The 72,089-nt window shown below is 42.6% G+C and overlaps 2 protein-coding genes across 2 annotated transcripts in view; both read left to right on the top strand.

Annotated features, from left to right (window-relative positions):
* The first annotated feature begins 26,834 nt into the window (after window positions 1-26,834).
* On the top strand, window positions 26,835-52,911 carry NLRP9 (NLR family pyrin domain containing 9). The gene is made up of 9 exons (XM_059999095.1): window positions 26,835-27,114; window positions 29,681-31,244; window positions 34,332-34,493; window positions 43,970-44,137; window positions 46,078-46,248; window positions 48,814-48,984; window positions 50,834-51,004; window positions 51,412-51,582; window positions 52,681-52,911. The coding sequence occupies exons 1-9, from the start codon at window positions 26,835-26,837 to the stop codon at window positions 52,811-52,813; spliced, it is 2,991 nt and encodes a 996-aa protein (XP_059855078.1). The 3' UTR covers window positions 52,814-52,911.
* A 13,835-nt stretch (window positions 52,912-66,746) lies between these two features.
* The window catches only part of NLRP13 (NLR family pyrin domain containing 13), a 23,814-nt gene continuing 18,471 nt past the window's right edge, over window positions 66,747-72,089 (top strand). The window contains 1 exon segment of the mRNA XM_060000583.1: window positions 66,747-66,810. Coding sequence (XP_059856566.1) covers window positions 66,747-66,810 — 64 coding nt within the window.

Raw genomic sequence — 72,089 nt, 5'->3', positions numbered from 1 at the left:
AAATCTACTGAAGTAGATTATCAGAAAGTAAAAATGTATGTCATTATAGGGCAGTGTATTTCTCCCTGTGTATTTCTGTTTCTGTGTGTACGGTATATGTCTATCACTGGATCTTAACTCATGTTTCAGGACTTTTAAGTCCCAACCCAAACTCTGCACATCCATGTGTCCTTTTATATTCACACTAAAACTAATCTGTTATGTCTGAGAAAATCAGTGGACCCTTTTATACATGGTTGAGGGTCTCAGTGGCTTTGAATGGCTTGGCACAAGTTCCAAAGTGACCCCATCCCTCTTTCCCTCATCATTAGAGGCTCCAGGGCACAAGGACTTTCAGGGAACTGCATGACTCTGGTACCACTCTGAAACATACACAATATATTTTCAACTTCTACCTGCCCAGCCTGGGCATGAATGGGGCACCCCAGGACAAGGCAGGGTGAGCACCTGTCCTGCCCAACTGTGCTAACAGCACAGCCCGGAGTTCCTCTCCTGTTGGAGAGCCCTTCTGTCCTGCCTTCTGCCCTGAGATTGAACACAAGGAAGCAGTCGCCTGCCTGGACTTGGCTCCAGCGCTCTGTGCAGGGAACTGTCAATCAGGATGGGCCATAGTTAGAGGGACAGGGTGCCTGGACCCGATCTCCCCACAGAGGTGCCATTATCATGTCATCTGTAGTAGAGGTGACACTGTCTGCGTGGAGAGTCTGGGGCACCTCCAGTGAGGAGAAAACCGTATCCTCAGTGCTCATCACCGTCACCCACGTCTGGGGATTAGTGACAACTCCTGACAATTACTGAGAAGATCTACATGAGCAGCTGAGCAGAGGGCAGGAAAATTTTCTGTGTTCCCTGTGGGAGAATCCAAGTTTAGAATGAAAGTCATAAATGGGGAGGAGGGGACACTCAAAGTGCACCAGGGGCTCCCTTCGCTATGTTTCCCGTTGGGCATTTTCCTTCATGATCTCACTCTTCCAAACTGTTGCAAAATTTGTTCACAGTGGTCATCAGCATATGATCTGGAGGCTGATCTCCTCCATGGGTTTAAGTTTCACAACTCTTGCTATTTATTGTCTCAGATCAGTTTAAAATGAAAAATATCCTATTTAAAAAGTGTTTCCAAAAAGAAACTTAAAATGGATTAAAGACCTAAATGTAAGGCCAGACAGTATAAAACTCTTAGAGGAAAACACAGGCAGAACACTCCATGACATACATCACAGCAAGGTCCTTTTTGACCCACCTCCTAGAGAAATGGAAATAAAACCAAAAATAAACAAATGGGACCTAATGAAACTTCAAAGCTTTTGCACAGCAAAGGAAACTATAAACAAGACGAAAAGACAACCCTCAGAATGGGAGAAAATATTTGCAAATGAAGCAAATGACAAAGGATTAATCTCCAAAATTTATAAGCAGCTCATGCAGCTCAATATCAAAAAACCATACAACCCAATCCAAAAATGGGCAGAAGACCTAAATAGACCTTTCTCCAAAGAAGATATACAGATTGCCAACAAACACAGGAAAGGATGCTCAACATCACTAATCATTAGAGAAATGCAAATCAAGACCCCAATGAGATATCACCTCACACCGGTCAGAATGGCCATCATCAAAAAAATCTACAAACAATAAATGCTGGAGAGGGTGTGGAGACACAGGAACCCTCTCGCACTGTAAGTGGGAATGTAAATTGATACAGCCACTATGGAGAACGGTACGGAGGTTCCTTAAAAAACTAAAAATAGAACTACCATATGATCCAGCAAACCCACTACTGGGCATATACCCTGAGAAAACCATAATTCAAAAAGAGTCATGTACCACAATGGTCACTGCAGCACTATTTACAATAGCCAGGACATGGAAGCAACCTAAGTGTCCATCGACAGATGAATGGATAAAGAAGATGTGGCACATATATACAATGGAATATTCCTCAGCCATAAAAAGAAACGAAATTGAGTTATTTGTAGCAAGGTGGATGGATCTAGAGTCTGTCATACAGAGTGAAGTAAGTCAGAAAGAGAAAAACTAATACCATATGCTAATGCATATATATGGAATGTAAAAATAATTGGTTCTGAAGAACTTAGGGGCAGGACAGGAATAAAGACGCAGACCTAGAGAATGGACTTGAGGACACGGGGAGGGGGAAGGGGAAGCTGGGACGAAGTGAGAGAGTGGCATGGACATATATACACTACCAAATGTAAAACAGATCGCTAGTGGGAAGCAGCCGCATAGCACAGGGAGATCAGCTCGATGCTTTGTGACCACCTAGAGGGGTGGAATGGGGAGTGTGGGACGGACACACAAGAGGGAGGGGATATGGGGATATATGTATACGTATAGCTGATTCACTTTGTTATAAAGCAGAAAGTAACACACCATTGTAAAGCAATTATACTCCAATAAAGATGTTAAAACATTAAAATTAAATAAATAAAAATAAGAACAGCGTTTCCCTCCTCAGAATCTGCAGGTTTTCCTCATGTCCATGTCACAGCACTAAGAGACCGTAATTTGCTCTAAGTCAGCCATGAAGTCCTCTTCTTCAGTATCTCACTGGACTACCAGCCTGTCCCTGTGTTTTGGGCAATTAGTGTTGGAAAGAAGCACTTCTGGACATAGAGACATGAATTAGGAAAAAGCACTGATTAGTAAATATAGAGAGATAACACTGGAATTTTTGAATTTGAGCATTAGAATGATCAATTGACAGTTGGAAATTTCAAATGAATATTGGATCTTGGAAACCAGTTTCATCAGCTGGGAAATAGGCCTGATGTCATTTGAAAGACCATGGGGCAGAAAGGGACACAATAAACCATTCCCATTGGCTCCTTCTGCAGTGAATTGATGCACTGGGAGCAGCAGACGGGTCCACATTTCAAGTACCTGGGTTTTTCAAGATAAGCCAAACACCTAGGATAGCTACTGCTTCTTTAAAGTGTAAGACATAGCCCCTGACTGGGAAAAATGTGAGTGACAATGGTTTTATTGTGTTGAATGATTATTCGTCATGGGGCTCTGTCCCCTCATGTTTAAACACAGGGATACGGTGGACCTGCTGTGCGCCATCCCTAGCATTAAGTAATGAAGATACAAATGGAAATACATCCCTGGTTCTGATGTTTGAAACGCTGGTTAGTTGAAAGACGTGATTCATCAAGTCTTTTAGCTGAGCTGGTGAAAGGGTCCAGATCTTGACTGTCCAGTGTGGAAGCCTCCAGTCCCATGTGGCTACTGATCTCCTGCAATGGGCTCATCTGAACTGAGAGGTGCTGTGAGTGTAACATACACACTAGATTTCAAAGATGTATTAAGATGGAGAGAATATAAACTATCTTAAGATCTTTTCAGAATTGATTATGGCTTGAAATGACAATATTTAAGCTATTAAAATCATTTAGAGTTTCTTTTTACTTTCTTTAATGTGCAGCACGTGACATGTAATTTAATGGGTCATGTTCTATCTCTCCAGGACATTGCTGGTCTAAACTCAGAAATACATCAACCACCCCAGCTGGACCCACCTGTGGCAGAAACTTTGCAGAAGCTGAGTCTGAATAAGTCAAAGGGGGGTATTCACCATCTTATGCAGACTGTCGAGCCATGATGACTAAAGAAAATGAAGACACTGTAATTTCTCTAGCCTGTGCATAAAAAAATCAAAGCCAGCCCATAGCTCCCAGGGCATAGTATACCAAGTGCACACACTTAGCTTGGCATTGAGTTGACCTCAGACAACACTTGCTGAATTAATAAAGGACTACGTTCTACAGACCTTCCTCTGTCAAATCTGCCTTTTGTAGAATTCTGAGATAGAAAAAAGAAATTCCATAAACTGGACCCACCTCAAGTCCACTGGGCTCTCCTGTGGCCTCCACGAGCTACTGACCGCACAGCTCTGGAGTGAGATTCCCCTGCAGGGGCGTTTACTGGAGATGGTCTCTCCTCCCTCCTTATTCACATTCCCACCTCTCCTCCTTAATTCCATCAGATTTTGATTTATTTTTTGAATGAGTGAAATTTTATTGAGGACATAGGGAGTTTACCACAAACAAAAGAGAACAATTTATCCTTCCTTTTATTTTTATTAGTATTGTTCATTTTCTAGGTCTAAGGTGAAGCGTCTCCTACCTAGAGTGCCACCTTGGCAAACTGAAATTTAAGTAACATTCACGTCCCTGTAAATACTCCAACTGACTATAACTGCAGTGTATCCGTCAACCAATTCCCCAGTGCCAAGCCAGCTCTGGACACTAATTTCCTTGTTTTTTTTCACCCCAAACAAAGCTTAACTGTGTGGCCCCAGCCAGTCAGATATTTTCCTTTTTTTACTTCCTTGTTTTTTTACTCTTTCTTCTATAAAACCTCCCTCTCCTTCTGCCCTATTTTGCAGTTCTCTGACCATTTCACTAAGTGTTAAAGTTTACCATCTAAAGTGCTTCAATTATTTTTAACAATATGGATGAAATATTGTTTATCATTCTATATTAGATATGGAATATTATGAATGTTGGTGAAGATTATAATTTTGGACAGAAAAAGATTTTTAACCTGAAATTTTTGCAATCAATATTAATCTTCATGAAATAGATGGAGCTAATTTCCAATACTTTCTGCTCACTTATGTAGAATCTCTTTATGTTGAGATCATGAAATTAATTAAACCTGCTCAGAAATATTTCCTAATATCATACCCAGTGGTTCACAATCACTTCTTCAAAATGGCTTTTTCTTTATGGTTGGCAAGACTTGTAACAGAGAATAACAACCCTGAATCCACATTGGATCTCTTCCTTTAGCTCTAACCCTCCTGCTCTGTGCCTGTGCTTAGTCCTGCGGGCTCTGCATTTTTGTAACAGAATGTTGCCTAGAGCCTGAAATATACATAAACGCCCTTTCTCACAGCTCTGCTTCCCAGGCTTGACCTTTAAAGGTATAACACTTCTCATTCATACAGAGATAAAAAGTTGCAGAACAGAGAGTAACATTTATCTTGCTGGAGGTTTACAGGAACGTATGACCTGACCTACATGGACAGCTGCAGAGCAAAGGATGGTAACATCCCCTCCTGGGTCTTAGCTGGCACCAGGAAGTTTGCACCAAGCAGCCACACCCCGTCCCCTTTTATTATAAAAGAAGCCTGAATGCCTTTTTTTTTTTAAGTTTCCAGTTCTTTTAAAAAATTTTTTATGTATTTATTTACTTGGCTGTGCCGGTCTTAGTTGTGGCATGCAGGATCTTCGTTGCAGCATGTGGGATTTTTTTTTTTTTAGTTATGGCAATCTGTAGATTGCCTGGGGTAGTATGGTCATGTGACAATACTGATTCTTCCAATCCAAGAACAGGGTTTATCTTTCCACCTATTTGTGTCATCTTCAGTTTCTTTCATGGTGTCTTATAGTTTTCAGAATACAGGTCTTTTACCTTCTTAGGTAGGTTTCCCCTAGCTATTTTATTCTTTTTGATGGGATTCTTCCCTGAAGTTTCAATATGACTTCCACTATTTTTGTTTCCTTAACTTGGTCCTGTCACTTATCTTAGCTTTTACTGAATGCGTGGAAGAAATAAATGTTGAAGAATCCACCTGATGGTGTGGTGGAGTAAATGATAGGCGTGCAGGACCCCATAGCCCAGAGATGAACATGTTGGCTCTAATAAAAAGCCTAAACAACTGGGTCATTTGTTAAGACCACCATAATGAGAATAATTTTCCCCACAGTCCTGGTCCTGTGCTTATCTTGGTTAATAGTAATTATTTCAATTCTATAGATGTTGGAATTTTGCTACGGTAACAGTTGCTGCACTCAGGCCCTCAGCCTCCTTTTCCTGCCTTCCACTCTGCTAGTCTCATCGCATTTTCTTCTTCCAAGCTGAACAGTTTAGGAGGTATTTTTCATTAGTTGCAGATATTCATTATCCCTTTTATTTCTATGTCCCTCAGATATGGTCATCTCTCTGTAAGCTTTCCTCTAAGGACTCATTGGTGCTTAAATTTTTAAGAACTCTCAAGATACAATACTGTGAGAATCTGGCATCAACAAAGAGGAACTTCAGTGTTTCTGTTTCCAGTAAAATTGTGTGTGGAACCAAGAGAGACCCTGCCTGTCACAGCCCCATGAAACTGCTGCAGAACTATGGCCTGTCCTTAGGTGCATCAAAAGGGCACTCTGTAGAGATGGGAAAGTGCAGGACACAGGAGTGAATGATGTCACAGCAGAAACTGTCACGGCCTTTGGATGGCCTGACGTCAGGACTGAAATGAAATGCCACCAAAAATAATTTTGGGGCTGAAGTAGAGTGGATCCTTTGGACTCAGTGACAAGAAAATGCTGCGGGATTTTTTTTTAAATAAGAATTTTTTTTTTTTTTTTTTTTTTTTTTTGCGGTATGCGGGCCTCTCACTGCTGTGGCCTCTCCCGTTGCGGAGCACAGGCTCCGGACGCACAGGCTCAGCGGCCATGGCTCACGGGCCCAGCCGCTCCGCGGCATGTGGGATCTTCCCGGACCAGGGCACGAACCCGTGTCCCCTGCATAGGCAGGCGGACTCTCAACCACTGTGCCACCAGGGAAGCCCAAGAATTTTTTAAAATTAATTTTATTGGAGTATAGTTGCTTTACATTGTTGTGTTACTTTCTGCTGTACCGCAAAGTGAATCAGTTGTACATGTACATATATCCCCTCTTTTCTAGATTTCTTTCCCATTTGGGTCACCACAGAGCACTGAATAGTTGCCAGACAACGATGCTGTACTTCCATCCGTCATTTTCCATTTACTATTTCCTCTTAGATCTCTCTGTTTTTGAATCCTTACTCTGCCACTCTAGCTGTCAATCTTGAGAAAATCACAAGAATGAAACCGAGGGTTGGCCCGGAATTTTGCTCCACTGAGAACAATCTTCAGAATTTAGGGTGGCACCTCCTTCTCTGTATTTCTGTTTCTCCACTTCATTCCTTTCTGGTCATTTCCTTCCCCCTCTCAGGCCACAGTGGGGTTAGCATAGCTGCAGAAGCACATTTAGTGGGATGGGAGCCCCCCTGAGTGCAGGCCCATGAGGGAGGAAGCCGGCAAAGCAGCAGTACTGTTGTGTGTTTCAGTCACCACCAGTCCAGGGATGAAAGTGGTACCTAGGGAGGGTATCCTTGCGAATGAACAAATAAGCATTACATGAGGGTACTGAGGGGATAGAATGGATGGAGATGAGACAGGCAGTGTGGTTATGAGACTGGGATCCTTAACCATGTGAGGAAAAGACTGAGCCAATAATATATATACGTTGAGGCGGGTGTTGTCCAGGTTTTCCACTGTTGCAGGAATATTTGTAAGCATAGAAGAGGGAAAGGCTAGAATGAATCCTAGGGGTTGGTTTTGATTTAGAACATTTGTGAATAACTCATAGATCATTATAAAAGTATACATGTGTATATCTATATGTGTATTTTCACGTGTGTTTGCCCATGTGTATGCAACCTAAATATTAAAAGATCTTTTTGCTGAGAGACCTCAGAATCAATGGTATATTGGTAGCAATCTGCAAAGATAATAGCAGATCTTGGTTTCTAAAAACTGATTTCCATTTGAAGGAATCAGTATTCTTTAGAGGAAACAAAACAACAGCATCAAGATTTACAAGATATGCGGAATTATACTATTGTAAGATTCTTACCTATTTTGTGAAATGGTCAAAAGAAGTTCTAACTAGAATCTAATAGTTCAGGAACCACAGCCAATGGAAAATAGTTATACCCTAATGGTATCAAAGCTTAATGGTGTATTAAAAATACCAGGGCTCCCCTGGTGGTGCAGTGGTTAAGAATCCACCTGCCAATGCAGAGGACACAGGTTTGAGCCCTGGTCCGGGAAGATCCCACATGCCTACAAACAACTAAGGCCGTGCGCCACCACAACTACTGAGCTTGTGCTCTAGAGCCCGCGAGCCACAACTACTGAAGCCTGCGTGCCTAGAGCCTGTGCTCTGCAACAAGAGAAGCCACCGCAATGAGAAGCCTGCACACCACAACGAAGAGTAGCCCCCGCTCGCCGCAACTAGAGAAAGCCCGTGCACAGCAACGAAGACCCAACTCAGGCAAAAGTAAAAACAAATAAATAAATTTATTTAAAAAAATACCAAACTGTCCTAAAAGGAGGCAGAAGAAAAAAAAAAAAAACAAAGAGGAAAAAACAGGACAATGGAAATCTAAGACAAACATTTTTGGTTTTCGATGATGGAAAGTGAACATTTAAGTGACAAATATAAAGACGGCAGTTTCATACACACACTACTATATATGATAGATAACCAGCAAGGTCCTACTGTATAGCACAGGGAACTCTATTCTGTGATAACCTATATGAGAAAAGAATCTGAAGAAGAATGAATAGATGCATATGTAAAACGGAATCACTTTGCTGTACACCTGAAACTAACACAAGATTGTAAATCAGCTATACTCCAATATAATTCAAAAAATATCAAGAGGGGAGTTTCTCCTCCTGCTTTCATATTACTTCATGCTTCCAATCGACCAAAATCACCATCAAGGTCAACCATGTACAGAAAATCCAGGTTCAAAGGTGAAGCAACCCATCGAAGAACATTGATTTTCTGTGTTAACAGTCAGCTTATTGGAAAAGAAGAGTGAAATAAAGATACAAAATCATATAAAAACACATTCTCCATTTTACAGTTTTTTCATCTGTAAAATAAAATCTACACACACCCTGGAGTAATATTTATCTGGACCAGTTTTGGTGTACGTGCCAATGTATTTCAGGTTTTAGCCACATAGAGATAAAATTTGCAGAAACTCTTCAAATATTCCTGAATAAAGGAGATTTCTTTCAGACATTGCAATGATCAAGAGGGAAACTGTTTTTTTCAGTAATTGGCTGTATCTTTTTCCAGGTGATAATTTGATGGCTTAACTTTCAGATATCCCAGTGTAGCACCGTTATTAAATTGACTAAGTTCATTGGATTTTATGTAAAAATTTGGTACTGAGGACAAACATCAAAATATTCCAACGTTCAGGGCTTCCCTGGTGGCACAGTGGTTGAGAGTCCGCCTGCCGATGCAGGGGACATGGGTTCGTGCCCCGGTCCGGGAAGATACCACATGCCGCGGAGCGGCTGGGCCCATGAGCCATGGCCGCTGAGCCTGCGCCTCCGGAGCCTGTGCTCCGCAACAGGAGAGGCCACAGCAGTGAGAGGCCCATGTACCACAAAAAACAAAACAAAACAAAACAAAACAAAAAGAAATATAGAGAGATACTAGAATTCTTTAAATTTGACATTGAATTCATCAATTTATATTTAGAAATTTCAATTGATAATTTAATATTTGAAACAAACTCCATCAGTTGGCAAATGGGCCTGATGCAACTTTTCTCTTAGACTACAGAGAAGAAAGGGCGCATAAATCTTCCCGTCAGGTTCCTTTTGCAGCAAATGGATGCACTGAGGGCACCAGACAAGTCCACGTTTCAGGTACATGGGTTTTTCAAGATAAGGCAGGCAGCTAGGACAGCTACTGCTTATTTAAATTGTGCAACCACGGCCCCCGCTTGGGAAAAATGTGCATGATAATGAGTTTAATGTGTTGAATGATAATTAATCATGTAGATCTGCCCCCACACATGTAAACACAGAGAGAGACTGTGCACCTACTATGTGCCATCCCTAGCACTAGGTAACAGAGGTCCAAACAGAAATACTCATGTCCTTGGTTCTGATATTGGAAATGCTGGTTCTATGAAGGACATGATTCATCACCAGACTTCTAGCTGAGCTGGTGAAAGGGTGTAGGTGCGGGCTGTCCATTGTGGAAGCCTCCAGTCCCTGGTGGCTATTGAGCTCCTGAAATGGGCTCATCTGTACTGAGAGATGTTGTGGGCGTAACATACATACTGGATTTCAAAAATGTAGTAAGACAGAGAGGATGTAAACTATCTTGTCAAGAACTATTCAGAGTCGATTACAGCTTGAAATGACAATATTTAGGATATGAAAGTAAGCTAGAGGTTTTTTTCCCCTTCATTTTCTTTACTGTGACTGCAGGAAGATTTATAATTATATCTGGGGGTCATGTTCTATTTCTGTTGGACATTGCAGGTCTAGACTCAGAAATTCTTCATCCCAGCTGGACTGGTAACAGGGAAGAAAAACTGACTACATATTGGATCTGTTTCTTTTACTTTAACCTTTGCTTCTCATTTGCTTTTGTTCACTGAAAGGATACTATCTGTACATAATAGCCTGCCTCGGGGAACCCTGCCCTCTGCCTAAACAAAGTGCCTTTGTTCAAGGAAACATCCGGACCCTGTTCCACCTATGGATGGTCGCAAGAAAGAAGAAATTTAAAAAAAAAAAAAAAGAAAAGAAAGAAAGAAGAAATTAACACATCCTCTCCCGGAGGCTGGCCATTCCCGGAGATATTTGCAAACCTTATGTTCTTTTTACTTTACTTCCTCATCTCCTCCCCCTCTCTGTACTATGAAAGAAACTGGCACCCAAACCCCTATAAGATGGTTATTTTGAGACACTGGTCCGCCATCTTCTCGGTCTGCCAGCTTTCCAAATAAAGTCGTATTCCCCACCTCAACACCTCGTCTCGTATTTATTGGCCTAGTCGTGCCGTTAGCAGAGCGAGCTTGGACTCGATAACAGACCCACCTGTGGTAAAAGCTTGGCAGAACCTGAGAGGTTCAACAAGTCCATGGGGGAGAACTCACCATTCATGCAGCCTGTGAAGCTGTAATGAATACAGAAAATGAAAACACAGTCATTCCTCCAGCCGTGTCCTATAGATCCAAGTACAGCCTACTGCTCCCAGGGCAGATATTCAGTGCAGGGTCCCTAAGTGCACGCACGATGCCTGGCATTGAGTCGGCCTCAGACTACACTTGCTGAATTAACAAATTACTTCATTATGGGACCTTGCTCTCTCAAAAAGTAAACTCACTTAGAAAACAGAGGACTCGTTTTCTCTCACCATGAAGTTGCAGACTGGAATGCCCGCCGAAGCACACTCATCACACCCCATTCACACCCGAGGCATCCACCACTGATGACACGGCCCATCAGAGGAGTTCCCAGGAAGAGAGGCATACGGAGCAAGCACTGGTCACCCTCCACTGAGCTTGGGAGGTCTGGCCTGACGTCCAGACTTCAGCACATTAGACATGTAGCTGAGCTCTGAGGGTTAGGGTCTGCATCAGGCATTATTTCCCTGAGTTCAGGTCAGGGAGGGAGGTACATGCGGCAGCCCTCAGGCTCAGAGTCTCCACAGGACTTAAATCTACACACACTGGCCTTCGTTCATGGTAGCACTATTTACAATACCCAGGACATTGAAGCAACCTAAATGTCCATAAACAGATGAATGGATAAGAGATGTGGTACATGTATACAATGGAATACTACTCAGCCATAAAAAAAGAACAAAGTAATGCCATTTGCAGCAACATGGATGGACCTAGAGAGTATAATATTAAGTGAAGTAAGTCAGACAGAGAAAGACAAATATCGTATGATATCATTTATATGCTTATCACTTAATATATCTAAAAAAATGGTACAAATGAACTTATTTACAAAACAGAAATAGACTCACAGATGTAGCAATCAAACTTACGGTTACCAAAGGGGAAAGGTAGGGGGAGGGCTAAATTGGGAGATTGGGACTGACATATACACACTACTATATATAAAACAGATAACTAATAAGGAGCTACTGTATAGCACAGACAACTCTACTCAATACTCTGTAATGACCTATATGGGAAAAGAATCTAAGAAAGAGTGGATATATGTGTATGTATAACTGATTCACTTTGCTGTACAGCAGAAACTAACACAACATTGTAAATCAACCATACTCCAATAAAAATTAATTAAATAAAATCTACACACAACCACATGCACCTTTACCACCCTTTACCTGGGGGGCTCGAGCTCTGGGAAATATTCCTTGTCCACATTCACAGAAATAGAGTCACCTGGGGGGCTCTTGAATACTGCAGATTTCTGGGATTTTTCTGACTTGGACATTGGAAACCTTTCCTTTATTGACATTGTCACTGGATTCCATATCTTCACATTTACCCACATTCTGAGTTCTAAGCCACTGTGCCTGTCTTTGTTTCTTCAAATCAACTCATGGTAATGAACTCTCCCTAAATGTCTCTTCTCTGAGAACTGAGGTACTCCAATTTCTCTAAAATCTCCTGGAGACCAAAAATAACTTTTGTCCTCCAAAAATGAATATAGGGGACTTCCCTGGTGGTCCAGAGGTTAAGACGTCACCTTCCAATGCAGGGGGTGTGGGTTCAATCCCTGGTTGGGGACCTAAGATCTCACATGCCTCTTGGCCAAAAAAACAAAACATAAAACAGAAGCAGTATTGTAACACATTCAATAAAGACTTTAAAAATGGTCCACCTCAAAAATCTTAAACAAACAAAAAAACCCAGAAAAGCACATAGGAGTCAATTATGGGTCCTTGTGGCTAGTGAGATTTGTTTTGTGTTCACACATTTTAAAACGTTCGAATGGAAAAATATGGATCCTCTTAAAATATCAATAGATAACCAACAAGGACCTACTGTATAGCACAGGGAACTCTGATCAATATTCTAAATGGGAAAATAATTTGAAAAAGAATAGATACATGTATACGTATAACTGAATCACACTGCTGTACACCTGAAACTAACACACACTGTAAATCAACTATAGTCCAATATAAAATAGAAATTAAAAAAAGAAAACTATGGATCCTCTTAGAGACCATAAATCAGAATTTTAATAATCCAAAACTAATTTTTAATGTGTTAATTGATGAGCATTCAATATTGGAATTGACCTCTTCTTTTAGATGTTGGTTAACTTTCATAACCTAGATCTTGTTCCTAAACTTGCAAGTGACTTCCAATATGTTTGTTCAATTTTCTTCTGATCATTATCTTACCTGTTACAGAACTCAGGAAAGAAAGAAACATGGTGAAAGGATCCAACTGATTGTTTGGTTGAGTTAATATTAGGAACACAAGATCTCAGGTAGCTCAGTGTACACTTGTATGCTTTAATGACAATGATAAACAAATGGGTAATTTTTTAACTTGGAGGAACATATTATGGTCACTTGAACAAGAACATAACAGTTGTGTTATATCTACATTAGTTTACTAAATCGAAGTGCAGCGTGTTTGTTGTGTAGGAGAGCGTCTTCATTGCAGAGAAGATCACACTAGAGAATTTAGGGATAGTGTGAAGCTCATCAGACAATTGCTCTCAGGTGGTTCAGAAAAAAATCTAGTGATAATGAGATAAAATATAGAGAAACTGGTTGACAGATCACATGCAGTAAAGTGTTAACGGTTGGGGTAAGTGATAAAAGTATTATTATTTGTAATTAATTCAAAACAATAATTTAAAAAATAACTTTCTTTCAGAGCAATCCCTATCAAAAGTCCAATGGCATTTTTCACAGCAGTAGAACAAATAAACCTAAAATTTGTAAGGAACCAGAAAAGACCCCAAATAGCCAAAGCAGTCTTGAGAAATAAGAGTTAGCTGGAGGCATTGCCCTCCCTGATTTCAAACTATCTTAGAAAGCTATAGTAATTAAAACGGTATCATGTCAACAAAAAGACAGAAACATAGATCAGTGGAATAGAGGAGACAGCCCAGAAGTAAACCCACACAAATATGTCAATAAATGTATGGTACATGAGCCAAGAATGTATAACAGGAAAAGGACAGTACCTTCAATAAACTGTGCTGGATAAACTGGACGGCCACGTGCAAAAGAATGAGACTCCACCTCTATTACACAACACACAAAAACTAATTTAAAATGGATTAAAGACTTGATTGTAAGACTTGAAACTAAAACTCCTAGAAGAAAACACAGGTGGTAATCTCCTTGACATAGATTCAAAAATCATTGCCAAGACCTGACACCAAAAGCAAAAGCAACAAAAGCAAAATTCAACAGGTGGGACCACATCAAACTAAAAAGCTTCTGCAAAGTGAAGGAAATCCACAACAAAATTAAAAGGCATCCTAACGAATGGGAGAAAATAGTTGCTAATCACGTATCTGATAATGGGCTCATAGCCAAAACATACAAAGAACTCATACAACTCCATAGCAACAACAAACAATCCAATATAAAAATGGGAGGAGAGGGCTTCCCTGGTGGCACAGCAGTTGAGAGTCCGCCTGCCGATGCAGAGGACACAGGTTCGTGCCCCAGTCCGGGAAGATCCCACATGCCACGGAGCGGCTGGGCCCGTGAGCCACGGCCGCTGAGCCTGCGCGGCCGGGGCCTGTGCTCCGCAACGGGAGAGGCCACAACAGTGAGAGGCCTGCGTACCGCAAAAAAAAAAAAAAAAAAAAAAAGGGAGGAGAAACAGAATAGACCTTTTTACAAAGAAGACTACCAATTGGCCAACAGGCACATAAATATCAACTCACACTTCTTAGAATGGTTATCATCAAGAAGAGAAAGATAATAAGTGTTGGTGAGGATGTGAAGAAAATGGAACCCTGATACACTGTTGGTGTGAATGGAAATGAGTGCAGCCACTATGGAAAACAATATGGTGTTTCTTCACAAAATTAAAAATAGAACTGCCATATGATACAGCAATTTCTGCATCTGGTTATATATGTAAAGGAAACGAAACCAGGAGCTTGAAGGGCTATCTGCACTCCCATGTTTATGGCAGCATTATTAACGATAGTCACAGTATGGAAACAACCTAAGTGTGTGTCAACAGACAAATGGATACAGAGGTTGTGGGATACACAATGGAATATTATTCAGCCATGAGACTGAAGGGAATCCTGCCATTTGGGACAAAATAGACAAACCTGGAGAACATTCAGCTAAGTGAAATGAATCAGATGAATCAAGACAAGTACAGTATAATATCACTCATCTGTGGAATATAAAAAAGCCAAGTTCATAAAAACAGCGAGTAAAATGGTGGTTACCAGAGGCTGGTACGTAGGAAACTGGAGATATGTTTTTTAAGGGTATAAACTGGGGAAGAGTAGATAAATCAGTCCTGGAGAGCTAATGAACAGCATAGTGATTATATTCAACAATACTGTATTATAAATTTCAAATTTTCTAAAGAGTTGATCTTAATTCTTCCCACTGTACATAAAAAGATACATATGTGGTGTGATAAAGATGTTAGCTAATGCTACAGCGATAAACATACTGTGTGATATATAAATGTAGCAAATCAACACACTGTACACCTGAAACCTGCACATTATGTTTCAATTAGAAATGTAAAAACAGAGATCATTGTTTCACATGAAAAGTTGGTATTCAGTGAATGTCTACTGAACAGTGTAATCATGACGATTGTTGAAGCTGATAGTATATATTTTTTTAGATCCTCAACAATCATTGTCAACAATCATCTTCACTACCATCACCATCATCATCACCATCTCCATTTTACGGAGGAGGGAAATAACAGAGAAGTTAAGATAGTTGCCAATAGCCACACAGAGAGCCTGGATGAATGAGCGTTGAAACTCAAGTACTTAACAAATTTTAACCTTCAGCTATCAGGAAATCCCCCCAAAAGGAAATCAAGACACAGTTCTCTAATGTGTGAGCTGTGGTCCAGCCAAGGATGGTTTAGACAGTCAGCATGAAGATGTCAGGTCAGAATTTTGGTGGAGGGCGTCTGGGTTAACGAATAATGAAGACCTTGGAGAGAAAAGAACCAATTAGTCTCTCAGCTCAGTCTCATTAAGCAACACTAAGCCACACCTGCCCACTGATCCAGCCTAGCCCTCGCCAAATCCCACTGCCACTGCTGCTGCCTAGGAGGCAGTTCAGCAGAAGGGTTAAAATTTGGGCTAAGTAGGGATGTTCTCAACTCTGGCCTCCACCATCTTTGAAAAGGGGTGGGGTGATAATACCACCTACTTCAGAGGGCTGAAGACAATCAGATATTGCATGAAGTGCCCTTACCTGGAGGGCTCTTACATCATTAGCATCCAATGAATGTTTGGGGTGGTGGAGACAATTAGGAGAGTCAATGGTGGGTGACGGTGATTAGAATGAAGATGGGGCAGAGTCCACACGAGTTTCAATGATGACAGTAATGGGGTATTAAGAGACACCTGCCATGGAACATTACTCAGCCTTTGAAGAAAATCCTGCCATATGCGACAGCACGGATGGACCTGGAAGATAGTATCCTCAGTGAAATAAACCAGCCACAGAAGGACAAATACTGCATGACTCCACTCATATGAAGTATCTAAAATAGCCAAATTCATAGAACCAGAATAGAATGGTGGTTTCCAATGGCTGGAGGGAGGGGGAAGACAGGGGTTATCGTTCAATGGGTATAAACTTTTGATTATGCAAGGTGATTAAGTTCTAGAGTTCTGCTGTACAATCATGACTATAGTGAATACTACTGTATTGAACACAAACATGTAAGAGTATAGGTCTCATGTTAAGTGTTCTTATCACAATAAAAAAAGGCATTTTCAAATTCTAACTTCTGCCCTTTCCATCCAGAGCTAGTTATTGGGGAATATTCATTGATTTCCTGATCTATGAATGCTTCATTTTAGGTGCTGCTATGAAAGGTGAGAAGATGCATAAGATAGTCTCCCTCGGGAAGCGAACAGTATTGGAGAAGTCAGATATTCAGATGACAAGCAGAAGGTTCCCGTTACCAGTCTCCAAATTATCCCTCAACGGTAGTGGGAGAACATTGTTCATAGAAGCCCAGTGATGATATTATATAGAGAGAGCTATGAATAGCATTGTGGCTACCCAGGAGTCAGCACCTCCTGAAGGAATTATTCACTGATGCATGAAGGAAGATCATTCCCACCTGAGGTGGAAAACAAGCCCAAACAGGTTCACATCACCTTCGGAGACTAGTCAATCAAGAGTTACGCCAGCCAATGGGAAGGGAGAGATTCTATGGCCAATCAAGGGGCAGGCACAGCCTTTAAGTCTCAGTTTCTACAGCTGTTCTTTGATGGGGACCAACCAGGAGGACCAGGGACCAGACTGGGTGAGGAAGTCTTATCACTGATCTTTCTTTTTCTTCATTTCCCCCTCTCAGAGCTTACTACAGGTCTGGGGTGCTTAAAGAACAAGAGAGCGGGGTATGAGAAATGGTCAAGTCTTCCCCTTTGTTTTGGCAAGAATATACTACAGTGAAAAGCATTTAAATTCACAGAGAGGTTGTGTATCCAGCACCTTCCCTCATTAAATCTCCATGGTTCTCAACTTTTAGGAGAACGGGACTCTTCCAGGCTGAACTGGGGCTCCCTATTTTTCTAAAATTGAATCGGAGGGGACTTCCCTGGTGGTCCAGTGGTTAAGACTTTGCCTTCCAATGCAGGGGGTGAGAGTTCAATCCCTGGTCGGGGAGCTAAGATCCCACATGCCTTGCAGCCAAAAAACCAAAACAAAAAACAGAAGCAATATTGTAACAAATTCAATAAAGACTTTAAAAATGGTCCACCTCAAAAAAAAAAAAAAAAAAAAGAGGGCTTCCCTGGTGGCGCAGTGGTTGAGAGTCCGCCTGCCGATGCAGGGGACGCGGGTTTGTGCCCCGTCGGGGAGGATCCCGCTTGCCGCGGAGCGGCTGGGCCCGTGAGCCAAGGCCGCTGAGCCTGCGCGTCCGGAGCCTGTGCTCCACAACGGGAGAGGCCACAGCAGCGAGAGGCCCGCGTACCGCAAAAAAAAAAAAAAAGGAAATTGAATCAGAGACATAGAAAATTCGAGGGCCTTGGATATTGGAGAACTAAAGAGAAATAATGAAAAAACCAAAAGTCGAAGAGCTGTTTTTGACTTGGCTGGTCTATTGGTTATGATTGTGAGATTCATGTAACCTGGGGAGACAAATGAAAAACAGAAGTTTTGGAGCCGGGGCCGAGGGGCCGGAAAGCCGGAGCCCGTGCCTCCGAAGAATAGTGGCCGCCACGGTGAGGCGTGAGGAGGGGAGGGGAAGGGAGGCAGTTTCGGGGCCGGGGCTGGGAGCTCCGGCTGGGCTGGGAGCTCCGGCCGGACTGCGGGCGCCGCGCGCCACCTGCGTTCCCGGCGGGGGGCGGGGACTGGGGTGTCTCAGCCGGGGGTTACTGAGGCGGGCGCTGGCGACCTCGGGGCCAGGGAGAGCCTTCTGGCTGGAAGGCAGGGCGGGTCTGGCGTGCCGGGAAATACCGAGCAGATGCAATCGCCGAGTGCGCCAGCCACGTGCCGGCAGCCCAAGGTGGAGGTAAGTCCGGCCCGCGAGCCCCTGCTCGGTCCCCGAGCTAGTTGATGGTGTCGCCTTATTATCGTCCCCATTTGAAAGCTGGTGAAACGGGCTCCGGGACTTTCACGAGGAAGTGGCAGAACTGGGACTTGAACCAGACCCTGCAACACCGAAAACTGAGCGTTTCTGCGGTACCATTGGCCCCCAGAGCCAGCCCACAGATCTGGGCCACACTGGCTGCGTCAGGTCACCTGGGGACCTTTACAAGTACAGGGTCCTGAGCTCTATCCCCGGATAGAGGATTGTTGAGTGATTGAGGCAGTGGGTTTGGGGAGCCACTTATTAACTGATAGTGTTAAGGATAAGGTAAGAGCTTACAAGTGCCAGGCCCTGAGCTGAGGCTTACGTAGATTCCCATTTAATTCTAAAGAAGTCGGTGCTCTCATTGTCCCCATTTTACAGATAAACAATCTGAAACTCAGGGCATCTGACTTTTCCAGGGTCACTCATCCCAGTGTTGAGCCCAGCTGCTCTGTGTCCTGAGACTACGCATAGAGCCACGTTGTTCCTGCCTTGTAATAGTCACTGCCATTTTCTGAGGACCCCGCCCCCCACCCCAGCCGGGTCCTTCACACACATTCCTGCACGTGGCTCTGGAGGAGTTGGTACCTTAAAGGAGAAAGCAGGCGAGTCCGTAAAATAGGACAATATTAATAGGAAAATGACATGAGCTATGTCTTTTTATATATATATATATATATATATATAAATTTGTTTTACTTATTTATTTTTGGCTGCGTTGGGTCTTCGTTGCTCGGGGCTTTCTCTAGTTGCAGGGAGCAGGGGCTACTCTTCGCTGCGGTGTGCGGACTTCTCACTGCAGTGGCTTCCCTTGTTGTGGAGCACGGGCTGTAGGTGCGCGGGCTTCAGTAGTTGTAGCACACAGGCTCAGCAGTTGTGGCTCACGGACTCTAGAGCGCAGGCTCAGCGGTTGTGGTGCACGGGCTTGGCTGCTCCGCGGCATGTGGGATATGTGGGATCTTACCGTCCCAGGGCTTGAGCGCGTGTCCCCTGCATTGGCGGGTGGATTCTTAACCACTGCGCCACTAGAGAAGCCTGACGTGAGCTAAGTCTTGAAGGATGTTGGGATTAGACAGTATTGGAGTAGGAGAGAGGATGTTCAGTGGGTTAATGGGTATGGAGTTTTGGGGGGAGGGATAATGAAAATGTTATACAGCTCTATGAATATCCTAAAAAGTGCTGACTGTGCACTTGAAAAGAGTGACCTGTGTGGTGTATGAATTCAGAGTAAAGAAGGAGGGGAGGGCTTCCCTGGTGGCGCAGTGGTTGAGGGTCCGCCTGCCGATGCGGGGGATGCGGGTTCGTGCCCCGGTTCGAGAAGATCCCACATGCCGCGGAGCGGCTGGGCCCGTGGGCCATGGCCGCTGAGCCTGTGCTCCGCAGCGGGGGAGGCCACGGCAGTGAGAGGCCCGCGTACCGCAAAAAAATAAAATTAAAAAAAAAAAAAAAAAAAAGAAGGAGGGGAGCCGATCCAGGAGTAGATGGTGTGGCTGCAGTATGTGATGTGGAGAGCAATGAGGGGAGAGAAAACTAGAGAAGTCATTTGTAGCCAGAGCTGGGGATGCCAAGCTGGGGGTAGACTGAATTGGCTGGCAGTGGCAGCAGAGGTGGGGTATTGTGTGCGTGTTTTGGGAGGATGGCCAGAACCCTCCTTCAGCAGAGGGAGTGGGAGGCATTTGGAAGCCCTGTCAAGTGTCACATTCATTCAGCTGTGTATCGGGCACCTGCTGTGCTAGCCACAGCCCAGGCCCTGGACATATCATGGCAGATGTGACAGTTGTGGTCCTGACTTCCCTCCTGCCTAGTTGTGATGCCAGCAGCTGTTTGCAGGGGCCCTGGGTGAAGAGAGCCCCCTTTCTATCTCCATGTGTCCTTGAGAAGAGGGTGAGTCAGTGGCTGTCTCTACCCACCAGCCCGAGGAACTGTGCCTTGAAGGGAACTTTGCACATCCATCTGTCCAAAGCCAGGTTGCCTTCTTGATGCACTTCACACAGGACAAACCACATTCCTTAGGGCTTCCCAACCCCCCCCCCCCACTGCCTGTGGTCCTTTGCCCCAGCTGCAGGGCTTTGGTCCCGCTTCGTGCCATGTGGCTCTCCAGGCAGGAAAGCATATGTGCCATCTGCGGTGTCCCAGGCGTGGAGTCTCATGGCTCTGACCTCTGCTCCTTGACCAACAGTTTGGCCTGAGTTGGATGCTGTGTTGGCCAGTTGCTCTTGCCCAGGGTCTTCAGGCCCGAGCATCAGTCAGTGGATTATGGGGTGTTTTAGGGCTTTCTGGGAGAGGCCTCAGCCAGTAACTGTCTTCATCCCCTGTGGTAGCTGCAGCTGGCACAGCTGTGCTCCCCATGAATCCTCAGCTCTGAGCACAGCTGACCCACCTGGCACTTGGTAGGTGTCTGAGTATTGAGTAGGTAGCTGAGAAGCTTGGCGGCACCTCTGATCTCTAGATCATTCAGCACCAAGAAGGATCTGGCCTGGAAGCAGAGGCAGCTGTTGAGCTACTCTGGACCTGCCACTGTCAGGTGTCCACTTTTTACATGCCTTGCCTTCTGAGGGCCTTAGCTCTCCTGTAAGGGGGGTATTATTCTCCCCATTTTGCAGATAAGAAAACTGAGGTTCAGAGAGGTTGAGTGATTGCCAGGGCCACACACACACACACACACACACACACACACACACACGCACACAAAACAGAAGTTTTGGCAATGGGAAACTCTGAAAGGGAGACGGCAAACTACAGGCAAATGGAGAATTCAGTTTGGGACCTATTGTTATGGTAACTTGATTGACTGGCTTTGAGCAAATCGATTACCATCCAGAAGTTTCTAGGATGTCCTAATTTTATGCTAAATTGTATATAAATACTTTGTCCCTAATGTTTGTTCTGTATGACCTTAGAAGTCATATGAGAGTGGGAGTGAGCCAGGTGATACAATTTGTGAGGAATGAGGCAGCCTGTGCCACAGACCATGGGTACATGCAACATGAAAACATAACGGGTGATGGAGCCTCCAGTCTGCCTGATGAAAGTCCGTGAGGTGTTAGGGAGTGTTGGTGAGGGTACCAACCCCACAGCTGGGTCCTGTAGCAGGAGGGAAGGGATGATTAAGCAGCCAACATTTCAAAAGGCTTCAGGGATCACCATCTTCAGGTGAAGCTTTCAGCTAGAGAGGGAATGAGGAAAGAATGTTTAGAGAAAATGTTTAGAACACATGAGAGGTTTTCTTTCATTGTAAAATATACATAAAACAAAATTTACTTTTTTTTTTTTTTTTTTGGCCACACCGTGCAGCATGCAGGATGTTGGTTCCCTGACCGGGGATCAAACCCGTGCCCCCTGCGGTGGAAGTGCGGAGTCCTAACCACTGGACCGCCAGGGAATTCCAAAATTTACTCTTTTAACCAATTTTTACACATTTGAAAGTAGTTTATTTTAATCAGATTTACAGGCAAGAATAGAGGACTGTTTTCTATAATTTGCCTGATTGTTTTTTAAATAAAAAGTGCAGCTTTTTTCAGTTATACATATGTTTATTCTTTTTCAGATTATTTTTTTTTAATTTATTTATTTTATTTTATTTATTTTATTTTTGGCTGTGTTGGGTCTTTGTTGCTGTGCGCAGGCTTTCTCTAGTTGCGGTGGGCGGGGGCTACTCTTCGCTGTGGTGCACAGGCTTCTCATTATGGTGGCTTCTTTTCTTGCAGAGCACGGGCTCTAGGCACCTGGGCTTCAGTAGGTGTGGCACACGGGCTCAGTAGTTGTGGCTCACGGACTCTAGAGCACAGGCTCAGTAGTTGTGATGCACGGGCTTCCTTGCTCCGCGGCATGTGGGATCTTCCCGGACCAGGGCTCAAACCCATGTCCCCTGCATTGGCAGGCGGATTCTTAACCACTGCACCACCAGGGAAGCCCCTTTTTCAGATTCTTTTCTCTTATAGGTTATTACAGAATATTGAGTAGAGTTCCCTGTGTTAAACAGTAGGTCCTTGTTGGTTATCTATTTATACATAGTTGTGTGTGTATCTTAATCCCAAGTGCCTAATACACCCCTACCACCCCCTGCACCACGTTCCCCCTTTGGTAGCCATAAGTTTGTTTTCGAAATCTGTGAGTCTGTTTCTGTTTTGTAAATAAGTTTATATCATTTAAAAAATTAGATTCTACCTATGAGTGATATCATATATTTGTCTTTCTCTTTTTGTCTTACTTCACTTAGCATGATAATCTCTGGGTCCATCCATGTTGCTGCAAATGGCATTATTTCATTCCTTTTTTTTTTTTTTTGAATTTAATTTTATTTGTTTTTTATACAGCAGGTTCTTATTAGTTATCTATTTTATACATATTAGTGTGTATATGTCAATCCCAATCTCCCAACTCACCCCCCCCCCCAACTTTCTCCCCTTGGTGTCCATACGTTTGTTCTCTACATCTGTGTCTCTATTTCTGCCTTGCAAACTGGTTCATCTGTACCATTTTTCTAGGTTCCACATGTATACGTTAATATACGATATTTGTTTTTCTCTTTCTGACTTACTTTGTAGGACAGTCTCTAGGTCCATCCACATCTCTACAAATGACCCAATTTCATTACTTTTTATGGCTGAGGAATGTTCCATTGTATGTGTGTACCGCATCTTCTTTATCCATTCTTCTGTCGATGGACACTTAGGTTGCTTCCTTGCCAGTTTCATGGCATTAAGTATTCACACTGTTGGGCAACCGTCACCACTATCCATCCCCAGAACTTTTTCATCCCCCAAATGAAACTGTATATGCGCTAAACAACTCCCGTCCTCCCTGCCCCAGCATCTCTATTCCCTAGTCTACTTTCTCTCTCTATGAGTTTGACCGTTTTAGGTATCTCACATAAGTGGACTCATACAACGTTTGTCTTTTTGTGTCTTCTTTCACTTAGCATACTATTTTCAAAGCTCATTCTTCTTGTAGCATGTGTCAGAATTTCATTCCTTTTATGGGTGAATAATATTCCACTGCATGTCCATACTACATGTTGTTTATCCATTCATCCATTGAACATTATGTAGTAAACATGATGATCCATACGTTATGACCTGTAGTTACAAAACTAGAGAAATACACGCTTGATTACACAAAACTACACGTGAATGCTTGTTCAAAATGATAAAACCTAGAGAGATGTGTGCTTATTGTCACTAGGGTGCATGTGAAAGTTCGTTCATAGAAGCATCACTTAGGTTATAAAACAGGTCCCCGACCAAGGATCGAACCCATGCCCCCCGTGGTGGAAGCATGGAGCCCTAACCACTGGACTGCCGGGGAATTCCAACTGTAGCATTATTAAGCTGTGGGCATATCATCAGTGTAATACGATACACCAATATAAATGAACCACTTAGAGCTACATGTAACAACGTAGGAGAATGTTACAAATAAAATGCCAACCAAAAGAGGCCAGATAGAAACTACTTTAGCATTCCATTTACCGAGAATAAGCATATGCTATCAAGCTATATTGATAAAAATGCATATCTAAGTTTTAAAATCATAGAGCAAAACTTACAAATTAATGTGAGAATGGTTGTACTCTTTCAGGAGGAGGGTACAGATAATTGGCAAGGAGAACATGGCACATGATTTCCTACTTGACCTGGTTGTGGTTACGTTGGATTTGCTTTAAGTTTAATAAACTCTAAGTTTGTTGTATACAATTTTTTTACTTATGGTGTTTTACAACTTACAAAGTTAAACAGAAGCTACTCTGTTATTTTTGTTCCTTTGTTCTCCAGTATTTGTTGTATTCCATACGAACCTTCTTTTAAAAAATCATTTTATTGTATCTGAATTTTAAGTCATAATTTGGAAATTCTTCCTACATCTGGTTACAAGAGAATTCACACGTGATTCTCTTAATAGCTGCAATTGTTCAATTTTTACGTTTAGATCCTGGATCCTTCTGTGCTGTGTTCTTGCATAGTTGATGAGGTTTACATTTAAGTTGAGGTCTTTCTAACTGGCTAACAAGTTCCTGAACTATTTATCAAAAAGTCCATCTTTGCATTCGTGGTTTGAAATACCTGCTTTATCAGTTACTAGTGTCCATATGTGACTTGGTTTATTTCTTTGTATTCTTTTCCACTGGTCTGTTCATTTGTGAGGACCACTATGCTTTAAGTATAGATACATTAAGAGTACGTTTTAATAACTGGCAGGGTAACCCCTTTCTACTTCGCAGTTTTTCAGTTTTCCTCGTTGTTATGAATGTCTTAAAGTTTTTCTCATATGGATTTGTACATTTCCTGTTGAATTTACTCATAGGCATTTTCTTTGTTGATACTATAAAGGGTTTTTCCTTTAACATTAAATCCTCTAAGTGGGTATTGTTTGTCTATATTAAGACTAATAATTTTTGTATTTAATTTCATGTCCTGATACCTTAGTGAATTAAAAACATTTTTACTGAGATATAATTGACAATATAACATTGTATTCGTTTTAGGTTATACAACCTAATAATTATATATATACATACTATGAAAACTGATCTTAGCAGATATGTCCCTAGTGTGTTACCACCTTTTTGACTTTTTATTTTCTCTGACTATATCCTCTGCTGAATCAGAAGATTTTTGCATGGTAAACTGAATATCTTCATGTCTGAAATGGTTTACTTTTCTCTTGCATTTGAATGGAAGATATCACCCAGCAGAGATGTCGAGGTCAGCAACTCCACTCTAAATTGTTTGCAGATTCTTTCTTTGTGCTGCTAACTTCTATTCAGGGTTGTCAGAAAGGATTCTCACAAATGGATTCTTATCCTCTTGTAGACAAAAAACGATATTCAGTGCATTTTTGGGAACGTGAGTGATTATTCAGTATTAAATCATTACATAATTTGAATATCACCCCTTCTTGTTGGTAAACTGCTTACATTTCTAGGAGTCTAGACATACACTGTCTAAAATAGTAGCCACTAGTCACATGTGGTAACTGAGTCCTGCAATGTGTCCAGTGAGACTGAGGAACTGAATTTTTAATTTTCATTAATGCAAAATTTGACTTTAAAACTAATACTCAATTCAGTTTTTAGAAGGTTTATGTATGTATTAAATAATGAGTATGAGAGTTTACTTTTTCCAATGCGTATTTTATAAAATCTAAATAGAGATCAAGTATTTCCAACGACAATTTACCTTCTGAAATAAGATATTCTGTAAGTATAAAATACACAGTGGATTTTGAAGACAGTATTAAAAAAAGTGAAATATTTCATTGATTTTTTAAAAAAATATTGTTTACATGTTGAATTGGAGTTTTAGCTAGACTAAGTTAAATAATATAATATTAAAATGAATTTCCCCTGTTTGCTTAAATTCTTTAATGTGGTTACTCAAAAATTTAAAATTACCAACATGGCTCACATTATATTGGACAGTACTCCTCTAGACTCAGGACTTTCCTTATTTTTGAAATTATGAAAGTTAAATATCATGTGATCTTTTATCTTTCATTTTCCTTAACACTCGGCAAGGTCTTTTATTCTGAAGATGCAAGTCTTCAAATCTGGAAAGCTTTCTTCCATGAATTATTCCTTCCCTCTATTCCCTCTGGGTTTTTTTTTGTTTGTTTGTTTGTTTGGAACGTCAATGAGATGGATGTTGGAATTTCTGGAACTATGAACATTTTTCATCACTTCTCTTTGCACTGAGGCCGAGTTGGCCAATGCTCTTTGAAACGTACTTCCGTGACCCATCGTTGAGATGGCTGTTCAGAGTTCTTTCTGTCTAGGACCACAGTATGTAAGCTGGTGTGCCCTTGGATTTGTCTTTTCCTGCCCTCATTTTGAAATTTTGAATTTATTTTTCCAGGCACAGCTCTCTGCTTTCCATCTTTCAGGGATTCATCAAAACTTTCATGTACCAAAGACATATCTTTAGGCTTTTGATTTCTTTTTTTTTTTAAAGTCTTCAAAAGTTAGTCAGGCTAGACCAGAAACTGTTTTCCTTCAAGGAATGTTCAGTACAACATGGGCTTTTGAACTTTAGATAGACTGTCCCATGAGAACACAAGGTCAATAGTCAATGCTTCTCAGAAGTGCCCGCAATACACAGTAGGGACACAAGGTCAGAAATACCCTAATTTTTCCTTGCCTGGCCACACTGATAGACCTCAAAGCTTTAGTATGATTTTAGGTAGTTAGAATGCTCCCTGACATTTGATTTAGTATAAACCACATTTTTAGTTGCTAGCACTGAATTCACATACATGATTTCGGAATGTTGAGAAAGGATGGAGTACCTTCCCCAAGTGAAGCTGGGAAGATAGGTTTTAAACAAGAAATGCATGATATCCATCATTTTAAGCCCCTTTACACTGCTGAGATTTAACTCCATAACGACATCATTCTTCCCCAGGTATCACTTAGTCCTTGTTTTTGAGGATCCTCCCCCCACCGCACCCCACTGGAGAAGTCCAAGCTCCACAATCCTGTGACGAGATGGCTGAATCTTTTTTTTCTGACTTTGGTTTGCTGTGGTACCTGGAGGAGCTCAAAAAGGAAGAGTTCTGGAAATTTAAGGAGCTGCTCAAGCAAGAATCTCTGAAATTCAAACTCAAGCCAATCCCGTGGACCGAGCTAAAGAAGGCTTCACGAGAAAATCTGTCACAGCTGTTGAGCAAGCATTACCCAGGAAAACTGGCATGGGATGTGACCCTGAGTCTCTTTCTACTGATCAACCGGGGAGATCTCTGGACGAAGGCTCGGGACGAGATCAGACGTAAGTGTCATGAAAGGGATGCAGCGCAGGGACCCTTGGGGGAAGGTTGGTTTACTGGGAGCTCCTAATAATGAAGGTCACATTGTTAGTGTGTTAGTGGCCATGCCTCCATCAGTTGAGAATGTGTCTAGGTCAGTAGGACGCTTGGAAATAGTAGAAGAATTGCAAGCCAACTCTGGTCATTCATGGGCCAGTGATGGACTGTGGATGAGTAGTGGCCTGAGACCAATCGTTCCTCTAAGTGTCTGCTCCCCATTTTTCTGTTCCAAGGTGAGTCAATGCTATTCCAGGAGATGACCTGGGACTTAGTGTCTGCACAACCAGGACTGCTGAGATGGAATTCCATGATGGTTATTGTCCATCCTTTTTTTAAAAAATTTATGCAAACATTTTTTTATTGGAGTATAGTTGATTTACAATGTTGTGTTAGTTTCTCCTGTACAGCAAAGTGAATCAGTGATATATACACATATCCCCTCTTTTTTAGGTTGCTTCCCCATGTAGGTCACATCCTTTTGACCAGACCTGCACAAGAGACTGGGCAGAGTCCTAAGATGAGGAAATCATTATAGAGAACATATGCCCCTGGTGCTATAGGAAGAACTTTTTATGCATAATGTCTTTTCATTCTTACCACGGCTCTGAGGTTTACAAGTGAAAAAGATGCAGGTCAAACGGTGTCTCCTCATGTTAGATGACTTTTCCAAAAGGGACAGAGCTGACCCAAACCAGTTATTTTTGGCTCACTGATGGCTTGGTATCCTCCTCTGGGTGGATACACTGTTTTGTCTCCCCTCAGAAAATAAGATGAGTTGAGTTGTAAATACTGGCAAATAAAAGTGACAAAATAGGAGACAAATCACCCATTAAAGTTTTTTTCTCTTTAAATATGTTCTTAGTTATTTTTAGTGTTTCACCTCAAACTGGAGTTCATGACCATAGAAGCTCTCCTGGCATTTCTCTATATTTTATATTTCTGCTCTCCAGATTCTCTCTCTCATGTGTTTTCATGGCTTTATTATGATTTTTTAAAATTGAAGTATAGTTGATTTATAATGTTGTGTTAGTTTCAGGTGTACAGCAAAGTGATTCAGTCATTCATATATATATATATATATATATATATATATACGTACATACACATATATATATTCTTTTTCGTATTCTTTTCTCTTATAGGTTATTACAAAATATTGAGTATAGTTTCCAGTACTATACAGTAGGTCCTTGCTGGGTATTTATTTTATACATAGCAGTGTGTATATGTTAACCCCAAACTCCTAATTTATCCCTCCCCCTCCCTGAAATCACCCATTTTTATAAACAAATCTTCCTCTGTCCCAGAGAGAGAAAGGCTCCCTAATTTCCAAGACTCTTTTCCTAGTCACACATACTTAAACAAAACTAGCAATGCCCTTTGCTCAGAAGACATGCAGAAAGGCCTCACCTACCGTAGTTCATATTTCTTCAATGCAGGGTATGGTCCTTGTCTATGTTTGTAATTTGTTTATCTCCCCTAGTGCGTAGCCTTGAACATGGAAGGTACATGATAAGGGCAGGTTGAAAGAATGACGGTTCAAGGGTGCATTTCTGAAATTAAATTGCAATCAGCATGGTCTTAACAGAAATAGTCTAGACTTTATGATTTCAAGTCAGACAACTGAGACAAACACCTGACCCAAATATCTGTTCATTAACCAAATTAGCCAAGTAACATAAACCCTCAACACTTTTCTGTAAAGTAGGCATAGAATGAATCTTAATGGGTTGTTGAAGAGATGGAAGATGAAGTACCAGTGACAACTTTCTCAGCCCCGATTCCTGGGTGGCCCTCAGTAAATAAATAGTAGTGCTTATGAATTCTTGACTGGGGGGGCTAACACCCCTCTTCTAGTTTGAAACATAATCCCCAAGTATTCACACTTTCTGTAGCCTGTAGCTCTGAGATGGGCTTCCAATCTTGATCAGGTGTTTCCACGGACATGAATTCAGATAGATTTTGGTCTTAACAAAACTGAGTTCAGGAGCCTGGTCCCATGTGGGCATATACATCAGTCTTTGCATGTGTGTCTGAGTAAATCTGCAGAGGTCAATCTGAGTCCCAAGGATGGAGTGTATTTTTTTTTTAATAAGGGCTTTGAGTTACTGTTTATTTTCATGGCCAAGCATGTGCATACATGCATATGTTTATTTTATTTTATTTTTTAAATTTATTTAAATGTATTTAATTTTTGGCTGCGTTGGGTCTTCGTTGCTGCGTGCGGGCTTTTCTCTAGTCGCGGCGAGCGAGGGCTACTCTTCATCGCGGTGCGCGGGCTTCTCATTGCGGTGGCTTCTCTTGTTGTGGAGCACGGGTTCTAGGCACGTGGGCTTCAGTAGTTGTGGCACGTGGGCTCAGTAGTTGTGGCGCATGGGCTTAGTTGCTGTGTGGCATGTGGGATCTTCCCGGACCAGGGATTGAACCCATGTCCCCTGCAATGGCAGGTGGATTCTTAACCACTGTGCCACCAGGGAAGCCCTGGAGTGCATTTTTTAATTGTCTTCTATTCTGTCCCCGTTAACTCAGATAAGCTAAACCCATATAGAAACCACATGAAGAAAAAATTCCGAGACATATGGGAAAAGGAGACCTGCCTTGAAGTTCCTGAGGATTTCTACAAAGAAACCACAAAGGATGAATATGAACAACTGAATGCTGTCTACCTTACTGCAGACAAGCCTGGAAATCCCTCACCCACTGTGATCTTGCAAGGTCCTGAAGGAGTTGGAAAAACAACGCTTTTGAGAAAAGTGATGCTGGAATGGGCGGAGGGAAACCTGTGGAGGGACAGGTTCTCATTTGTCTTCTTCCTCAAAGGCAGTGAAATGAACAGTATTACAGACACGAGCTTAGCGGAGCTCATCTCCAGGGACTGGCCTGAGTCTTCAGAGCCCATCGAAGACATTTTTTCCCAGCCAGAGAGAATCCTGTTCATCCTGGATGGCTTGGAGGAACTGAAATTTGACCTGACGCTTGACGCTGACCTGTGCGGCGACTGGGAGAAGCAACGGCCAACGCAGATTGTCCTGAGCAGTTTGCTGCACAAACAGATGCTCCCAGAATCCTCTCTGCTTATCGCCCTAGGAAAGATGGGTATGAAAAAAAATTATTTCTTGTTGTGTCAGACAAAATGCATATGTCTCCCAGGATTCTCTGAACGCCAAAGGAAGCTGTATTTCTCCCATTACTTCCGTGAGAAGAATAAATCCTCCAGAGCCTTCAGTTTTGTGAGAGAGAAGAGACCGCTGTTTGTCTTGTGCAAAAGCCCGTTTGTTTGCTGGTTGGTTTGCACTTGCTTGAAGTGGCAGCTGGAGAAAGGCGAAGACCTGGAGATTGCCTCTGAAAGCATCACTTGTTTGTATGTGTCCTTCTTGACAAATGTATTCAAAGCAGCAAGTGGGAACTGTCCACCTAAGCAGAACAGAACCCGACTACAAAGCCTGTGTACCTTGGCTGCAGAGGGAATGTGGACTCGCACGTTTCTGTTTTGCCCCGGGGATCTCAGGAGGAATGGGGTGTCTGAATCCGACACCTCGATGTGGGTGGACGTGAGACTTCTTCAGAGGAGCGGCAACTGCTTGACCTTCATCCACACGTGTGTCCAAGAATTTTGTGCCGCCCTGTTCTATCTGTTCAAACGACCCAAGGACCGGCCTCACCCAGTCATTGGAAAGGTGACCCAGTTTGTCACAGCAGCCATGAGCGAAGCCTGCTCCCATTTGTCCTGGATGGGGCTGTTCCTGTTTGCATTTTCAACTGAAAAAATAACAAACATGCTGGAGACATCTTTTGGTTTTCCACTGTCCACAGACATAAAGCAGGAAGTAACTCAAAGCCTTGAAACTTTAAGTCAGTGTGACCCCGGTAAGATGGTGGTGAGTTTCCAGGAATTGTTCAATTGTTTGTTTGAGACCCAGGACCAAGAATTTGTAATCCAAGTGATGAATTTCTTCAAAGAAATTGACATTTATATTGGTACCATTGAAGAACTGACAGTATCTGCGTTCTGTCTGAAACATTGCCAGAGTTTGCAGAAATTTCACCTGTGTATAGAAAACGTCTTTTCAGATGAATCTGGATCCATCTCCAAGTGAGTCCCTCTATTAATTCTCTCCCTCTAACCTACACACACACCATATTTATATGTAGCTTGCTCCAACCCCCAAGGGGTATTTCATAAATCACTGTATTTTTGTACTTAAAAACATGGCTTTTGTAGTCAGAAAGACGTTGATTTGAGCTCTCGTACTGCCGTTTGCTAGCCGTGTGGCCATGAACTGTGTTTCTTAAGTATCTCTGTCTGTATCATCAGGGGTAAATGTCTTCATAGGGCCAATGTCAAGTTGAAAGGTAAGCAGTTTTTATTGTTGCCAGGACTATGCTGCTTTTTTCCCCTTCCCGTAGCATTTTAGCATATCCTGGTGAATCCACTGGGAAGGGACGCTCGGAAGCTTATGCCTAGTTTCCTCTGGATTTTGCCCATGTGTCTTTTCTCTTTGCTGATTTTAGCTTGTATTCTTTCATCAGGCTCAGGCTACCAGCTCACACTTCAGCTCTCAAATACATACCCCCTTTCATGGTCTTTTTTTTTTTTAATTAAAGTATAATTCCCTGGCGGTCCAGTGGTTAAGACTCCGCGCTTCCACTGCAGGGGCATGGGTTTGATCCCTGGTTGGCGAACTAAGATCTCACATGCTGCATGTCCTGGCCAAAGAGACAAAAAGTATAATTAATATACAACATTATTAGTTTCAGGTGTACTACATAATTTTCAATATTTGTATATACTGTGGAATGATCACCATAGTAAGTCTAGTTAACATCTGTCACCATACATAGTTACAGAATTTTTTTTCCAGTGATGAAGACTTTTATATACACCCCAATGTTCCTAGCAGCCTTGTTTATAATAGCCAAGTTATGGAAGGAACCTAAGTGTCCATCAGCAGATGAATGGATAACAAGATGTGATATTTATAGATATTGTCAGATATATGGAATATTACTCAGCCATAAAAAAGAATGAAATCTTGTCATTTGTGACAACATGGATGGATCTGGAGGGTATTAAGCTTAGTGAAATAAGTCAGAGAGAGAAAGACAAACGCTGTACCTTTTCACTTACATGTGGAATCGATTCAAGACAAAACAAATGAGCAAACATAAGAAAACAAGCAGTATAGATACAGAGAACAAACAGTTCCCACAGGGGAGAGGAGGATGGAGAGGGGGAGGGACAAAATAGGTAAAAGGGACAAAGAGGTATGAATTAGCCATTATGAAATAAAGAAGTCACACGGATGTAATCTACAATGCAGGGAAGAAGTCAGTATTTCATCCTAACATAGTATAGTGTGTAACCTATAAAAATATCAAAGCACTGTGTTGTACACCTGACGTCCATATCATATTATAAATCGATTGTTGTTCAACAAACTGAAAAAAAGTCATGCAGAACAGCAAGACTCTCAGATCTACTCTCTCAGAAGCTTTCAAATATGCAATTTGGTATTATTAACTGTGGTCTTTACATCCCTGCGACTTATTTTACATCTACCTGTACAGTCATGTTTTTGGACACAGTTCCTCGTTTGCTGATGGGTCACCAAATATCAACCTTTGTCCACATAACAGTTGAGTGTTGTCACCCCAAAGAGGAGGAAACAGAGGCAGAATAATGTTGAATGCTTGCCCAGTGTCACATAACCCACAAGTGTTTCAGATGGGGCTTGATCCTGGTCGCCCTGGCCTCACGGCTCACTTCTTTGACCGCCATGCACGTTGACTCAGTGCATCTGACTGCTTCTCTCCCTGTTCAGGTTTGACTGTGACTGTCAGCTTTGAGGGCCTCTGGGAATGGTGTTCTCCTGTGTTGAAACTGTCTTTTTTTTGGTTTTTAACCTGCATTCTTTTTAAAATTTATTTTATTTTATTTTTTTGCGGTACGCGGGCCTCCCACTGCTGTGGCCTCTCCCGTTGTGGACCACAGGCTCCGGACGCGCAGGCTCAGCGGCCATGGCTCATGGGCCCAGCCGCTCTGCGGCATGTGGGATCTTCCCGGACTGGGGCACGAACCCGCGTCCCCTGCGGACTCTCAACCACTGCGCCACCAGGGAAGCCCTGCATTCTTTTTTTTTTTTTTAATTTATTTTGTATTGTATAGTTGATTAACAATGGTGTGTTAGTTTCAGGTGTACAGCAAAGTGATTCAATTATACATATACATGTATCTATTCTTTTTCAAATTCTTTTCCCATTTAGGGTATTACAGAATATTGAGCAGAATTCCCTGTGCTATGCAGTAGGTTCTTATTTGTTATCTATTTTATATATAGTAGTGTGTATATGTTAGTCCCAAACTCCTACTTTATCCCCTCCCCACCTTTCCCCTTTGGTGACCATAAGTTTGTTTTATAAGCGTGTTGAGTCTGTTTCTGTTTGTTTGTTTTTCTGTTTCTGTTTTGTAATAAGTTCATATGTATCATTTTTTAAAGATTCTGCATATAGATGATATCATATGATATTTGTCTTTCTTTGACTTACTTCACTTAGCATGATTATCTCTAGGTCCGTCCACGTGGCTGCAAATGGTATTATTTCATTCTTTTTTATGGCTGAGTAATATTCCATTGTATATATGGACCATATCTTTTTTTTTTTAATATGAACAGCTTTTTTAAAAAATATTTATTTAGGCTGTGCCAGGTCTTAGCTGTGGCACGTGGGATCTTCATTGTGGCATGTTTAGTTGTGGCATGCAGGATCTTTAGTTGCGGCCTGTGGGCTTCTTAGTTGCAGCATGTGGGGTCTTAGTTGCAGCATCAAACTCTTAGTTGTGGCATGCATGTGGGATCTAGTTCCTCGACCAGGGATCGAACCTGAGCGCCCTGCATTGGAGGTGCAGATTCTTAGCCACTGGGCCACCAGGGAAGTCCCTGGACCACATCTTCTTTATCCGTTCATCTGTCAATGGACATCTAGGTTGCTTCCACATCCTGGCTATTGTAAACATTGCTGCAATGAACACTGGGGTGCCTGTGTCCTTTTGAACCATGGTTTTCTCCAGATACATGCCCAGCAGTGGGATTGCTGGATCCCATGCTAGCTCTGTTCTTAGTCTTTTAAGGAACTAGTTGAATTGAGCCACTGGAGAATCACGGTGTTTGTCTTCCTGTAGTACCATCGAGAAGCTCTCCCTCTGGCGGGATCTCTGCTCCGCATTTACTGCCAGCGAGAACTTCCAGATGTTAGATTTGGACAACTGTCAGTTCGACGAGGCCTCCCTGGCGATTCTCTGCAGGACGCTGGCTCAGCCTGTCTGTAAACTCCAGAAGTTCGTGTAAGTCGGATCTTCACCTATTCTTTAAGTCAATAGCAGGGCGTCATTCTTTCTACTCTGTCTTCTTTTGAAAACCCAAGCTACAATCCAGTGTTTCAAAAGAAAATGCTGAGTGCTTTCCTTGATTCAAATGTTTTACTCAGTGAGACACAAACTGTGGACAAACAGGGAGACTTTAAAACTGAATGTGGTCAAGAAGCTCAGTTCCCAGTAGCTACAGCTCAGGTTACAAAGCCTGGATGAGAAAGGACATTTTTTTTTTCTGCTGTGAGTGGTCCCTAGAACTATACCTTCCTTCCCATGGCATCAGCTCACTTGTGCACAGCCAGTTAGCTGGGGAGTTGCAAGTTCATGCCGACTTGGAGAAATCTTAAGTTTGTTTAAGAAGCAGAATCGGCATTTTGAGGAAATCGGTTTTACCATTGTGTTACAAGACTGCGTGTGTTTTGGTGTAGGGATGTGTTTGAACTGTGGCCCCTGTTTCCATTTCTCTGTAACAGATGTTTTAACTATAGTGACGTGTACAATAAAACTTGCTTGGGGAACCTAAGAGGGAACAGTCCTGGTGGTTGTTGGTGATGTTTGCTGGGATGATGATGGACTCAGAATAGATGTTTCCCGGGTAACGCAGGAGGAGGGTGCTGAGGACAGGTGGGAAAAGAGCCTGAAGTTCATAAAAGAGAAAAATAAGAAGAAGAGCACAGAGAATAGGTAACACGTATAGAACACTTCTTTGGCACAGAGATGGTTGCTTAATATTAATTTTCTCCTCTGTCTTTTAACCCTCATAACAATCTTGTCATCACCCTTTTACAAAACATGCACCAGAAGCACAGAGAAGCTCACAGTCCTTCTCTGATGTCCTGGTTCAAAGCGGGTTGGAAAAGAATGTCCAGACACAAGGCAGAATGTAAAGAAGACAGAATTTATTAGAGGGAAGTGTCACTACCAGAACAGCGGGCGGACTTCCCAGTAGTCTGGGAGAGTCGGGCCCGTACATGTGCTATTGATCAGTTTTTATAGCCAGAAAACAAAGGAATGGTCCGAGGTGAAAATTTCGTGTACTGACTGGTCGAGTCACATATAGCTTCCTTCTATAGGGTGGGAGTGGGGCAGGCCAGATGCCTTTCCTTATTTGGGACAGGTCCTGTTGCCCAGGTGGGCGTCACCCAGGTGGGCTCAGGAATTTCAAAACCATCGCAACAGGGTGGGGAGGGCGATTAAGAGTCCAGAAGGGGGTGTAACGCTGAAACTTTTTCAGACAGCGTCATGCTTTGTCCTTGAAGCACCATTGTCCTTGGAGCACATCTGATACTTTTTTGTTTTTTTAGGGTAAAAAGAATGCTTTTTATTAAAGGTAAGGAGGTGTTTCTCTAGTGGAGAGACTGCATTTATGTACAGAAATACTTTTTTTTCTATGTAAATTTTTTTAATTTAATTTTTATTTTATATTTGAGTATAGTTGATTCACAATGTTTTGTTAGTTTCAGGTGTACAGCAAAGCCATTCAGTTATACATACAGTCATTCTTTTTCAGATTCTTTTCCCACATAGATTATTACAGAATACTGAGTAGATTTCCCTGTGCTATACAGTAGGTCCTTGTTGGTTATCTATTTTATATATAGTAGTGTGTATATGTTAATCCCAAACTCCTAATTTATCCCTTCCTCCACCCCCTTTCCCCTTCGGTAGTAACCATACGTTTGTTTTCGAAATCTGTGGGTCTGTTTCTGTTTTGTAAATAAGTTCATTTCATTTGTATCATTTTTTAAAGATTGCACATATATTTGTCTTTCTCTGACTTACTTCACTCAGTATGACTATCTCTAGGTCCATCCATGTTGCTGCAAAAGGCATTATTTTGTTTGTTTTTATTGCTGAGTAATATTCCATTGTATATATGTAACACATCTTCTTCATCCATTCCTCTTTCAATTGACATTTTGGTTGCTTCCATGACCTGGCTATTGTAAATAGTGCTGCAATGAACACTGGGGTGCATGTATCTTTTTGAATTATGGTTTTCTCTGGGTATATGCCCAGTAGTGGGATTGCTGGGTCATATGGTAGTTCTATTTTTAGTTTTTTAAGGAACCTCCATACTGTTCTCCATAGTGGCTGCACCAATTTACATTCCCACCAACAGTGCAGGAGGGTTCCTTTTTCTCCACACCCTCTCCAGCACTTATTGTTTGTAGATTTTTTGATGATGGCCATTCTGACTGGTGTAAGGTGATACCTCATTGTAGTTTTTTTTTTTTATAAATTTATTTATTTATGTATTTACCTTTGGCTGTGTTGGGTCTTTGTTTCCGTGTGTGGGCCCGCCCCAGCTGTGGCGAGCGGGGGCCACTCTTCATTGCGGTGCGCTGGCCTCTCACCATCGCGGCCTCTCTTGTTGTGGAGCACAGGCTCCAGACGCGCAGGCTCAGCAGTTGTGGCTCACAGGCCCAGTTGCTCCACGGCATGCAGGATCCTCCCAGACAAGGGCTTGAACCCGCATCCCCTGCACCGGCAGGCAGACTCTCAAACCACTGCTCCACCAGGGAAGCCTCCTCATTGTAGTTTTGATTTGCATTTCTCTAATAATTAGTGATGTTGAGCATCTTTTCATGTGTTTCTTGCCCATCTGTATGCCTTCTTTGGAGAAATGTCTATTTAGGTCTTCCGCCCATTTTTTGGTTGGGTGGTTTGTTTTTTTGATATTGAGCTGTACAGCTATTTGTATATTTTGCAGATTAATCCTTTGTTGGTTGCTTCGTTTACAAATATTTTCTCCCATTCTGAGGGTTGTCTTTTTGTTTATGGTTTCCTTTTCTGGGCAAAAGCTTTCAAGTTTAATTAGATCCCATTTGTTTATTTTTGTTTTCATTACTCTAGGAGGTAGAGAGATTTTTTTAAAATAATAAATTATGCCTTGAAGTCTTTTTCATGATTTCCCATCATCAGGAAAATATTCAGAATCTGAGCTTTTCCCTTCCTTCTCTCTGGTTTATCCTTCACCTGCTTCCCCATCGTATGCTGTGGCCCACGGAACTTAACTTTCTTTCAAACCCCTGACCGAGCTCATTCCTGACTCAGAATGTTTGTTCCAGCTGCTCTCCTTTCCGGTCAGTCTTTCCCTAGACTTTCACCAGGCAAGCTCTTCCAAATGCCTTCTCTGACCACCCTTCCCCCCAGTTAAGCAGCCCGGACCCCCAGCCCAGCCACTCTAGAACCTCATCCTATGTTTGATTTCAGTATCAGTTATGAAATTGCCACTCTTCTGTTGTAATTGCCTCCAAGCAGAAGGTAAGCTCTGGGTTCTGGGTCCTGGACTGTCATATTCGTATCTATATACACCCAGCACCCTGGCATCTAGTTGGAACTTAAGTATTTGTCCAGTGAAGAGAATGAACAGGTAGTTTGGCGTGATTGCAGAGATTAAGGATTGCTCTTTGAAGTGAGAAGATCTTGAGTTTGTAAGTAGCTCTTTGACCTGGAGCACCCTTGAAATGCCTTGCCTTTCTTTTGCTACCTACTTCCCACCTTGTACCATCTATCTCCCGTGTAGATACCATGTGGTATCAGGTTGTTACTGACAAGTGTGTGCCTCTTTCAGACACATTTGCCAATTTCTTAGCTTATTCTTGCTTCTGTGACTCATTGTTTCCAGCTGAATTCATTGTTCATCCTATGTCACTATACCAAGAGCTTTTCCAAGAGTCTCTACCGGGAGCAAATTTGAGTCAAAAGTTTGAGTAAACTTGAGGCTAAAACCATCTCCCTTGCAACTGTATCCTTTAATGATGAGAATACATGTTGAATATTAAACCTTTTTTCCCTTGTTTCTTTGAATTCTATTGATTTTTTCTTAAATTCAGCCTTTTTTTGAACATCTTTATTGGAGTATAATTGCTTTACAGTGTTGTGTTAGTTTCTGCTCTATAACAAAGTGCATCAGCTATATGTATACATATATCCCCATATCGCTCCCTCTTGCATCTCCCTCCCACCCTCTCTATCCTACCCCTCTAGGTGGTCACAAAGCACCAAGCTGATCTCCCCGTGCAATGCAGCTGCTTCCTACTATCAGCTCTTTTTTAAAAACATTTTTTTTAGGGGTGGGGGCACACCATGTGGCTTGTGGGATTTTAGTTCCCCAACCAGGGATAGAACCCAGGCCCTCGTCAGTGAAAGCACAGAGTCCTAACCACTGGACCGCCAGGGAATATCCTTAAATTCAGCTTTGCAGATGTAGATTTTTTCCCAGTTTTTATCAAGGTGTAATTGACATAGAATATTGTATTCATTTTAGGGGTAATTAACATAGAATTGTATTCATTTTAGGTGTAATTGACATAGAACATTGTATTCATATTAGGTGTAATTGACATAGAACATTGTATTCATATTAGGTGTAATTGACATAGAACATTGTATTCATTTTAGGTGTAATTGACATAGAACATGGTGTACATTTTAGGGGTAATTGACATAGAACATTGTATTCATTTTAGGGGTAATGGACATAGAATGTTGTATTCATTTTAGGGGTACAATGTGATTTGATACATGTATATATTGCAGTGATCACCACAAGAAGTTTATTTAGTTAACATGTATTGCCCTACATGTGTAGTTACAATTTTTTTTTTCTTGGGATGAGAACTTTTAAGATCTACTCTCTTAGGAACTTTCAAATATATAATACAGTGTTGTTAACAATAGTCACCATTAGACCCCCAGGACTTATTTATCTTATAACTGGAAGTTTATAACTTTTGACCACTTTCTACCATTTCATCCTGGCAACCCACAATCTCTGGCAACCACCCAATATTTGTGTTTAGTGTTTTTCTAAGACCCCATATAGAAGTGAGATCATATAGTGTCTTTCTCTGAATTATTTCACTCGCAGATGTAGAGATTGATCATTTCCATTTTCCAGTTATAGATCATCTTCTAAAAAAAATCCTCGGTTTTGGTAGTGCTTAGGTTTCTTGTTGATCCCTAATAGTCTCCAAATTTCAATATTATGGATCCCTGTGGGAATTTTGTTTAACCTAATTTCTGGCTCTCACTGGGGCCCTTTCAATGTTAGAACTGACAAATGATTAATAAAGAAAATAATTTGGGGGAGGGCTTGTGCTTAAGTTTAGGAAAACGATCAGGATTGCTCATCTCTGCTACAGTAGGGAGGTAAAACTTGAAACCATCCCTTTTAACATCAACAAGATAAACTTCAGATTTTTATAGAGTTAGGACACAAAATGTGAAGAAAAGATTAGCAAGCTTATAAAATATTTTTATATCAATGATTATTCATTGTGTCAGGTTTTTACACTAACCATTGTTTGATTCACTTACTTCATCAAGATAAGAGCTCTTTAAATCTCAGGCAAAGAGATTAAATGTCCACTTAGCTCTCACTATAGCACTCAGCATGTCCGGCAACTATTACAGGTATTTCACAGGATTAGCTCATTATATGCCTTTAATTACTTAATGAGGTGGTCAGTCTCAGTACCTCCTGGTACACACTAGAAAACCACAACCTGGGAGGATTCAGAAACATGCCCAAGGTCACACAGATGGCAAGAGGTGGAGCCAGGAGTTGAACCCATCAGCCTGGCTCCAAGGTTGCATGGTTCTTAGTTCACCAACATTATAAGTTGCTGATGGTTGAGATTCTGCTCTTCTTGCTTTTTTTTTTTAATTTTTATTGGCATATAGTTGATTTACAGTGTTGTATTAGTTTCAGGTGTACAGCAAAGTTAATCAGTTATATATATACATATATCCACTTTTTTTTTTAGATTATTTTCCCATATAGGCCATTGCAGAGCATTGAGTAGAGTTCCCTGTGCCAGACAGTAGGTCCTTATTAGTTATCTGTTTTATATACAGTAGTGTGTGTGTGTCAGTCCCAATCTTCCCATTTATCCCTCCCCTTCTTACACCCCTTTTTGCTCTGTTAACTTTTTCCTTAACTCTAAGGAAAGCAAAAAAACCCCAACAAACTGCGTTACTGTCAACACTTCCATTTTAGTCTGTCTCCTTTCCAAGAGGTTGCTGATCTGCACTGATGATGTAGATGGTGACAGTTACTGATTAGATGTTCACCCTTGTGATTGTTTTCCCACCGTTTGTCTGCTGACTCAACGCTTACTGCCGGCCTGGTGTCGGAGTCCACTGCAGCTGCCCGGCCTGTGAATCACGGTGTGTTCAGTGGCAAGGTGGCTCAGAGGACCTGCTGACGCCCCCATTTCTCACAGGTGTCACCGGCACATCAAGGGCCTTCCCTGTCTTTCCATGGTAGCACTTCTCCTTGTTCACTGGGCCAGCCTGTCTTATCCTGACAGTACTAACCCCCTCCCTCAAATCCCCACGAGTCCCACCCTGCTGTCCTGGGCTGCATCCATCTCGGGGCAGGAAGTGCCTTGGGTATTGTTCATACGTTTAGGGCATCACTCTGCCAGGAATTCCCTCAAGTCTTCCAGGCTGTTGTGTCCCTCACACCTGTCTTTTATTTCTGGCCAATGCATAATTCACATTTTAGTGCTTGAACATGGCAGAATATTTACTTTGTTATTTCTCAAAGTCGATTAGGAGGGGAGAAGTCAGGGTACAGTTAAGTGATGACACCGAGAGCCATGCTGTGTGGTATGTATTTATAAGTCATATATAAATTTTTAAAAAGTATATATATATTATACATTTAATATATGTTATTAAAAAATCAAAACCTAGGACTTCCCTGGCAGTCCAGGGGTTAAGACTTCTTCCAGTGCAGGGGGTGCGGGTGCAGGTTCCATCCCTGGTCAGGGAGCTAAGATCCCACATGCCTCATGGCCAAAAAAACAAAACATACAAAAGAAGGAATACTGTAACAAATGTGGGATAGGGAGGGTGGGAGGGAGGGAGACGCAAGAGGGAAGAGATATGGGAACATATGTTTATATATAACTGATTCACTTTGTTATAAAGCAGAAACTAACACACAATTGTAAAGCAATTATACTTCAATAAAGATGTTAAAATAATAATAATAAACAACCTACTAAACAAATGGGTGAAAAAATATATAAGTAAATCAATAAAGTAAGTGCAAATAAAAGATAATGAAAGGGGCTTCCCTGGTGGCGCAGTGGTTGAGAGCCCGCCTGCCGATGCAGGGGACACGGGTTTGTGCCCCGCTCTGGGAAGATCCCACATGCCGAGCAGCGGCTGGGCCCGTGAGCCATGGCCGCTGAGGCTGCGCGTCCGGAGCCTGTGCTCCACAACGGGAGAGGCCACAGCAGTGAGAGGCCCGCGTACCGCAAAAAAAAAACAAAAACAAAAAGAAAAAAAAAAAAAAAAAAAGATAATGAAAAAAAAATGATCCACATCCAAAAAAAATCTTAAAAACAAAACCTAAAAAATCAAAGCCTGGTCATGTTCCAGGAACTATAATAAATCATGATTTCTTAACCATCATGACCCTCTCTACTTGTTTCATGAAGAATCTCCACCATTAAGTTAATTTGCCCAACCTTGCAAAATATCCAGGGGAAAAGCAAATATTCTAATGTGGTTTTCTCTATCTCAGGAGCCTGAGTCTTGAACCATGACCTATTGGGTTGGTTACAAATTTCGTTTGGGTGTTCCCGTAACATCTTACAGAAAACCTGAACGAACTTTTTGGCTGACCCAATATATTGTCTCCTTTGTATTTATTTTATTTTTTATTTTAACTTTTAAAAATTGTCTCCTTTAAAAAGAAATCTGTTTTTTTTAAACTCAGAAATTTTATTTCAGTACGAATTTCAATAGTAGATCATATGTTCAATATAAATTCAACCCAAGTTGTTACTTTCTATTTTTAGCTACTAGTAGTTCTATTTATTTATTTTTTAAAATTTGTATTGGAGTATAGTTGCTTTACAATGTTGTGTTAGTTTGTACCACACAGTAAAGTGAATCAGCTATATGTATACATACATCCCCTCTTTTTTGGATTTCCTTCCCATTTAGATCACCACAGAGCACTGGGTAGAGTTCCCTGTGCTATACAGCAGGTTTTTATTAGTTATCTATTTTATACATATTAGTGTATATAGGTCAATCCCAATCTCCCAGTTCATCCCACCCCCACTTCCCCCCTTGGTAACCATGTTTGTTCTCTACATATCTGTCTCTATTTCTGCTTTGCAAATAGGTTAATCTGTACCATTTTTCTAGATTCCACATATAAGCGATATTATACAATATTTGTTTTTCTCTCTCTGACTGACTTCACTCTGTATGACAGTCTCTAGGTCTGTCCACATCTCTGCAACTGGCACTATTTTGTTCTTTTTCTTTTAAAAAATTATTTATTTATTTATGGCTGCGTTGGGTCTTCGTTGTTGCGCATGGGCTGTCTCTAGTTGTGGCGAGCGGGGGCTACTCTTCTTTGCGGTGCGTGGGCTTCTCATTGTGGTGGCTTCTCTTGTTGTGGAGCACAGGTTCTAGGCAAGTGGGCTTCAGTAGTTGTGGCGCACAGGCTCAGTAGTTGTGTTGCCCTGGCTTAGTTGCTCCGCGGCATGTGGGATCTTCCCGGACCAGGGCTCGAACTCGTGTCTCCTGCATTGGCAGGTGGATTCTTAACCACTGCGCCACCAGGGAAGTCCCCTATTTTGTTCCTTTTTCTTTTTTTTTTTTTTTTTTGCGGTACGTGGGCCTCTCACTGCTGTGGCCTCTCCCATTGCGGAGCACAGGCTCCGGACGCGCAGGCTCAGCGGCCATGGCTCACGGGCCCAGCCGCTCCGCGGCATGTGGGACCTTCCCGGACCGGGGCACGAACCCGTGTCCCCTGCATCGGCAGGCGGGCTCTCAACCACTGCGCCACCAGGGAAGCCCTTTTGTTCCTTTTTATGGCTGAGGAATATCCCATTGTATATATGTACCACATCTTCTTTATCCATTCCTCTGTTGATGGACATCTTATAGAAAACCCAAGCAAACTTTGTGGCCGACCCAATATATTGCCTCCTTTTTATTTATTTTATTTTTATTTTAGCTTTTAAAAATTGTCTCCTTTTAAAAACAACCTCAGTTTTTAAACAGGAGTGGAGCCTTTCCTTGGGGAAGAGTCTGGCTTGGCACGCAGTAATTTGAATACGTGTGTCTCTGTTGGATGGGAAGCACCGAGCCAGGCCTGGGATGCAAGGAGGTCCACACATGGTATTTCTCCCCTCATGGTGCTTAGAGGTTAATATGGGGTAAGTTTGATTCTCTTCCCTTATAGCATCTGTGGTAGTATTCAGAAGTGGAAGGACTTCGCAGAAACAGGCACCATCTCATCTGGCGTCTGAAGATCCCGGAGAGAATTTATAGGCAGCAGTAACCAGATATCCAAAAAAAAATTTTGGGAGCCTAAGCATGGAAAGTAGGAAGAACTGTGCAACAGGTGTTTTGCTCTGTGCTTGGACTTCATTGCATGACTTACCGTATTTCCTCATCTTTTGCAGGTATAACTTTGCTTCGAACCTTGCAAATAGCCTATACTTCTTTAAGGCCATTCTTCATAACCCTCATTTGAAATACCTGAACCTCTATGGCACTGGCCTCTCCTCTATGGATGTCAGGCAGCTGTGTGAGACGCTGAAACACCCAGTGTGTAACATAGAAGCACTGCTGTAAGTCTCGGGGTTGTCCACGATATATTTTTTTTCCAGTGTGAACTTTGCAGTTCGAATATGCCCATTTTCTTTCATGTCTTTGTCTCTTACTTATTTCACCACTTCCATCTCAATATCGGTAGACCTCCTAGTAAGATGAGGATGGATGGATTCTAAAGGACAAGTCTTCCTCTCAGGTCTGTCCCATCTTTCCTTTCTCTGGTACTCACTTGAATTACTTCTCCTGGACACCTTATCTGATTCTCCTTGGCTCTGCTCTCAACCGACCATACCAAAACCGTAACTCCAATTTCTTTTTCCTGAAGATAGTCAGAGAAACTTAAAATGAGAAAGTTTACGGATGATCACAAGTGTGATCTTGTAACTGCCAGATGACAACGTTGAGGCTGGAGGGAAAGTGATTTGCCCAAAGTCATTTCTTCATCTTGAAAATGATCTGGGATGCCCTTAGCATCACTGGGTGATTTCTTAAACAGGCTTAATCCGTTTTTCAGCAGGAAGAACAAAAGGGAGTAATAGAAGTAGCAATAAACAAAAACAAGTCATTAAACCGACCAAGAGAATACACTGTTCTCTCCACCAGTGATATGATAATCACATACACTTGGTTAATTTCACCTGTCAAGATTCATCAGGAGAGACAGGGTCCGTGAATAAGAGTTGTTTGAACATACAGGCTTGCTATTGACCCTATCTAGCATTCTAGCTGTTTCCGTATCATAACAATTCTTTTCTTTTACACTACCTCTCTCTACTCAGGGGGCGCTTACAAAATTCCTTAGTATTGGCCCTGTTTCACATTATGCCATTGGCATAGAGTGTTTCATTTTACATGGTTAGCATTGGGTAACAGATCTAGGAAACCAGGAGTCAGTTGTACACAGCTTATAGGTAGAATCTTTGGTTCTTTGGGGCAGACCAACTGTGCTCTTGCCTTTTGGGAGTGGGAAGTCCTCAAAATCAGGTTCTCTCCAGCCCAATAATTCTCAACAGAGGATAGTTTCATCCTCTGTTAGGAGGTGTCCATATCTAGAGACTTTTTTTTTTTCATAGCAAGGAAGATTTCATTTAAGATGATCGCGGGACTTCCCTGGCGGTCCAGCGGTTGAGACTTCACCTTCCAGTGCGGGGGGTGTGGGTTCGATCCCTAGTCGGGGAACTAAGATCCCACATGCCTTGCTCCGAAAAGCCAAAACACATAAAAAATAGGAGCAATATTGTAACAGAGTCAATAAAGACTTTAAAGATGGTCCACATCAAAAAAAATCTTTTTAATTAAAAAAAAGATTTTGCAGTAGGAAGGAGTTAAGACTATTGCAATAGGGAAGAAAGTTGAACTCACTCTGCTCAAACAGAAGAGGGGTGAGCTAATGGAAAAAGCACTTTAGGGAGGAGCTTGTTCTAAATGATTAGGTCACTAGTGTTTGTTAATTGTGGAGACAGTTTTGATGGTCATGATTACATGGGAAGGATGCTCTAGACATCTGGTGGGTAGAGCTCAGGGATGCTGTTCAATATCCTACAACACACAGGAAGCCCCCACAGTAAGGAATGATCTAGCCCACAGTGTCAACAGTGCTGAGGTTGAGAAACCTGCTCTAGCCCATGAGATGTTCTTTTAAGCTGCATTAAGGCTCAGACCAGGGTTTCTCAACCTTATCACTACTGATGATAAATAATCAGGTAATCAGACTCATTGAGGTCCAGATCATTCCTTGCTGTGGACGGCTGTCCACAACATTGTTGAGAAGCACGGGCTCAGGCGTTTTCCTAACTTGCTGCTTTCCTAAAGCAATAAGGGATTCGTGAGGAGAGTCGTATAATTACATCCGTGCCTTTACAAAGTCTGGAGCTGGCGGGTGCGGGATCAGGAGCCAGGATGTGGTCCAGGGTCGGTTGTGCATACGCCTATTCCACCACATGTGTCTCTCGTGTAGGTTGGGAAAATGTGACATCACGGACGAAGCCTGCGAAGACATCGCCTCTGTTCTCGTCCATAACAAGAAGCTGAAGCTTCTCTCCTTGGTAGACAATCCCCTGAAGGACGAAGGAGTGAGGGTGTTGTGTGACGCCCTGAAGGATCCAGCCTGTGCCCTGGAGGCACTGCTGTGAGTCAGCGTGGGGGAGGGGAGGCCTGGGGGAGGGGCCAGACGGCAGAGCATGCCCATGGACCCTGAACGGTCCAGCAGAATGGAGCAGATGCAAATATTTGCCCCCCAGAGGAGCCACGAGGTTGAATTCAAGAGATGTAAGACTAGCCCTTAGACGCCTGGCATCTAATTTGGAGCCCCATAAATCTTGGTGATCATGAAGAAGGATGATGTCTCTGTAGGTGTACTGGGGGCTGGGGAGAGGGACAGTATAAATACTGAAGAAAAAGGAATTCATTTGATTACTTGCCGGTGTGGGGTTGCATAGGTTCTAGGTTATCGCTGGGAACAATGTCTCCACTTCTTTCTTGTTGCTAAGATATAAAACAAACTGCTTCCTTGTTAGGGGCAAGAGAAAGGGTTTTCTATTTACCCAGTGAGGCCACAGGAGAAACTCAGTGCTAAATAAAAAAATGCCTTAGGGGGCTTCCCTGGTGGCGCGGTGGTTGAGAGTCCGCCTGCCGATGCAGGGGACGCGGGTTCGTGCCCCGGTCTGGGAGGATCCCACGTGCCGCGGAGCGGCTGCGCCCGTGAGCCATGGCTGCTGAGCCTGCGCGTCCGGAGCCTGTGCTCCGCGGCGGGAGAGGCCACAGCAGTGAGGGGCCCGCATACCGCAAAAAAAAAAAAGAAAAAAAAAATGCCTTAAAGTAGGGTACAGGTGCAAGAACACCCAAGTCTATGGAAGCGAATAAGTCGTCTAGAAACAAACTTTTCTTTGTGTGTATGTGCGTGCACAGGTGTGCATGTGTATATAGACCTGTGTATTACATAGCCACCCAAAGTGGTATTTACCGTAGAAGGTGAGAATATTATTACTCAGATGACTCTTTAGACTGTAAGGGAAAATCCAAACTAAAATAAGGTCCAGGAACATTAACCATTAAAACCAAACTAGTAAAAAAATAAGGAACAAACTCTGCACTATAAAGATTAGACCAAAAAATCTTTAGCGGTACAAAAGAAATGACATATTGGAAGATGAAAGGATTTGGCTATTAAATCCTGTGTGATATTATACAATAAGTAGAATTAAAGTGTATTCAACAACTGGTCACTTAACCGGGCTGTGTTTATCTAAGAGTTCTTCAAAATACATCATTTAAATTTTTTGTTGTCTTTAAACTTGAATCTTTATTCCTTAAAAATGAAAGACTACTAAAGATGCAAGAAAGTCACTAGTAATTTTAAAAGGAAAACATGTTCAACCCATTTTTTTAAACTTTATTTTGAACTAGTTTCAAAATAAAAACTAGACTTGCAGAAAAGTTGGAAAAATAGCACAAAAATTGTCTTATAGCCCTTACCCCAATCCACTAATGTTCAACCTATTTTTAGTAGTTAATATTTTTAATATTTAAATGTTTAATACCCTTTTAAACAAAAGCACAAATTTAAAAAATATATTCCACTTGGCCAGAATTCTGCAAAATGGGCAAATTTATAGTATGATCGAAAGCACTAAGTTTTTTTTGCAAAGTAGGTTGGCTAATAAATCAAGAAACAAATGAAAAGTCTATTTCATAATAAACCTCAGAACTTCCAAAAATTTTTGATGCAAGGTGTTAATTCCGTATAACTTAAAATGGCAGAAAGTATAAAAATACAAATGCAGAGGTTCAGGAAATGTATAATTGTAGGGTCATGGAACCATCAGAGATTATATTATGTAACCATTAAAGTCTTACTTTTTTTAAATATTAGAGAAAGCATATTTCATCAAAAAAAGTAGGAATCAGTTGCTTATTGTCTGATTTCAAAAATTCAAAAACTGAAACGGAAAACCCACCATGAGTGAGTAGTGTTTGCTAATCAAAGAATTGAGTATACTTCCTGCCAAAGGTGACATTCTGAGATGCCCCTGAAGGGGCCAGGGAGGTAACGGGAGTCGGTGGGTGGATGGGGGAGCTGGTGGAGTGAGGTGAACTGGACCGTGCCTGCCCCACCCAAGGTGGGTTCCTGATCCTTTCCACCTGTTATTTGCCACGTAACCATCTGCTGTGGAGTCCCAGGTATCTGGCTTGTGTGTGATAGTTAGAAGTGTAGAATTCCGCATGAAATGTCAGCTAAACCAACTATATTCAGAGGTCATATTCAGTCTTGATCTGCCCGGTTGCAACTTGTATCATATGCCTCCCTCTATTTTCTAAATTCCCAATAGTGAGTAGACAAGAACTCACAACCACAAATTTTTTTAAATAACATTTTAAAAGAAGAATGTGAAATAGGATGTTGTCCAGCTATTATAAATAATAAGCACACAGTGTCACAGAGAAGGGATGATTTTGTCCAAGTTCATCCAGCCGGTGGTGATCTGACTTGGAACTGGGATCCGAGATTCCGTTCCCCAGTTTGGGACCCTGTAGTCCACATCCTTCTGTATTTCCACACCTGCTGCACATTTTAATCCTCCTGTTTTTTCTAAGTGACCACGAAGTACAAGGAAGTTTTTACATGGAGTTTCATGAAAATATGACCCTATAGAGCTTAAGTAGGTTGACGGATGAAGTATGTGTGTCTTTGCAGATTGACGTACTGTTGCCTCACCTCTGTAGCCTGCGACTACATCTCCCAGGTCCTTCTGTGCAACAAATCCCTGTCTTTTCTCGATCTGGGGTTGAATTTCCTGGAAGATGATGGAGTGATAACGCTATGTGAATCACTGAAGCACCCGAACTGCAACCTAGAGGAGTTGTGGTAGGTCTGGCTGTGATTTGCTTGAATGTCAGCGTTTCCTTTTCGGCTGTTGGCATCCTGGGAAGGAAACAGGAAGGGGGGAAAAGCATGGAGTCTGCTGAAGGAAAAAAAAAACAACTAGGCTACATGTTTACCCCACGTGATAGTTCTGGGGCTCGCTGATGGGTGTGTGTCTTGACTCTAGGGCTTGTCAGGACTCGGTAGGGTCTGCTCCTCTGGAGTTGGGTCTCTGTCCTTGGAAGGACCGGAAATGGAGTCCCAAGTGCCCTAAACTAGCTGTGTGAACTTGTGAGGGTTCCTCACCTCTCCCCAAGTGTAACATGAGGATAATTATATTTCCCACCTCAAAAGATGGAGGTGAGGTTGTGGGATGAACTGGGAGATCGGCATTGACGTATATACACTCCTATGTAGAAAATAGATAACTGACGAGAACCTGCTGTATAGCACAGGGAACTCCACTTCTCTGTACAGTAAAAACTAACACTGTAAAACAACTATACCTCAATTAAAAACAAAGATGGAGGCGACCACTGGGAATAATGCACATAAAGTACTATCATCGCTGGCTGGCCCATCGAAGCACACAGTGAACGGCACAGCCTGAGGATCAGTCGTTCCTTTTACCGGGCAGATGAGGTAAATCGGTAAACGAAACCCTTTGTCGTCCCTGTTTCCACGGAGTGGCGTGCACACACATAGATACACATACACCCACGTGCAGGCACACACCTGTGAGTGTGAAGTGGCCAGTATGTGTGCATATCTGCATCTATCGTGGTTTCTCAATCAGCACTATTGACTATTTTAAATTAATTTTTACTGGAGGAGAGTTGATTTACAATGTGGTGCTGGTTTCTGCTGTGCAGCAAAGTGGATCAGTGACACATATATCCGCTCTTTCTTATATTCTGTTCCCACAGAGGTCATTACAGAGTATTGAGTAGAGGTGCTGTGCTAGGCAGTATATCCTTATTAGTTGTCTATTTTATATATAGTAGAGTGTACAGGTCAATCCCAATCTCCCAATTTATCCCTCACCCCTCTTTTCCCCCGGTAACCATAAATTTGTTTTCTACAACTGTAACCCTATTTCTGTTTTGTAGATAAGTTCATTTATACCCTTTTTTTAGATTCCGCATATAAACGATATCATATGCTATTTGTCTTTCTCTGTCTGACTTACTTCACTCAGTAGGACAATCTCTAGGTCCATCCGTGTTGCTGCAATGAACATAGGGTTGCACGCATCTTTTTGAGCTGTGGTTTTCGCCAGATATAAGCCCAGGAGTGAGATTGCTGGGTCATATGGAAGTTCTGCGTCATGAGCTTGGGGGCAGGAGATACATAGGAGATATAATATGAAATAGTGAGTCCTCAGCGTGGTGACATTTGTACAGAGACTTGGAGGGAGTAAGGGGGCAGCCCCGCTGGTATTTGGACCAAGAGTATGACAGGCAGCAAGAGCAGAGGCCCCAGGGGGAGAGACCAGGCAGCACAGGAGAGACAGGAGAACTGCAGGGAGCCTGGGCAGAGTGAAGAAAGTGGAGAAGTGGAGACGTTGTTTCATCTCTACCATCATCATCATCTTAGGAGTACATGAGTATTTCTACCTTTACAGGAATAAGTGAACATAAGTGAAGCCATTCCAGATTGGACCTCATGATCGTATATATTTGTGTGTATATGGACCTCATGGTCGTATATATTTGTGTGTATATGGACCTCATGATCGTATATATTTGTGTGTATATGGACCTCATGATCGTATATATCTGTGTGTATATGGACCTCATGATCGTATATATTTGTGTGTATAGGAGAATTTTGTGTATTTTTTTTTCTCCAGGTTGGTGGGCTGTTGCTTCACTTCTGTTTGCTGTGTGGACCTCGCTGCTGTTCTTATTCACAGTGAGAAACTAAAAACCCTGAAACTAGGGAACAATAAGATATATGATGCTGGTGTCAAACAGTTATGTGAAGCTTTGAAGCATCCTAAGTGTAAATTAGAGACTCTTGGGTGAGTGTCCAGTGATGTTGGGAAAGCTTACCTACTTCAAGAAGAGGAAAAGCTAGAGGATTAAAGGGATGAAGGGGAAGCATGTTTGAAAACAAGTGTGTCTGGAACAATCTGATAAGTAAAATGCCAGCCGTGAAACCAGGGTTTGCTCACGCCTGGCACGGCTGATATCTGGGGCTGGGTGGTTCTTTGCTGTGTGGGGAAGCGGGCTATTCTGTGCATTGTGGGATGTTTAGCTGCATCTCTGGCCTCTCTCCACCCATGAGATGCTAGTAGCACTCCTCGTGTGTGTCAGATGTCTCCAGACACTGCCACATGTGCCCCCGTGGAGGAGGACGTGTCTAGATGGCAAAGTCTCCTCTCAGAGGCGTGGAATCCGCATTTCGAGGTGGTGTTTCCCCGTGCAGGTTGGAGATGTGTGAACTCACCTCTGCCTGTTGTGAGGACCTGGCCTTGGCTTTCACTCTCTGCAAATCACTGAGGTGCATGAACTTGGAATGGCTTAGCATGGACCGTGATGGGGCGGTGGTGCTGTGTGAAGCCTTGATCAGGCTGGAATGTGGCCTGCAGACGCTTGGGTGAGTGGACACTGTTTCCCCCCGTGGTGAGTGACCTCAGAGGGAGGTTAGACTGCCGTGGGTTTGCCCCGCATGGGCATGGTTCACATTTGGGCTGGAGATTTCTTTGCTATGCGGAGCTGTCCTGTGCATCACAGGAGGTTGGGTAGCATCTCTGGTCGCTGCCCACACGTTCCATTCCCCGGGACACCTCCCTCCAGTCATGATGAGCAAAAATGGAAACTTCAGGGACTTCCCTGGTGGTCTAGTGGTTAGGACTCTGCATTTTCGCCGCTGTGGCCCTGCTTCAATCCCTGGTTGGGGAACCGAGATCCTGCAAGCCACGTGGCCAATAAAAACAAAACAAAACAAAACACTTCAAAATTGCGGAGAGACAAGATTTTAATTGTTCAATCAAAAGAGAGAGATTGTGCAGTATGATAGAGGTGTTAGTTAACGCTGTGGTGGTAATCATTTTGCAATAGGTAAACGTATCAAACCAATGCATTGCACACCTTAACCTAACACAATGTTGTACGTCAATTATATCTCAATGAAATTTTAATTAACTAACTTTTAAAAAGAATGCCTATCACATCTATTCCCTGAAAAATTTTTAAAGGCTCCTGGCATTGTCAAATGTCCCCCGAGAGGCAAAATCACCCCCAGGCAAGAATGATGGCTTTCCTGTAAACACCATCTCCTATTTACCTTGCCCACAAAGACGTAACCCCAGCTCAGAGCTGGAAGGGGTTCCGTAAAGGACCGAGCGGAGTCTTGACCCAGAAGTACATTTCCTCAAGAGCAGCAGTTAATATTGTTTGGAACATGATGTTTGCATTTAGAGCGTGTGTAGTTGATGTCTGTAGAATGAATATGTGAATGCCTTCCGTTTGCCCCAACCCCGATGACCTGCAGAGGATAAACAAAACGGTTCACATTCCTCTTCCTCACTTTCCTAGTCTCTAGGAAAGTCTCGTGCATTCTTTGCACAGTCAGTACAACTCTCCCAGCCGTTTCTAGGAAAGAGTGGAGAGGAAGTAGCCACTGGGGTGTAGAGAGGCCAACCATCACGGGTCAAGTCAAGAAAACTCTCTTTTTTTTTTTGTATTTTCCCAGCCTGAATAAATCTTCCTATGATGAGGAAATTCAGATGCTGCTGACAGAGGTAGAAGAGACGAACCCCCAGCTGACCATTTCACACAGTCTCTGGACTGATTACGAGCACAGGATCAGGGGTGTGATTGGCTGACAGGGAAGGTCCTGAAGTAATCTTCTCACAAAGGCTTCCCCTTGGTCGCAATGGGCGTTTCTCCTCCTGACACACCCTGTCCTGTAAATTGTTCGCCAGGGCAGTGGGGACTGTAATTTCAGAGCTCTTCCTTCACAGTATTCTAGCAATATGATTGTGGGATGTACTGTCTGTGCCTAAGTCCTCTATGCCCCATCTTGAAAGTTCCCATCCTGCCTCACAATGTTTAGAAGAACAAATACATTAAATGGGTAAACACTTGGGAAAGCATGACTTTATTTTCTTACCGGACGTCTTGGGATGTAGGAACTTGGATTTGAAGGAAGCACAATCCTCTGACACTTCTGACGTAGAACTGCTGCTAGAATGTATCTATAGATTTTAGAATTTATTCACTGCATCTAACATCCCAACAGGACCTTTCATTTTTAGTTTGTTCAAATTTACTTTTCATCGGTTTTCTGGTTTAGTAAAAAAGTATATTTCCAGATCGCTACTTATCCTTTAGCATATGCTACTCCATTTTTTTAAAAATTCGGTATTTTTCAAATGTATCTACACAGTTTAATTCAATGTTTTCTTTTTCAAATACACATTAATACCTTACTGTCATCATCAAACATTGCCTAATTCTCTATTGCCTCTACAATAAATTATTAATGCCTTACTGGCCCTATATAGAGTTTTATTTTTGTTGAGTATAATACATTTTAAAGATTTATTTTATTGAAGTGTTAGTTGATTTACAATGTTGTGTTAATTTCTGCTGTCCAGCAAAATGACTCAGTTATACATAGATATACATTCTTTTTTTTAACATCTTTATTGGAGTATAATTGCTTTATAGTGTTCTGTTAGTTTCTGCTGTATAACAAAGTAAATCAGCTATATGCATACATATATCCCCATATCCCCTCCCTCTTGCATCTCCCTCCCACCCTCCTTATCCCACCCCTCTAGGTGGTCACAAAGCACCGAGCTGATCTCCCTGTGCTATGCGGCTGCTTCTCACTAGCTATCTAGTTTACATTTGGTAGTGTATATATGTCCATGCTACTCTCTCACTTCGTCCCAGCTTACCCTTCCCTCTCCCCGTGTCCTCAAGTCCATTCTCTATTCAGTCTGCGTCTTTATTCCTGCCGCTAGGTTCTTCAGAACCATTTTTTTTTTAGACTCCATATATATGTGTTAGCATATGGTATTAATTTTTCTCTTTCTGACTTACTTCACTCTGTATGACAGACTCTAGGTCCATCCACCTCACTACAAATAGCTCAATTTCGTTTCTTTTTATGACTAAGTAATATTCCATTGTATATACGTGCCACATCTTCTTTATCCATTCATCTGTCGATAGACACTTAGGTTGTTTCCATGTCCTGGCTATTGTAAATAGAGCTGCAGTGAACATTGTGGTACATGACTCTTTCTGAATTATGGTTTCCTCAGGGTATATGCCCAGTAGTGGGATTGCTGGATCATATGGTAGTTCTATTTTTAGTTTTTTAAGGAACCTCCATACTGTTCTCCATAGAGGCTGTATCAATTTACATTCTCACTAACAGTGCAAGAGGGTTCCCTTTTCTCCACACCCTCTCCAGCATTTATTGTTTGTAGATTTTTTGATGATGGCCATTCTAACTGGTGTGAGGTGATACCTCATTGTGGTTTTGATTTGCATTTCTCTAATGATTAGTGATGTTGAGCATCCTTTCATGTGTTTGTTGGCAATCTGTATATCTTCTTTGGAGAAATGTCTATTTAGGTCTTCTGCCCATTTTTGGATTGGGTTGTTAGTTTTTTTGTTATTGAGCTGCATGAGCTGCTTGTATATTTTGGAGATTAATCCTTTGTCAGTTGCTTCATTTGCAAATATTTTCTCCCATCCTGAGGGTTGTCTTTTGGTCTTGTTTATGGTTTCCTTTGCTATGCAAAAGCTTTTAAGTTTCATTAGGTCCCATTTGTTTATTTTTGTTTTTATTTCCATTTCTCTAGGAGGTGGGTCAAAAAGGATCCTGCTGTGATTTATTTCATAGAGTGTTCTGCCTCTCTTTTCCTCTAAGAGTTTGATGGTGTCTGGCCTTACATTTAGGTCTTTAATCCATTTTGAGTTTATTTTTGTGTATGGTGTTAGGAAGTGTTCTAATTTCATTCTTTTACATGTAGCTGTCCAGTTTTCCCAGCACCACTTTACATTCTTTTTCATATTTTCCATTATGGTTTATCCCAGGATTTTGAATATAGTTCCCTGTGCTATACAGTAGGACCTTGTTGTTTATCCATTCTCTATATAATAGTTTTCATCTGCTAATCCCAAACTCCCAATCCATTCCTCCCCCATTTTTAATAAACTTTAGTTTTAGAGAAGTTTCATATTCACAGCAAAATTGAAGGAAAATACAGAGGTTTCCCATAGACCTGCTGACCCTACACATACCCCTAGTTTGATCTAAAGAGTTGACAGTTTCCAAAGATAATCCAATGCTGCTTGTGTTGTTTTTGTTCTACCACCATTGTTTAAACTGGCAAGTTTATTCTAAAGATAATATGAAAACGCAAAAAAATGTAGAATATCCAAATCGATCTTTAAAAATTGAATGACTTGTCATAATTAACATCCATATGATTTAGGGTGAATCTTTTCATCCATCTTGTGATGTTTCTCTTTATTATTTTGCCCAATTTGCCATTTGGTTTTTGGCCTTTTTCTCATTTGTAGAGCATTCTGATGCTATCCTTCTGTCTGTCTTATATATTAAGGTCCCCTGAATCGTGTCTGAATGTCTAGGAATACTACTTCCTGAGATAAATCCTCAAAATAGAGAAGGAAAGACTGGTTGTCCAATGAGAGACAAGGGAGCAGTCCTCCTTTTTTTTTCTTTCCTTAGTTTTTTTGGCCACGCCACGTGGCTTGTGGGATCTTAGTTCCCCGACCGGGGATTGAACCTGAGGCCCTGCAGTGAAAGCGCTGAGTCCTAACCACTGGACCGCCAGGGAGTTCCTGGAAGCAGTCCTCTCTGGGTGATTTATGTAGCACATCACATTCCCCAGTGGAATCAGGTGGACATTAGGGATGCTCACGGATTCTGAGGTGGGATACACTAACTTTACATGGAATACCCTCCAGGCTTAAAAGACCTGGGGCTACCTGTAGCAGGAATCGTGGTATTTAAGGGAGAGGCCAGATTCCAGATCAAATGGAAATGTTCAATATGAGCCAATCATAGGTGACAGTCTGATTTGAGAAACATGAGAGCATTGACCAAAATGCCCATTGGGAGTTCACGGCAGCACTATTCACAGTAGCCAAGACATAGAAGCAACCTACGTGTCCATCGACAGAGGAATGGATAAAGAAGAGGTGGTACATCTATACAATGGAATATTACTCAGCCAGAAAAAAGAACAAAATAATGCCATTTGCAGCAACATGGATGTACCTAGAGATTATCATACTAAGTGAAGTAAAGCCAGACACAGAAAGACAAATATATGCTATCACTTATATGTGGAATCTAAAATATGACACAAATGAACTTGTTTACAAAACAGAAAGAGACTCAGACATAGAAAACAAACTTATGATTACCAAAGGGGGAAGGGTGGGGAGGGATAAATTAGGAGATTGGGATTAACATATACACACTACTATATATAAGATAGATAACGAATAAGAACCTACTGTATAGCACAGGGAACTCTATTCAATATTTTATAATAACCTGTAAGGGAAAAGAATCTGAAAAAGAACATATATATATAATGTATGTGAACATATTATATATATTATACATATATATATCTGAGTCACTTTGCTGTACACCTGAAACTAACACAACATTATAAATCAACTATACTTCAATTAAAAAAAAATTTTAAAAATGCCCATTGGGAAAAACCATATAGTTGTATAGTAGTGTAAAAGGAACCCTAGACCCAACCTCTAGTTCCAACTCCACCACAGATTACAACTTTGACTCTGAACTTTCACAGGGAATGTGGAAAACTTTCCTGCCCTCTGCTCAGCTGCTCATGTAGATCTTCTCAGTAATTGCCAGGAGTTGTCACTAATCCCCAGACGTGGGTGACGGTGATGAGCACTGAGGATACGGTTTTCTCCTCACTGGAGGTGCCCCAGACTCTCCACGCAGACAGTGTCACCTCTACTACAGATGACATGATAATGGCACCTCTGTGGGGAGATCGGGTCCAGGCACCCTGTCCCTCTAACTATGGCCCATCCTGATTGACAGTTCCCTGCACAGAGCGCTGGAGCCAAGTCCAGGCAGGCGACTGCTTCCTTGTGTTCAATCTCAGGGCAGAAAGCAGGACAGAAGGGCTCTCCAACAGGAGAGGAACTCCGGGCTGTGCTGTTAGCACAGTTGGGCAGGACAGGTGCTCACCCTGCCTTGTCCTGGGGTGCCCCATTCATGCCCTGGCTGGGCTGGTATCTGGTGGGCACGTGCTGGGGAGTGTTGCAGGGTGAGACCGCGATGGTGAGATTTGCTGTAGGTCGTTCAGTCCTAGTGTTGACAATAGAGAAGAAAGGGTGGCGTCTCTTTGGAATCTCAGTCAGTCGTGCATGACCAGAGCCACTGAGCAACTCAGCCGTGTACAAAAGTGTCTGCTTATTTTCTCAGACCTAACAGATGTTTTGGCTTGAGTGTGAATACATATGGGAGATGGATGTGCAGATTCTGGGTTATAACTTCAAACTCCTGACACATCAGATAAGTTCCACTGACATATATTTACTTACATGCACAGACAGCTATTCACAGAGAAAAACAGGGTGTGGTAACATGACATTATGTTTCTTTTTTGTTTCTTTTCTGAAACCTTTTGCAGTAGGACGCAGTTGACTCAGTGTTCCTCTAAAGATTTGGGGGGTCAGATTTTTCCTATGTTCTGTATTATGTGTGTGTGAGGCACCAAGGGGAGAAAGAAAACATTGAATGAGAAGAACTCTCTTAAATTTTCAAGTGTCGGAAAGAGTGTTACCGGTGGAGCGTACCTGACCTATCCTTCCCACTTTACATTTTAATATCCTTCCCTCCTATTCTTAGTAGTGAAGGATAATCAAACAATATTTAGTATAGTTTTTACTACTACTTCTGCTAATGCTAGATTAGAACAAACTTTGTTCAAGCCACTATGATCAACAATGAACATGAAAAACGTGTTCACGCCAGCCTTTTTTTCTGTTTTTTTCAAAATGAAATAATTTTTTTTCTTGAGAAGAGCTTTGATTATTATTTTTTTTTACTAGAAAAGAATTTTTAATGTTCCTTTAAAAAGGCACCATGTAGTGACAGGCATCAGTCATTCCTTGTCCCATTTGACCCCAAACTTTCCACCCCCATTCCTGGAAAATGGAAGAGGGTGACCCAGAATTGCATGAGTTCAATCACTGCCCTCTGGCTATAGAATATATATGATTATATTGTTTTCAGATTTTTTCCCTTACAGGTTATTACAAAATATTGAATATACTTCCCTGTTCTATACAGTAGGTCCTTGCTGTTTACCTGTCTTATATACAGTAGTGTGTATCTGTTAATCCCAATCTCCTAATTTATCCCTTCCCCCACCTTTCTTCCCCTTTGGTCACCATCAGTTTGTTTTCTATGTCTGCGAGTCTCTTTCTGTTGCAAATGGAAGTTATCTTCTGATGCAAATAATTCCAACATGCACAACCATATGGACAAGAGTTTTGAGGTCCCATTTTCATTTCACTGTCACGCCAGCCTTTGGATCTATGTTCTGCATTAATGCCTACTTTACATTTCTTATGAGGAATAGAGACACAGAGTGATAAATAAAATTCCCCAAGTCGGACGAAGCTAACAAGTGATCTTGACATAAAACAAGAACTCTCTGGTCCAGAGGCTGAAATTTTAACATATGCATGGCTTCTACCCACTGTGCTGTTAATACCCCATATTATAAATGAGGGAATAAGGTTTTGAGACTTTAAAGAGGTCCCAGCACCAGTGAGGGGGCAGTCAAGAAAAAGATCTGGTGAATCACAAGCTGATGGTCATAAAATCTTCACTGTGCCACTTCCCACGATATTGCATAGATCGTCACAAGACACACCCGATTTTCCAGAAGAGGAGGGAATTTTGGGAACTCTGGGATTTTTTTGCAAATTCTTATCTCCTTTCCTATACCTGACAATGGCTTCTGAATCCTACAGAAATATTACAGATTACTGCCTCTGGGACACATTACTCCCTAAATCAGAATATGTCAGCCTTTGTGCTCTGATGGAAACTTGTTATTCACTCATGAGGGCTCAGATGAAACTTTAACATGACACCTTAGGTGCCGTGGGTGATTTTGAGCTCAGATAGCTAGCTGACTCTGATTTGTAAAACCCAGAACAAAGTAAAAAGTCAGAGAAGATGTAGGAACACAAAAGCTAATGAAGGTGTAAAACGATCTGCTGTGTAATGGGTCTAACATTCAAAATGTTAATTTTTTAAATTAAAAAAAAATTCATATTTATTGCATATTTTCAGGTTTATAGTATAAATATTTATAATTTTCCAATAGCAATTTTTAATTCTGTGAATATGTGCATAAATGTGGATAATCATAATATTTTCAGGGAGAGAAAATATCTTTTAAATGGAAGAGTTTATTTATGTAAACCAGGAATTTATATTAGTGAAATTCACTTTGTCTCTGCTCATTCTATTTCGAAGTGATTCCATTATACTGAAACCAGATTACCAGACAAGATTTTAAACTGAACTGTTAAGCATTGTCTAATAATACTATATTATCCGTTTGTTTTTTGTAGATATCCTAAGGTACATTCCCACCAACAGTGCAAGAGGGTTCCCTTTTCTCCACACCCTGTCCACCATTTATTGTTTGTAGATTTTTTTTTTTTTTTTTTTTTTGCGGTGCGCGAGCCTCTCGCTGCTGTGGCCTCTCCCGTTGCGGAGCGCAGGCTCAGCGGCCATGGCTCACGGGCCCAGCCGCTCCGCGGCATGTGGGATCCTTCCGGACCGGGGCACGAACCCGTGTCCCCTGCATCGGCAGGAGGACTCTCAACCACTGCGCCACCAGGCAAGCCCTGCCCCAGGTTTGAACAATGGAAAATCTAAAGCTCCCATAATTTAACAAAAGGAATTGTTGCAGGCTTCTCAGGTACTGGTCCAGATGTATCAGTCATTTCGCCAAAGAATACTGATTCCTTCAAATGGAGATCTGATTTTAGAATCCAAGGTCTACTATTAGCTTTGCCCACTGCTGCCAGTAGGTTTCTGGTTCCGGGAACTCTCAGCAAAAAGAGCTCAGAGTTACTTTGGCTTCATGCACGTGCACAAACACATCCCAAATGCACAGACATTTATAACGAGCTGTGAGTTACTCATAATTCCTCCAATTCAAAGCGAACCCCAAGAACTCATTCTAGCCTTTCCCTCTTCTATACTTGTAAATATGCCACCGAAAGTGAGAATCCTGGACTACATCCACCTTAACATATTTATTATTGGCTCAGTCTTTTTCTTGCAGGTTTAGGGTCCCAGTCTCACAGCCACACTGCCTCTCTCATCTTGCCCACCCCCACATCTCCTCAGCACCCGCCTGTAATGCAGGTTCACTGCTGCCGTTCCTTCACACGGCTCCCCACCCCCTCACGGCAGCATCCCTGCCTTGTGACTAAAACACCCAACGACAAGGTCACAATGCCCACTCCCTCCCTCACTGCCCTGCCTATCCCACTACCAACGTGCGTATCTGCAGCTATGCCAACACCATCATGGCCTAAGAGGTGAGAGGAAATGACAAGAAAGGGATGAAGTGGATAAAGAGAAATACAGAGAAGAAGGTGTCGCCCTAACATCTGAAGATTGTTCTCACTGGATGCAAAATTCTGGGCTGACCCTTGGTTTCTTTCATTTACTCGAGCTATAACAGCAGGGCCAGGATTCGAAAATAGATAGGTCTGGTAGGGACTAGGAAATGTAAAAGGGATGATGCAAGTCGAACAGAGTGGTTTGGCAACCACTGTAGAAAAAATACAATTGTTCTATAGCTATTAAAAAAATCTGTCGCACGACCCTGTGACTAGACCAAAAGGATCCACTCTACTCAGTCCCAAAGTTGTTTTGGGGGGAAGCTGATTCAGTCTTGACATGGCCCACCAAAGGGTATGAGCTTCTGCTCTGACTCTCCCTGAAGACAGTGTCACTGGCACAGCAGATGATGTGATGATGGCATCTGTGCGGAGAGATCAGGGCCAGGAGCCTGGTCCCTATATCTGTGGCCTCAGGGCCCAGGGCTCATCCTGAGCGACGTGTCCCTGCAAGGAACTCTGAAACAAAGACCAGCCAGGTGAGTGCTTTTTTCTGTTCAATCTCAGGGCAAAAACCAGGAGGGAAGATATCTCCAACAAGAGGAGCTGCATTAAAATTGGGCAGGACAGATGCAAACCCTGCCTCCCTCTGAGCGTCCCATCCATGCTCTGGCTGGGTGTGCGCTGGGCAGTGTCTCAGGGTGGGACCAGGATGGTGTGGTTTGCTGGAAATTCCTGGGCCCTGGAGTTCTAAAACTGAGAGAAGAGGGCTGTGGTCTCTTTGGAGTCTGTGCCAAGCCTTGGATGACCAGAGTCACTGAGCTCCCCCTTGTGGCCGACAAGGACTCTGCTCTTTTTATCGGACCTCGTGGATCTCGGCTTGCAGGTGAACGAGTTCCCCCTACCCCTGTTCTCAGTGCGTCTCTATCCAGGGCCTTATTCCGGTTCCTTTAGTCCCGCTGCCCTGGGCTCATGAAGATGCTCTAAGCAGCTCCTTCTCAGCTCTGCCTCAGCGCTTTGCTGCAAACCAGCCCCGGTTTCTGAGCTCACCTGTGATGAGTTACACACTCTGTTACCAGCGCATCAGAATTAATTCCTGCTTCCACTGTGCTGTAGGCATTGGTACTAACAGAAGTTTTAAAATCCCACAAGATACGAGGGAGCTAGTGGAGGAGAAAGAGCTCAGGCACAAGAGAGACACAAGTTTTGAAAAGCAAAACTTTTTAAATTTTTAAAATTAAAAAAAATTTTTTGTCACAAAATTTTGCCTGTGAAAGCAGAGCTGTGTCATCAGAAAAGGTGCTGGAAAAGAGGGCTTTGGGCTTCTCTCTCTCTATTTTCCTCGTAAAAGTTGCCTCCTGCTTGTCCTGTTCCATGGAAACTGAGCTGCCCACGCCGGTCCCCGACTCCTGTGGGTGAAGAGCGGCTCGGGGGGCGGCGGCGGAGGCGCTGGGACGTGCGTTCCCGTCAGAGCACAAGGGCCCCTTCTGCGGCTTCCTTTGACGCTGGCTGTGGTGGTGCCCCGTGTGTGACCGTGTGGGGCTAGGGGTGATTCTCTGTGCAGGGTCAGGCGTGTCCTTCTGCGGTTCTGCCTGGTGATTGATGGGGTCGGGGAGACGCCTCACCTGTGGCTTGGTCTCTGCTGCACCGAATCTGCAGCCGGTAGGTCTGAGCACATCGCTCACCCCAGTAAACTCTCAGCCCCACGGGCGGGAGGCCATGGGCCATGTTCGTGGGAGGAGAGGTGCAAGGGGATGAGGGGACCCGCATGCACTTAGGAGTCGCTGGGAGGTGTGAGGTAGGGAGCAGGGAGGGGGGTTTGGGGGGATCCGTGAGGATTTACTGGGCGTGAGACGCCAGTCATACATTTTGGCCTGTAAGTAAGATTCAGTAGGATGCGCTGAGGCCAGGGTAAAAGCTAGCACCTGGAGTGCCAGGGCCTTTCAGTTAATTACAACGGAAGGAGCGCTCTGGCCGCCGTAGGAGCAGACATGCAGCAGTGGTTCCCTGCGTCCAGGCCCTGTGGGCCGAGCATCTGCGAGGCAATAAGGAAACTCTTCCTTGCCTCTTACAGCTCTCAGATTATTAGGAAGACACAGGATGGAGAAGCAAAAGAACAAAAGAGGTATGACTTCCCTTCTGAGGTGAAGAGAGCGAATCAGTTATCAGCGTGACCGACGCTGACGGTCAGGTGATTGTGAGCAGGTGAAGTCAGCTGGGCCGGAGCCCAAGAAGGAGCAAAACAGTGGAAGTGATGGGAGAGGGGGTTCCAGAAAGAGGGAGGGTGGCAGCTCCTGGGATGCATCCATACGCGCTTCTGGTTTTGTAAAGACAGGAGTTCAGCTGCCGCCAGCAGGAGAAGGGAGAGAGGACGGGGCGAAACTAGAAACGCCCGAGGTGCCCGACCGTGAATGTTCTCCCTCACGCTCCTGCCGGTGGTGAGTGACAAAACGAATGCTAATCCTTTCAAAAACCCAGCTCTTGGTTTCACGGATCTTTTCTATTGTTTTCCTGGTGTCTTCTCATTTATTTCCGCTCTGATCTTTGTTATTTGCTTCCTTCTGCTAACTTTGGGCGTAGTTTGCTTGCCGGGAGGAGGGGAGGGGTGGTGGTGGTTCTCGTTTTCAGTTCCTTGAGATGTAAGTGAGCTTGTTTATTGAGATTTCTTTTTTCTTATTGTGGGTTTTATTAATACATTTTCCGATTAGAATAGCTTTTGCTGAATCCCATAACTTTTGGTGTGTTGCATTTCCATTCATGCTTGTCTCAAGATATTTTTAATTTTCCGTTTGATTTCTTCTTTGACACATCTGTTGTTTAGGAGTGTGTTGTTTCATCTCCATATATCTGTGAATTTTCCAGTTGAACTTAGGCATTGCCAGTCCTCCAGTGAATCTGGGGCAAGGCAAGGGAAACTCTGACTACAGACACATGGATAGAAAATTCTCTTTTTTTCTTAAACATCTTTATTGGAGTATAATTTCTTTACAATGGTGTGTTAGTTTCTGCTTTATAACAAAGTGAATCAGTTATACATATACACATGTTCCCGTATCTCTTCCCTCTTGCATCTCCCTCCCTCCCACCCTCCCTATCCCACCCCTCTAGGTGGTCACAAAGCACAGAGCTGATCTCCCTGTGTGATAGAAAATTCTTGTCTGCACATAACCAAAGCTATGAACCTTTCTGCTTGTTACATGTAGGGTACAAATGTAGAGCAGAAAATTATGGAACAGTTAATGAATCATAAACAGAAATCATTTCCTATGAACAGAACATTGTATTTCCTATATTAAGTATTCTTATTAAAGTATAGTTGATTTACAATATTGTATTAGTTGCATTTGTACAGCATAGTGATTCACTATTTTTAGAGGTTATACTCCATTAAAAGTTATTACAGGTTAATGGCTATAATTCCCTGCGCTATACAATATATCCTTGTTTTTCTGTTTTATACGTAGTATGTTGTATCTCTTAATCACACATCCCTCCCTATCTTGTACTTCCCCCCAAGAGAAAAGAGAGGGGAAACTCTATCCACTGGTAACCACGAGTTTGTTCTCTATATATGTGAGTCTCTTTCTGTTTTGTTATATACATTTATTTGGTTTATTTTACAGATTTACATATCTGATAAGATACAGTGTGTGCCTTTCTCTGTCTGACTTATTTCATGAAGCATAATAATCTCTAGCTCCATCCACATTGCTGCAATGGTGGAATTTCATTTTTATGGCTAAGTAGTACTCCATTGTGCCTATACAGACCACATCTTTACCCATTCATCTGTTGATGGACACTCAGGTTGCTTCCATATCTTGGCTTTTGTAAATAATGCTGCCATGAATATTGGGGTTCATGAATCTTTTCAAATTGGTGTTTTCATTTTTTTGGATATATACCCAGGACAGGAATTTCTGGATTACATTAGAGTTTTTGACGAACCTCCATAAAGTGTTCCATAGTGGCTGCACCAATTTATATTTGAAAAACAGTGTACAAGGGTCCCCTTTTTGCCACATCTTCTCCAACATTTGCTATTTGTAGACATTTTGATGATGGCCATTCTGACAGGTGTGAGGTGATACCTTAATATGTTTTGAATTTGCATTTCTCTGAAGATTAGCAATGTTGACCAACTTTTCATGTGTCTGTTGGCCATCTGTATGTTGTCTATGGAAAATTTTCCATTCAGGTCTTCTGCCCATTTTTAATTGGCTTTTTAATATTTAGTTGTATGAACAGTTTATGTATTATGGATATTAACCCCTTACCGGTCATATCATTTGAAAATGTTTTTTTTCCCATTCAGTACATTGTCTTTTCATTTTGTTGATAGTAACCGTTTCTGTGGAAAAGCTTTTAAGTTTAATTAGGTCTCATTTGTTTGTTTTTGCTACATTAACAAAGTGAAGGATAAAAATCACATGACATCTCAGTAGACATAGAAAAGGCATTTGAGGGAATTCCCTGGCAGTCCAGTGGTTAGGACTCTGCGCTCTCACTGCTGAGGGCCAGGTTCAATCCCTGCTCTGGAATTAAAATCCCACAAGCCTTACACCACCGGTTTTAAAGTTGTTGTTACAGGAATAGGCCACAAGGCGGCAGCATTTCCTCATACCCAACTCTGGTTACTGTGGCAAAAAGAGCCTTAGGGAGAGTCCTGCTTGGTTTCCCGGTAGGAAGGCCCGGGGGGATCTGGAGAGTGTGGTACCATGCAGAGAGGACAAGGCACTCCGAGTGCAAAGGGGGCCCGTTTGCCTGCACAACCTCCCAGCTCCCTCAGCCGCTCGACAGTCCAGCCTTGGGACCCAAGACTTGTCCGGCTCCAGGCCTGTGACACCAGCCAATGTCACCAAGGCCTCGGTTAGCGTCGGTGTTTCTTTTCTTTCTTTCCTTCCTTTTATTTTTTATTTTGTCTTGGGGCGTAGGTGAATTATAATGCTGTGGAGGGCTTTTTGGGGGGCGTGGGTGATTTCCATCCCCTTGTTTCACTTATACCTAGACGTGTATATGTACTTTTTTTATCCCTGAAGATAGGACGGCACGTGTCCTTTCGAATTATGATTTTTTTCCGGATCCAAGCCCAGGAGTGGATTGCCACATCATGGGGTAGCTCTGTGTTTACATTTTTAAGGAACCTCCTTAGAGTTCTCCACGGTGACTGCACGCATTTACATCCCCACCAGTGGTGGAGGAGGATTCCCTTTCGCCCACGGCCTCTCCGGCACGTACTCTTGTAGATTTTTTTGAGGATGGCCATTCTGACCGCTGTGACGTGACTTCTTATCGTTGTTTTTTTTTTTTTTTTTTTTTTTGCGGTACGCGGGCCTCTCACTGTTGTGGCCTCTCCCGCTGCGGAGCACAGGCTCCGGACGCGCAGGCTCAGCGGCCATGGCCCACGGGCCCAGCCGCTCCTGGCACAACACTGTAAATCAACTATACTCCAATAAAAATTTAAAGATAATAAAATAAACAACAGTATCCTACTGTATAGCACAGGGAACTCTACTCAATATTTTGTAATAAGCTATAATGGAAAAGAATCTGAAAAAGAATATATATATATATATATATGTATATATGAATCACTGTGCTGTACACCTGAAACTAACCCAACAGTGTAAATCAACTATACTTCAATGAAAAAGGGAGCCAATTTCCAAATTAAAAAACAAAACCATAGTCGACAGAAATAAATAAACGCTTTAATATCCATGTATGCATGTGCTATATGTGTATATATCTATGCATGTGCATAGTTAGATGTATAAGAACATAAAGTGTAAACATAGTGTATCTACACAGGAGAGGCTAGTGAAGCGCTTAGGTCTGCAGCACCCAAGCCCAACCGCATCTTGTATACCAGATTCTCACTCACCATTCAGCTCCATCTGTACCCGAAGGCACAGTTCTGCCTGGTCCATCTTGGCGAAGATGTCGTGAGTCACCTCCCAAGCGAGGCGTCCAGGGAAGGACTCGATTAGGAGGTGAACCACCTCCGCCCACCGGGCTGTCTTCAGCTGGTCCCAGCTGATCTGGAGAGAGCCAGGTCTGGGGCTCTCTTCCACTAAAAGCTGCTTGAACCTCTGGAGATTCTCCTTGCTTAAATAGACCATGTACAGCATGACTCCATCTTTGAAAGGGAAGGCGGAGGAGGAAGAGGACGGGAAGAAAGAAGGCAAGTGAGCGGAGGAAGGAGGGGGGGAAGGAGATGAGGAAGAGCGGGGGGAAGAGTCAGAATCCCAGCTCACGTCACTCATCTTTACCCGAGGCCGAGAGCCTCAGCGCCAGCGATAAAGAGGACCGGTTGGAAGAGAGAAGAGACGCGACCTGGGGAGACATGAAGTTATAGGAACGTGAGAACACCACCCCAGGGGACAGATTTATGTAATCCATACCTGATGGAGCATACCATGTGCTGGATATCCTCTTCCCCTCCCTTCCTCCAAGACTCTCTGGCCTGCGGAAAGACCTGGGAGCCCCTCCACTATTGGGGCTCAGTGTTTAGACTCAAAACCACGTTGTAGTTTTTAATTCTCTATGCCACTTATTAGCAAGGTGACTTTGGGGAAATTGCAGAGCCTCTTTGCGCCTCTTTTCTCATCTCTGGTACCAGGATCTTATCCTATGTGCTCTTGGGGTTGTGAGGATTCTCAGAGAGATACACCCACTAGTACATTTAAGCCAGTGCCTGGTTCATCACAGCTAACAGTGACTCAGGGCTTCCTTCTATACCATGATTATTCTAAAGGCTCAATGCGAATTTATAAAACACCTGAAATCGAAGGTTTATTCCCTTCTCTGCATCTTCTTGCTTCTTCTCCACCATATGTCTTTCTTTTGTCTTCCTCCATCGTGTTTTATGTGCGTAAAAAGTGGAATGTGGAGGAGAAAAGAATGAAGTCACTAGGGGGAGTGGGGCTTTCGCCTTGGTCTACCTACTACTCGTATCCTATTGCTTCTCTGAGTTATCTTTTTTATATATCATCATCTGTTAATTCTCATCTCCATCACCCAAGAACTTCCTGGATACTTAAGTCATCATGTATTGGGCACTGACTCAAAGTTTTATCTCCTTCAACTCACTGCAGTGAATTTGGAGAATTGCAAGCTCCCCGTGGATGACGACCACCTCTGAAGTAGCCACGCTACTTAACCTTCACCTCCACTCTTGATTCTGTTATTCTGATATTTGAGCAAAAAGAAAAAGTCTACCTTAAGAGAAAAGACAGGTCTTAAATAAACAACCTAACTTTGTAGACAACCTAACCTCAAAGAACTGGAAAAAGAACGAACTTAGCCCAACTGGGCCTGGTGAACTCAAGTATCTGGTGTAGTAACTGTAAGAAAGTGATGTGGAAAAATAGGAGGTAGAAGAGAGGAAAACAGCACCACCACTCACTGCTGAAGGGAATGAGGCTTCCTGTCTCCTTCCTGTCACAAACATCTCCCAAGGCAGAAAGAAAAAGCACTGGGTCTGCCCCACTTTCCACCCTAATAGGCCCTGGGGTTCTGGGCAACGTGCATCCTCCCTTCCCATTGGCTGGGGCTGGGTGTTATCATTCTTCATGGCACAGATTTGAAAGCATTTAGCATCCTCGGTCAGAGGAATTGGGCTACAAGGCTTATTCTCACAGGTGCTTCCAGTTTGTGAAGGATCTGCTCTCCTACCGCTTAGATTCAGAAGAACAAACAACTTTAGAGAATTAGAGGATTGGAGTGTTCCCCAAACTCACAGAGGGCTAGCACTGCTGTCAGCCCAAAGGTGCTGCATCCAATGGAAAACATCTAGAGCAATTAATTGGATGATCTCGTTCACATGAGCATCTCCTATTTGGAATGTAATCCTACTAAGCAAAAGGAGGGTTTCAGTATCACCAGGACCCAATGTGGGTCCCAAAGCAATAGACCCTATCGAAGGAGACTCAGAGACAGAGCAGGTAGGAAAATCACACACACACACACCCAGACATATATATAAACACATATATTGGTAGTAGGTTTCCATGGGGTCTTTTGGGTCTTCTGAAATGTAATCAAGTTATCTGTACATATAGTTTTACCTGTTCCTTTCCAATTCTTATGCCTTTCTCTAATTGCTGATTTAAATTTAAAATTAGTTACAATTGTCAACTGCCTGTATCCCCAGAGCCTATTAAGGTGGAAGGTGGGGCAGACCAAGTGCATTTTCCTTCTGCTTTGGGATGATGTTTGTGACAGGGGTGAGTTAAATTAGTTAAAATTGCTAATTTAATTGGCTAATACCTCCAACATGATGTTAATTCGTAGTAGCCATGAGATCATCTGTCTTGTTCCTGACTTCAGTGGAAAAGCCTCCGTGTTTATGATGGAATGGCTTCATAGGTGGTTTTCCTGGCATTGGGAGAAGAAGTGGTCCCTAGATGTGGTTGCCTCCGTGATTTTCAGGGCTCATAGACTCTCTTTTAAAATTGTATTGAAGTATAGTTGATTTACAATGTTATGTTAGTTTCTGCTGCACAGCAAAGTGATTCAGTTATACATATATATACATTCTTTTTAATATTCTTTTCCATGATGGTTTATCCCAGGAAATTGAATATAGTTCCCTGTGCTATACAGTAGGACCTTGTTGTTTATCCATTCAATATATAATAGTCTGCATCTGCTAACCCCAAACGCCCAGTCCTTCCCTCCCCCACCTCACCTCCCCCTTGGCAACCACTAGTCTGTTCTCTGTATCTGAGTCCTCACCGCACTCTTGATTCCTTTCATCTTTCATTGTTCTACAAGATCCCTCAGATGGTAGGAGAGGTATTCACATCCGTGGCCTTTGGCTGAAGTGGAAGATTCCATTTACAACGGATGGGTTTTTAATTAGAAACCCATCTCTGCCTCTCCTCTCCCAGGTGGGGATGATTGACACCTAAAAGAGAAGGACTCAGCAATTACCTGTAGCAGCTGAGTTTTGACCTATGCGGGGATAGGCTGCAATGGAGGGGGCGGGACGCCCAGAGACAGATCTGATAGGAGCTGAAGGGACCCGAGGGCCAATCACAGGCTGGGGAGGGCGTGGAGTTGCCTTCATCTTTGAGGTTCCCTGCAAAGGGCATCTGGAGACTTGTATGAGATTGGAGGTCTGATGGGTAAGTGATGTCTCCTTTCTCTGGGGCTTCAAACTTTCCTGTCCTTTGGTTTTTTTTTTCTTTTTTAAAAGAACAGCGTTATTGTGATTGATTTAAAGTAGTGGGGTGGGTAGAAACAACCAGCTTTTTTGAGGTATAATTAATAATATGAAAAAAACACTGCTCGTATATAACACATGTAACTTGATGAGTTTGGACACAGGCATACACCACAATCAGGGAATAGACATAGCCAGCACCTCCAAAAGTTTCTTTGTGGGTTTCCCTGGAGGCGCAGTGGTTGAGGGTCCGCCTGCCGATGCAGAGGACGCGGGTTCGTGCCCCGGTCTGGGAAGATCCCACATGCCGCGGAGCGGCTGGGCCCGTGAGCCATGGCCGCTGAGCCTGCGCGTCCGGAGCCTGGGCTCCGCAACGGGAGAGGCCGCAGTGGTGAGAGCCCCGCGTACCACAAAAACAAAAAACAAAAGTTTCTTTGTGTCCTGTGTGTGTGTGTGTAGTAGGAACATTTAACATGACACCTATTCTCTGAAAATTTTCAGGGTACAGTTCAGTATTGATGACTGTGGGTACTTCGATGTAGGGCAGGTCCCCAGAGCTGATTCATCTTGCGTAACTGAAACTTAAACCGTGGGTGAAACATACAATAGAATCTTTTTTTTTTTTTTAACTTTAATGAGAACAGGGTTAAGCACATTTATTTATTTATTTGGGCTGCTCTGGTCTTCGTTGCAGCATGTGGGATCTTTTTTTTGTTTAGTTGTGGCATGTAGGATCTAGTTCCCTGACCAGGGATGGAACCTGGGCCCCCTGCATGGGGAGCGCAGAGTCTTCCCCACTGGATCACCAGGGAAGTCCGTATAGAGTCTTAGTCAGCCTTAAAATAGAAGGAAATCCCCGCCATTTGTGACAGCATGGAGGACGCTGGAGAACATTTTCCTAGGTGAAGTAAGCCAGTTCCAGTAGGAAAATACTGCAGGATTCCGGTCTGTGAGGTACAGAAAACACTCCGACTTTTAGAAGCAGAGACTAGCAAGGTGGTTACCAGGAGCTTGGGGCCGGGGAGCGGAAGGTGGGGAGTTGCTGCTGGCGTTTTCTTAATCAGCAGGAATCTGTTGCACCTCTGTCCTCTCGTAAGTGAAAGCGGGATCAGGCTGCTCGCCGCGCAAAAGCCAATAAAGAGGCAAGGTTGGTGGAAAGGAAAGTCTGCTTTATCTTGGATGCCAGCAACTGCGGGGCGGGAATGAGGACTCCTGTCCGAAGGCCGACTCCTCCCTCCTTGACAATCAAGGGGCAAGAGCTTTTAGAGATGGAGGGAGGGGCTACATGCAGAAACAACACAGTCACCTCTGACAGTCATCTTGAAATTGGTCATCCGTGGTCTGATCAGCTTCACTGATTGTTTTAAGTACAGTTAGTCTTCAGGTCCAGGGTCATTTTGTTTCCATTTCTTTGAGGCCAGTTCTCAGAATTGTGGCAGCTTATGTCATGGCTACAGTCTGGTCGTCATCTAGTTAACTTCTTCCTCCTGGTGGGCGTTTCAGTATCTACAAGACAGCTCACAGGATATGGCTCAGAATATTACTTTATAGCCCTTAAGGAGGAACTAAAGTCCTTGACTATGCTTAAAGACTAAATGATTATGCAGTTTTGTTGGAGTGTTTTCCTTTGTTTCTGCACTTTTTTACTTCTCTGATTAGACTTATTCTTTGACTAAAGTTTTCCCACAGACAAAAGGCAGGCTGAGGACATGGGGGGCAAGGACCATAGGGTTCTGCTCTGTTTCACTCTCCTTTGAAGGTTCCCACTTTCTAGACCCAGGAGATTTGATAGGTCTTTGAGAAGCTTCAGCTGAATCTCTCCCTTCCTGTATTTTCTCCCTGCAGCGTTTCTGCACCTGTTTTCACTGACCACTGCCCTGTAACCCTCTTTCCACCCTCCTTGCCTCAATCCGATGCACCTTCAAGTCTCTTATAATTCCCTTTCCTAGGCTTGCTTGTTCTACACGATACAATCTCGTGGACCCTGTGGGATCCCGTCCTACACTCAACACACATGATACTAATTACAGCTGATCTTCCCTATTCATGGATTCCATGCTTTTGAATTTACCCGATCACTAAAGTTTATTTGTAACTCCCCAAATCAGTGCTTGTGGTGCTTTCCAAAGTCATTCTTAGGACGCACAGAAAGGTTGAAGAAATACTTTTTAAAAATTGAAGTATTCTTGACTTACAGCGTTGTGTTAATTTCTGCTGCACAGCAAAGTGATTCAGTTACACCTATACTTTCTTTTTCATATTCTTTTCCATGATGGTTTATCACAGGATATTGA

Source organism: Delphinus delphis, chromosome 20 (genome assembly GCF_949987515.2).
Source record: "Delphinus delphis chromosome 20, mDelDel1.2, whole genome shotgun sequence".
Classification (NCBI taxonomy): domain Eukaryota; kingdom Metazoa; phylum Chordata; class Mammalia; order Artiodactyla; family Delphinidae; genus Delphinus; species Delphinus delphis.
The sequence above is the reverse complement of the archived record's forward strand: the minus strand, read 5'-3'. Positions and strand labels throughout refer to the sequence as shown.

What these genes read in the sequence shown, in the direction of transcription:
- NLRP9 (XM_059999095.1), top strand. Translation starts at nt 26,835, where the DNA reads ATGGCTGAATCTTTTTTTTCTGACTTTGGTTTGCTGTGGTACCTGGAG. An exon ending in TGTAACATAGAAGCACTGCT is followed by an intron (nt 44,138 to 46,077) that starts GTAAGTCTCGGG and finishes TCTCTCGTGTAG; the next exon opens with GTTGGGAAAATGTGACATCA. An exon ending in TGTGCCCTGGAGGCACTGCT is followed by an intron (nt 46,249 to 48,813) that starts GTGAGTCAGCGT and finishes GTGTCTTTGCAG; the next exon opens with ATTGACGTACTGTTGCCTCA.